The following is a 67,107-nucleotide window of genomic DNA, read 5'->3' on the forward strand; positions in this document are numbered from 1 at the left end:
ATTTCAGTCCACAAACCTAGGCGATGGGGCATTCAGCTGTATAACAGCAGTAATTGGAATCAAATTCCTCTCCGTTAGTTGGTAATAGCCGTTATTTCTAATTTAAGCATTATCCTCACTTCATAATTACTGTATAATGAAGTAGGCCACACTCGAATGTTTTCGTAAGGTTCTAACTAGGAAGAGACACGACTCTATATGAGTTTCTCGAGCCGAAATTTACAGATTTTTCTTATAACGAATTGCAAGTTTTTATATTTTGGTATTATTATTTTTTTTTTTTAGAGTGAAATACTTTTAGGGCAAAGTAGGACTTATTATTATTAAATAATAAAACAACCAGGCGAAACAACAACATATGCAGACTATGTCAAATATAAAACAGTTTTGCGTAAGTCGTCACAAAATCATATTCACACACTGGTTCAATAGGATAGATTTAGTAGTAACAATTTTAAACAAAGCTGAATTGATTTAGTTTTAAAAAAAAACGCCATATAAGGATACATTTTACGTTTATTTAAATTGCGACAATAGTAAGTACTAAAGTAAACGAGGTTAGGGACTTATTTCATATCGAAGCTTAACAGTACTCCATTCGCTTAGTGTGATATTTTTAGGCAAATTTGACAAATTCAATTCTTCATAACAGATAACAAGCGTGCAAATAGCCCTCTTTTTATTCTCGGTGTATTAAATCAACGGGGCAACGACGTAATTTGACCCACTTGAGTCCGTTGTCTAAATCCGCAAAGAGCAGGCTTACAATGGGGGTGCCAACCCCCGACATGAAGCATTGTACGCCATGGTGCTTCCCTTGATTGATGACTATATGGTCTGTTGTATCAGTGAGAGATGGACTCACGATCTGTGTGGCCTTTATAGACGAACATACGTATAGAAACGCATTGCTGCATTTTCTACATTTTCACACAACGCAAAATAGAATATAGCAGGCAACGACCGAACTGTAAAAGAAACGTTTTGGGTACATATAGAGATACGGAAGATAGAAAATTCTTGATATTGAATTGTTTGTTTTACATTAAAAACAGATACTCGAGCTGATTCACTGGAGTTCCACAGCAGCGCTTACACCCTTTCCACTTCACTCACAAGTCACTTGTGAACGCCCATCACACAAATACAATCTAAATCTTTGACTTAATGCAAAACCGGGTCAGAACTTAAGCTGAACTTTCGTGATATAACGACCAGTTTATCAATGTATACGATTTGGTGAAGATTTTACGCAAATATTATGCATATAGTGATTTATAACATTCAGAATTGTCACAACTCTTATAACTTTCCCGCTGTTCTATTTCATTTTCTATGACATCGTTGTACACTCCAAGAGTTTGGTCGTCTCTGGAAATCTCCATCTACAATGACATCGTCTCCAACGTCGTCACAATCAAACGGCAGATGTCGTCGGTGATGTCGCAATATTAGCAACAGCGGCAATGGTAACAAACAAAATAGCAACAAATTCCTAAATCAGATTTTGCACCGAGCATTTGAGCTTCTGCGCGGTTCGCAACTCGCTCTCCACCTTGTGCCTCCTAAACGAAAAGATAGGAGCAAAATGAAGGGTGAGGGCTGAGATATAGGCGAGTGCTGGATGTGAATTATTGGCATTTCTTATGTCTTCGCGCCACAGCCGCTGCTTTCCCACCGCACATCATTGTTTTTTGCAGGACCGCGTTCTCCTTGTCCTACGGCCAGTGCCACTACTCCTGTACTACGGCATCTACTTGTACCGTGCTGTAATTGCCCCCCCCCCCCCCCCTGAAAATAAAAGAAACAAGGCTTCGTCAGACGCCCTCGGCGTTCGCCCCTACGACAGGCCCCGGACACCCTGTTGCACGTGACAGTGGGGTGTCTCCTAGCGAAAGTTCTGCAAGCGAGATGACAGGAAGAAGATTGCGCTGTTCGCAACGGCAGCATTTGGGAAAAATGAAACGAGGCGGGCATGTTATGTTCGCAGCCCCCTACAAAGGCTCCACCACTTCATTCTATACAGGGCAGCCCAAAAAAAGAATTCAGTCGTGCGCCAGGGAGGCAAGCGGCAGATGTGCCTTGTACAGCCCATAGGTGCAAATATCGCTAAATAAAATGACTTTACTTCTAGCAACCAGTTCAGCCCCGACGATTTTTTTACAGCTCATCGAGAGGGGCAGGAAAGCAGAAAAAGAGAGAAGGAAATAGGTTGACAATGAATGTGGAGAGGTCGGAGGCAAAGGGAGAACTGTACACAAGGTGCCGACGATACGAGAATCGTTGGGGAAGTGTTTTACCCCCACCCTCCCGTTAATGTGCAACTGCCGCATCGAGGTACGGCTGACAATGATTTATAAATAAGGCAATGTTGCTGTTTATCTGCTGTCCCTAATCAGGCTTCAAGTGAGATGCAAAACATGATACGCATAGAAGCTTGTCATATGTGATTTATATTGTGTTTGAAGCGGCTTCTGTCTTACTAGACGAAAGTCGCATTTGTGTGTTCCGCTAATTGTTACTACAAGCATTTTCGCGATCAGTGCTAGTAACGCCCAGTGCTTTGCTTTGGCAGATTTAATGATCTTCATTACGCAGCTATTTTACCGAATCTAATTCAAAGTGGCGGTATCTAGACTTGACTGAATTCACGTTCAACCTTTTTATGATGTTTCCCACATGCTATCCCGTGCATGTTTATCTATTTCGGTTTTTATGAGGCAGGCACGTATTACGGTAACTCAGCCACTGGTACAATATTTCCGAAAAAGACACGTTTGAGTTCAATAGAAAGTGCAAAATCTTTAATATGCGAGTGAGCGATATATTTCAGGAAAATATTCCCAGGCAAGAATCACTCTGGTCTTCTGAACGCCTCTTCGTACACGCTAGGTCCTAAGGTAAACACGCCACCTCCATAATTGTTGTCTAAATTTAATTTCGGTTCCACACTGGCTTCTGATTGTACTAGCAGACGCTATAAAACCTTATATTAAGCATTTCTATTATTCAATCGACATGATCATACGTATTACGGACTGCCTACTACTTAAAAAGAGATCATACGAGTAATCTATCTAAAGTCTATAGCTGAAAACAGGTTCCTAGTTCAGGGTCTATCCGGATGCGTCATGCTCCAGATGTAAACTATTTATATAAATTAAATTGTCGTATTAAACGGATACCAAGGATAATCACACTGCTAGGTCTTGACGGTGCTGATATCAACACCAAACATTTTAACACCGAAATAGGCGGACTTGGACAGCCCAACGGCGAACATTGCATCGACCATCTTTCAATCATCCCTGACCTAAGGACTGTAGTTCCATCGAGGGCTTAACCATTGCATTAGCATCATCTCAGCCGATGATTCTTCTAGTTGTCGATACGGTAGTAACCCATAGCAAAATAAGACGAGGTTTGTATGTATATTAATACATCAAATCGTACGCCAAGATCCACAAGTTGCCAATAACTTATCTCTGCGCTTATCTTAGTTGATATAATAAGTTTAAGAATTATCGAAGAACGTTCAATCAATTTTCACCTAGACAGCAGCCTATTTTTCAGCCATAACGCTCCGTCAGCAACAAGTATGCAAAATACTCCTTAAAGCTCCAAGTGAATATTATATCCATAAATGCACGAAAAATGTTTTTGGCCTAGCTGACGTTCTTCGCCAACTCTATACATCAGGCTAATGTCGTTCATTAACACGGCGCACTGGGCGACGTACATCGGACTAAGACTCGCTTACATTTACGCCCGTACCAACCATATACACTATTACAGCCCATATATATATAATACATACAATGTAGTGCGTGCTCCGACGGGTGGCTACATTCAATCTATATTACGTACTGCTACCTTAGTTATTACTATTAGTCATGGCACCATAGTAGCGTGAGACTCTTGAGGGCTGTTTTATTCCCCGGAGGAGAGGAAGACTTAGAAGAACGAGGTGTGTCGTGTCATGACGCCTTATGGACTGAATGGAAGCAGCTACTTTGCGATCTCGTCGTCTTCGTCGTAAGCTCCACGGCACGCAACCATATAACGCTCTTGACAGCGCAGGCCAGTACTGGACTCTATTCGAGGGCTTCCGTTAAGGCTCGACTCGTTCCCGCTTTCTCTACACTGTTCCACATTTCGTGCTCTTTTCCTTTTCATCCCACAAAACGCATATACACGAACGCCTACTCATTCCGTTACCCCGCCCCTCTTACGCCCCCCGCGTCCATAAAATCTTTAGACCACATAGATGTGGTAAAAGGTGGTAGACGGGATGGACGAGGAGCAAGCGGAGCGGTGGGTCCTGAGCGCATGCTTCACGCTCCGTATTGCTGGAACTACTGCTGCCACATAACCGCTACTACGTAGAACATCGGCGTACCGCAAAAGAATACAGTATCTAACAGCAGCTGACTGGCTTCGCATATGTTAGTAGGAGACTAGCTGCAAAAGTGGCGCCTGACATACAATGAAGAAACGTGGGCCAATTTTTGATGACACTTGTAAAACCCGATCCATTTCGGTGTTCTAGTATGTGTTCGTATATTTGCGTGGAAGGGTTAATGATATTTGGAAAGCAGGCGCTGAAAGTTCTCACTGAAAGCAGGGGAAAGTGAATAGGATATCTAAAAATTGTTCGCGTCATAAATATACATAGAATATGTAATACTAACTTGTGTAAACCATAGCAAAACAGTACGTTCTCATAATTAATATGACATTATTTCGCCAGGTACCAATCGAATTCAGCTAAGCATAGAATTCGGGGAGATCGTCACGTTATAAAAAATAGATTATTTATTATGGGTAAAAGTAGTCATTGGATTCGATGTACGCATTTGTCTATGTATATAGCAGGTATAAGTATTTCGTATGATCAGCTAGTGACATCCGACTGATTCCTTTTTTCCTAGCGTTACGTAATCAACAAGGTGCTACCAGAGAGGCGATTTCTGTCAACGTCTCTTAGTAAGTTACTGTTCACGAGGAAGAATCCGCCGAATGGCTAACTGATCATCCCTCTTAGTTTAACCTAACCTAACTTTAACCGAAGGTTCAATTCTTTCTTCGCATTACCCGTTTGGCCTAGGCTCACTACAAGGGTTAGCCAATTAATACGTAGGGAAATAGAGAAAAAAGCACGAGCACGAGCAAGAATACACACATTTAGAGTCACAATCGCACATAGCTGAAGTGACAGGTGACTTGTTTGCCAAGGTTGATCTAGCAAAAGGTTCGCGGTAATGAGGATTAGACCTTCGAGAAGGTTGTACAGCATGGACGGGACTGTGTGAGACACAAACTGCAATATACTAGTCCGTTTCTACAACGGCAGCAGGCGACCTTTGTGTGCGACGGGAACATGTCGTGCAGGTAGATGCCGGTATTGACATACGCCAGTGTATTACAGTGACAATAATACAGGGGGCTCAGGTACGATACAAGTAGATGGGTGGCGCCGGAGCAATATAGCATAGCTGATATCGAATTAGCTGACCGACAAGCCAGCAGCATCCGCCGAAGCCTATTTCGTCTGCACGGTCAGTGATGCATCTATCCATCGTGATTCTCCCTCTCGCTGTTAGTCTGCAGAGTGTTGGCAAGTGTGCTAACGGGGGCGTTGAGCAGAAGACTTCAAGGGCTTGATTCACTTAGCTGGCTCGATGCCGTGGTGTAGTAATGCATCTTTGCTTCATTCATGCAGATCCGCGTGTGCATTGGCGTCCTAATCGGAGGACAGGTACAAGTAAAACAGGATGAACATAAAGCTAGAGTATATATCGCCGATAAGATAATAACATTTATGTCTGAATCGACAGCTTCCAAGATCTATGAAGCGGGGAAACCATGCGAAGTAGCTTTGCCATTCAGTAAAAAGTTGCGTTAACTTTACTTATGATGTCGAAAAAAAAGTGGGCTTATGATATATTTTTGAGAACGAAGATAGTATGTTTATGAATTCTAACATCTATATGGAGCGGAACGTTGTTGAGGACTTGTATCCAAAAAATCCTCAATATGATTTACCATAAAGAACACTGAAACGTTTCACAGTGCTGTTATTTAATATATCGGGTTATACAAAAAAGTACAAAGCCATTTGTTGATAGGCAAGAGAGCTTTAGAATCGTATAATTTGCACATAATAAGCAGACAAACTGCTAATTTCAAACGTCTTGCTAATCTTATAGAGCAAAAGCATTACAAGCAAGGCGTTCGATATAAGTAGCCTTAAACGGCATTGGATTACTACGTACATTTAAATTGCTGCAAAGTGTTTGGACCATATTTATCTTAAGTACTTAATTAAACATTCTAACATCAGCGGCCTAAAGAGCTTGATCTATAAATCCAAATAACGGATCTTCCAAAAATACTACATTTTGCAGTGATCTTGCAAATCTATCCGTTCTGGATTCTGTCAAATACTTCAATACGTATATGCCGATAAGAGCGCTATATCTCCGATGATCACTACGTGAGCTAGAAAATTATAGGACTATTATAAAGGACTTAGTTTCTTTATCGACGAATCAGCGTAACGCGGTATTGCATGCCGGATTTGCGGTTGAATAGTAACGTCCGCACAAACACCTACGAAAGGACTTGTAAGGCCTTTCAGATCGTGAATAGGGTATAAACAAACTATCCATGTCTAAAGAAATAGAGTAATCCGAGCAAACGAAACGATATCGTTGCTGCTTTGATAAATGATCATGATAATCTTTGATCATAATTCATTCATCGTCCAACATTTTTCCCATTGTCATCTTCTGTGTGTGGCATAAGTGGAACAAAATGCGGCATAATTTTTTATTAGCAACGCTCGTTGTTTACTCGTTTTCCGCTATTAAATAGAGGCGCTGTCAAAACTTCTATTCCAAATGCTTATAGATCTATGACCCATATAGTATGTATCTCATGCAGCTTTATGAGACATTGTTTTATCAAACTAGGTAAGCCGTTACCCGCCACAATGCTAAGGTTCCTTTGATTCGTTACAGCTTCTAAAAAACATTATTTTGTTATTTTACCGGACACACTAAAACAATACATACAAAGTCTCTATCGATATTTGTGTGTAGCTAGCACGCATACAGACATGTCTGTCGAGGTCCGACCCCATGCTGTCAAAGACTGCACGTCCAATTTTCCCACAATATAGGTGTGTGAATAGTTAATTGTTGCCGTGATTCGTACCAAACGTTCGCAGACATGTTTCGGATCTAAGAATACTGACTCGTGACTCTGAAATATAGTTGTCACGTATAGTACCCGAAACAAGCAGCAAGGGCGAATTTTCTGAGCCAGCCTACATGTCTGACCTGTCCCCTCATCACGGAAAGCGTTACATTTGACAAAGCGGTAAAAAAATTGAGAGAAAAGTAATTGAGGCCGAAGGGATGTCCAACAAAGCAGGTCTGATCAAGATTCGGAACGTGAAAGCGACTTCAGCGCAACTCTAAATATATCGTTGTTGTGAAAATAATACTGAGACTAAGATACACAAGCTATAATTCATCTCTAAACGATCGGTTACGATTACACATCTGGATTCCGGCTTGGAACCATGACCTTTTCATTTTTCATTACGTAGTTATCGTGCTCATATGACGACAATATATATAATAACCACATGTCGCACGCTGAATGGCTATCTGCTCCGAAGAGTTGTCTTCTTAAACACTCGACCGTCAAAAAGGTGTAAGCGAGCTCGGCTATCAGAAGCATGATTCTGAGTCATGTAACTGACAAAACTATAACTAACTATCTGGTACAAGCACGAATCTGTTAACAAGAGCAACTTAACCAGCTTTCTGGTAGGGAGTCACTGAAATCGTCCAAAAAACCTCATCTTGTTTAGACCAAAAGTGCAGCCCTTTCAGACTGGCCACGTCAAGTAAATTGATTGGAAATATGACTAGAGAAATACGTTTTACTAGCAGGAAGCAATTAGCTAAAATTATCAGGCATACTGTCCGTTTTAAAGTTATTGAGAATTCAACGCAGAAACCACATGCCCAAAGTGGTTTTTAACGGACACCTTGGAAGTGTTGCCCTCGATCGCCTGACGATAACCTTCTATGCTGCCACTCCGCTGTGGATATCGAAGATCGAGAAAGGCATTGTCCGTCACTAAACAAGCCCGATTCTTCTAACCTTCGCGGGATTCTGAGCAAGTTCCAAAGCTGCAATTATACCAGGATTTCTTATTTTAGTTCTGTAAGCGATCGCCACCTTCGTTACCCCAAGCACTAACTAGAATTTAAGAATTAAGAAAGTAATAGGAAGCGATTAAGTCATCTGAACCGGTTGCTAAGTTACGCTCTTCATTAGTTAGAGTTATTTTCTGCAAACGTAAACGTTGCGCGCTTTTAGCTAAGCGTTTCAAAAATAGCTGTTCTTAAATTTTGATTTTTATGTAATCTCAGTAGCGGTTCAATTGTTTGTACGAATATCGATTTGTGTGTTGTCATAGAGGATATACCTGAGACATATATAAATGTTTCAAGGTAATTGGTGTTTTTGCTAACTTAACAGACGAACGTCCGCGTTTGTATCAGCAGTGATGATACAAATGAATAACATGATAATCTGTTACTTGCTAAAGAGATATAAAGTTAATGCGATTGGGGATTAATGTTAAATTGGTGTTCCATGCATGGAGCGCACATGTGCATTTTGTGGGTTTTTCCATGAACAGAGTTTACTGAATATTGCAAAGTGTATAAACGTATATCCCTATACAAAGAAGAAGGACACCCTATTTTACTGACGAAGAAACGTTGCTTTGAAATGTCCACATTATCAAATTGGCACTATTTTGTGAGATGCACACTAGCCAGACATTTGGTACTTTGTGGGTTTTTCTTCTAATAAAACAATCAAAAGCATTAATTGTATTATTTCAAAAATGATGCTGGGTGTAAAAAACTTCTAACAATAGAACGTTAATGTAATACTGTGCGACATAGTATACCATACGTCAGCATTTTACGGCGGTAAAAACTACTTGCGAAATTAAGCAAAAAATCATACTTCATGTATTGTGTGATATAAAACAGCAGCACTATTTACGTATCATATCTTAAACTTTGATCTATTGTAACACATCCTATGTATGTGTCTACCTTGAGGGACCATAAAATAAAAATGACGGTCTAGGCCGTACTTGGCGCAGTTCTGATGAATTGTTTATGTTTCATCGTATCTGGATAGAGCCAGAGGTGTCTAACCGTACGTCTTGGCTGATCTATAATGCCGCTACATATCGATTGGCGGACAAGGCTTTTATGCTTTACTTGGGTCTGAACTAGCGGGCCCTTTGTCGTTCATATTCCCGACCGTAAAAGTATTAAATGAGCACTATAGCCAAAAGACCGAGGAGCGAATGGACGCTTAGGTGAATAATGGTATCAGGGGAGATGAAAGCTGATCAGTCAGCCTATCGAAATATTGAACGAAAGCGGCTAATTCTATAAAAAAAAAAAAAAAAGCTACTTTATTATGAGGTGGTCGGAGGTTACTTTTAAGTAGTATATCTAAGAAGTCTTGGGTTCGTTAATATCAAAAAAAAAAAAAGAAGATTTAGCAGTGCAATTTGAATGAATGCGTTAAAAGGAATAATAACGGTCAACTTTTCTGATAGATGCCGTTTAAAGTAATGAGCTTCACCGTAAGCCTTCATGGATCTTTGGTCCTAATAGGATAAATTTATATTCTAGACTACAGACGCAGCTCAAAAATGATTGCCCATTTATAAACAGGATTTAGTTCATGCTTCAACCGTATAGGTTAAAAATAAAACTTATTAGAAGAGAGAAGTAGTACAGCGGACCACAGACGCATTACATAAATGTCGTGCTGGTAATTAGTAGACATTTTTTACTTATCGCAAAAATAATAGCAATTTCACGACCATTTGTTACAGATTTAATGTTATGCGCTATTTACAAACAAGACTAGCTTAGCGTGTACACGCAAACTGTAACCAACGTAACAAGTCCAAACGTATTTTACGTACATTCATATTATTCAATAGCCTCTTCAGCGTTCTCGAGTCTTTTAACAGTTGTGACTAAATGTCTACGTTTATCACTAACGGAGGCGTTTTATTAATTACTGTTATAAAACCTTCATTTTTGCTTTCATTTCTATCAAACAATGATCGCAATGGAAGGCAGATCTATTGTAGGGGGACCCGTGAGTCGTGCGTACCTAGAGAAGGGTGGACGACGCTGAGACTTATAAATAAAACTATTTCATTGACTCATGCGTAAATTCTTCACGCCGATTGTGTGAAGAATGACGAATTTAGGCTACCCTCAGCAGTTAGGACATGCGTTTTAGGATTATGTATAAGAAGATCTGATAGCCAGGATAGGTGTGGAACTGGATCATTCGCAATTTAGTTTGTCTTACAAGTTTGTAAGGCAAATAAGTTTATCTTACTTGTTTGACATTGTAACTCTGTTTTTAGAACAAGCGGCTGAAGGAGCTTCAACCAGAGGAATATGCTAGAGAGGTGGCGTAACATGAATCATTATGGATGCTCGGTAAGGGAATCAGCGTTACGAATAGGCCGGTGTGCACCTTTACAATGAATAAAATAAAAAGAAAAACATAAATGCTGCTATAATAGGGAGCCGTCAATGAATCTGTGACGCGATCTTCTGATGGAGAGTTTCTTATTCAAATGAGTGTCGCTTGCAAGGTTCATACTACCCGGCCAAGGTTAGCTCTACCTATTAGTCGCGAACGAGCAATTCTCCACAGTAAGCACGAAAACTAGGACAACACGAAAAGATGTCGCGTACGATATGGTCAAAAAAGCTCCAGTGATCTTAGAAGCAAAGCATTTTAGTGCCTATATTTACTTGTGTATGTAGTTAAGTTCACCTATTTAAGGCTACATTTATCTATCTAGGCGTTTAACGTCCTGTGTCAAATTTGCAATAATTCTTCCTTTTTGACTATTGGTCCAAAAAAAGTGGTACTTGTTTTTCTAGACTGATGCAAATTCAATTCTAGGGACTAATATAGATATTATTTCTGGTCGATAATGAAAGATGACGTAATAGCAATTATATTTCTGATCTTATTCCTAGCGAGCTTATTCGTACCCGAGCACCACTTGGTTTAATGGCATCGTTAAGTGGACCGTATAAGACTTTTGTACAGCAGGGTTATTTTGGCTGTCTCATTTATATTTTAGCGCGTTAGCTCTGTTCCAATAAAATGAACGACTATTAAACGGGTACTTAAAACAGGTACGGTCCCTAATAGTACACTTGCTGCTGCTACGGCTGTTCATATTATAAAAAAAATTTATTGATTCTCGAACCAGATTGCTTTTGTCCACAATGAACGACCAACTAATAGAGCTCGATGACATTAAACCATTTCATATTTAGATACAAGGGGAAAAATTCAACTAGATGACCCCGTACGTTACGTTGCGTGTCCGTTCAAAAATGAATGACGCTGCTTCCTGTAAACCCTGAAAGTTCGCTAGGATTTGAAAATATATGGTTGAGATGTGTGTCTGTGTCTGGCCAGCCTGTTAAAAAATTTCACAATTAAACCTAGCCTTATAGACAATAATGGGCAACGATAAATAGGCAACGCAAACTAGCGCATACCTTGTTTCAGTGTAATTCAATTGATGCAGGTAATATTGAGTTGTTACTTTCATAACCATTGTATCTTCGATCGTACGGCTATGGAATACCTCGAAATATCACAATCTATTTTTCTCGTTACATAGACATTACGGGCTTCATAAATGATGAGCTCCGCTCATCTCCTCAGCATTACCTAAATTTGTCATTATAGGCAGCATGAAGTCCAATGGGAGTGATGGGAAAATGTTTTTACAATTGAAACCGATACGAAGATACACCCGACCAGTTTCTAGGTATACGATTCCTTTTCGAGACTCAATGGGTATAGCCAGAGATCCGCTGAGTGGGCCGTTCGACTGCCGACTCCGGTTGGTCCTTTTTTCTGCACGTTGATGGAATCGTTTCTGCAAATAGAAAAACAGACCATTTCTTTCGATCGACGCTCAGTAAGTCACCGGAGGTTTCCAGCTTACTGCTGTTTCTCCTTCCACTAACGTACAACTCTTGTCAGGATCGAAGCAGGGGCGGGAAAACAAACGAGCAGTTGCGATCGACGGCGGTAAAACCTATCCGCCCTATGGTAGCTGTAGCAGATGACTGTCATCGTATCTCTTTCGGTTTCCCTTCGCTTGGCCCCATTCAGAAATCGCAGCGTTGCTTTGTGCTCTTAGACAGAGCGGCTGTGATGGGCAGAAAACGGAAAGCATTTTTATAGAAACGGCCGTGTTCTCTACAACACAAAGCGGCAGTGTGTTGCTGAGCAAAACAAGCAAAGCGGAAAAGCAAACATACGAAGTATCGACATAGGAGTAGCAAAGGTGGCCGTGGAACTCCACGTGCCGACTGAATGTAAAATAATGCGAACTTCATTGATTTTGTTCATCGAGTGCCTGGCTGAACGGCGGCACTAACCAGCGTTCGAGTGTGCCGACCCGCGAAAGGTTTGAGACCCATACGAAAAAGGCCAAGTGTTGTTTAGAAGTATGGGAGAAAATGGAGATTGTTGGGCATGTGTAGGAGACTGGTGGCTCTCAACAATCAGGATAGATAGGGTGACATGGGGATAGCTGGGGAGGCTAGATTATAGAGACAGCAAGAGAGTGCTAAATAAAATGACAGAAGAAAGCCCCTACGGCACACTACGAAAAACAAAAAAAAGCGGGTAAAAAGAAAAGTCAAAAAAAGATACGGAAATTCGATACGAAACAAAAAAAACGTGCTGCATATATTCATCGCAGTCGGTTGTTGTTCAGTGGCCAAGTAACTCGGCAGCGAGTCGATATGGCTGTGAGTGTCAGAGCGCGTGGGGTAGCACGATGTGCGTCTGGTGGTAGAGAAGTCTGTTAAAATATATCTTGTTTTGTAAGAAACTCGTGGAACGTGGATACGAATCATCTCGTTCCGAGCTAAGGAAACGATACAAGCAGAAGAAGTGTTCTTTCTCTCGTGGCGATTGACAATGGAGAAGAATGACGTTTGCGTGTGACGGGCGGAAATGAGTGTTTGACTATTGCCCCCTTTGTAAGCTTTGGTTCAGCTCCGTCAAGCATCGTGGTCGGCGGTCATTGGTCACTCCGATGATGGCAGGAAAGGACTTGCACGATTTTTTTTTTCCGATGAAGAAAAGGAGTTAAATCGACTCCCAACTGTAGGAACCTGCACAAAGAAATGGAATCATGCTCAGGCACAACTTATTTTCACGTTGGTTGTCATAAGTGAGAATGAATGTTCTTTTGTTCGAAAAGATCTAACTTGTTAATAAGCAAGTATACAAATCGAGAATTTGTTCGAAACGACGCGCCATAGTTAACGCTGTTCCTGCCAAAACTAAGTTTGCTATCCCAGTTCCAAATGAAGTTTTCGCTCCAATCGGCCCCACAAAAACGTTACCATCCTGCAATAGACCACTAGCACAGCATGCAATACATGGTGAAGTAACATATCAAAAACTTCAGTATAATAAAAAAGCGATTGAATGTTCAAAAAGCACTGATGTCGAGTTGTAGTGCCGTATTCAATACCAACTAGGAGAGTATTTAGTTACTTAGCTGCCAGTTATAATATACATATGAAGTAGGCGTTTCTCTTAGTGCCTAAGAAGGTAATGCCTATCTTAATAAGGCCTTTGCTGGTAGCCGACAAAACTTAACACTGTACACAGATCCGGTTGATTTCAACTTAACGAAGATAGTTCCTGCGGTAAAGTTTAGTAAAGGTAATGCACTACGGAACGTGATATTTTTTTTAATAACGATATTTATAACAGTCATATCGCATACTTGTGTTGTCATTGTGAACTAGAACAATTGATTTTTTTGGCGCCAGCTTTTTGAATTACGGGCGATTATTAACCTACTATTGCCATGCTATGAACAGTACCAAGCAATATTTCGAGATAAGAATATATCTCGTCAACACATTTGTAGTAGATTATTTATTAATCATTATCACGTTATCAGATGGTCAACAACAGATACAACAAGGCCTATTTTTAGCTGGGTCTACGAGCTCAAAACATTGCTGTCTGTTTTCGTCAACGTTTCACTGATGGCTCTCTATGCGTAGATAATACTGATCGACATATGCCTATAGAATGTCTCTCTGCTGTGTTACTCGTAGTTCCTTTGGCAACTTATCGGTGGACCCCGAACATATCATGGAGCTTTGAGTCTCAGTTGCCTCCTCTAAAACGCAACAAGTGTACTGCTCATGAAGAGCTTACACGGAGAGCGCTTGAACACGATGTTATCTGTTAAGCTCTAGAAAGAAAAAAAAACCGTTTCATATACTATAAAATGTCTCTGTAAAAATATTTCCCATACATTACTACGTCATTACGATATGCGCTAGAACCTAAAGTATAGCAATACATTGCATAAGAACAATGACAATTGGTTAACATTACTTTTTCTCATCATTGCCATAAAATTACGTTTTTACATCATTGCATCACCGTATCTTTTTAGTTTTCATATATATATATATATATCGTAAATAAAAATTCTGACGCGAGGTTTTAATTTTCGCGATAACGCCGGTTAAATGCTCCCTCTGGAATCTCAGGCAGGTAGGTGATTCCATGCTCAGAAATGACCCTGCCGCATCCGGCTTCATTCACTCAGACTGTTTAACAAACGTTCTTTAATTCTCCTCCTGAACTATCCGCATGCCCAGTAGCTTATTATTCCAGACCAGACTTTCACCTTTTAAATTAATGAATACTCACGACCTGGTCCAAAATTTATGCCGCACGATCGTTTCGCAGGTATCATTGTGGTCCTCGAACGCGGAAACGCTTACTGACATCGTACAAAAAATCGAATTTTCGGTTTATTAAAATCCACCTGATCGCATTTGGTAGAAAAAAAAAAAAAGTTTTGCTTGTGAGATGCTTTTGCGGATTATATTTTTGAATTTGATTTTTGTATGGCCTAATGAAGTTGCACGCTGACGGCTTTCCTTAGATTGAATTCGCTCGGTAGTTTTCTAAAAAACGCTATCATTAGTAGCTATTTGTGACTTTTGGAAGTTCTCAGGGCTACTTCGAGGGCATGTTGAAGAGGCCGGAGAGAAAGTGAATGGCCAAGTCCGTTGTATAGCCCAGAGCCCGTCAAATGGCTAACATGCTCTGACCAATTTACTAGCAGATCTTTTGATTTCACGGTATGATCGTCGTCTGTTTTTGAGAGACTCAGTTTCGCAGCAGTAAGGGTAAGTCCATTTAAAACTACTGCTGCATAGAAAGCGAAATTGGGAATTGCGAGTAATAGATACATTTCCTTGGACAACTTGAATATAGTTTGGCGAACCCGAATCAAAACGTGAATAGCTTGCCCTTCGACCAGTCTTTTATTAACGTAGCATTACAGCCGCCCAGAGATTTGGTATATTAAATACTGGTTGTTCCTGTTTTGTCTCTCCTGGCGTTTCCCCTTCCTGACTTGCTGCTGGAGGTCACCAGACCAATTGTGCATATATATGGAAGCATACTATGCGAGAGCGTTTGCGCTTCGCCACTCGAACAAGACAAGGGTAAAGTACGTTTTTCAAACGACAAGCTACCAACCAGCTTGACCATCTGCTAGACATCGATTTATTACCTCCTTCACGTATTCTCTGTGCGGGCCCCGTCGTTGGTCTTCATGGACTTTTTAAAAGCCATGTTTCCTGTTTCTCCTCATTGAACCAATCGGGGCAACGGCGGGGTTCGGCTATCCTTCGGTTATATCTTTTGACACTCGGCGGACATACTAATACTGCCCAATATTTCTGTTGCCGCCACGGCGCAATACGGCCGCCGCAGGCAGAGGACGCAGAGGATAATTTGAAAATGCGTGTACGGTGGAAGGAGCCTCAACAGTAGAAGAAGCAGCAGTGGCAGCTGCTACGAAGGGGATCTGGAGGATAGGATCGGCAAATAATCCGACAGGCGGCAGCCGAAATGGACGGAAGGCGAGAAAGAGTTGATAATGGGTTCTTGCCCCTTGATGTATTACATACGTTGACTGGCCTAGCGTTAGATGGCTAGCTAAGGGTGTCTGCCTTGGAATTAAAATGGTAAAATGGTGGCGGAAGGCGGTAAAACAACCACAGCATGTAGAGCCGGTAACTGTATTCATCGGCACTCTGCAAATAAACGATTTTGCCAGGAAATCGTTATGAGCGATCAACCTTAGGGTGTTAATAATTGTTGTGGGTTACTTTAAGTTCATTATCTAAAAATGACATATCCTCAGGGCTGAGACGGTATCAAAAAATAACATGAATTTTAAATAGTCAAGCATCAAAAATAGATGTTTCTGAAAATACGCTCTGATATAGTGAATCAAACAAGCTTTAGAAGTAAACATTTATGTACATGAAGCTAGATAAGCACGCGGACCGTGTTCACATTTTTCACGATGATACAATTAGAAATTTTCCGATCCTTATTACGAGCATTAAAATTATGAAAGTACTTTTGCCCTTCGGAAGTAATTGAGGTTTTTGCTGTAGGAGTTATATTTTCCTTTTAGAATTCTAGAAGCCTACTTAGTGATCCTTCTCTCACCCTAAGGGCTGGTCGGTTATATAGGAAAATGTCGCCGTTCGTCAACGAAGGTTCGTTAAACTCGAGTTATGGTACTCAAAAACGACAACCGCACCACTAAAGAAAGTTTCCGATATTTGCTACTGCGACAGTTCTTTGGAAAGGGTAGTACTTTGAATTGTATATGTGCTGCTGTCTCAGTTGAGGCCCCAAAACCAACAAGTACAGTCAGACAGAGAAAAGAAAACCCCTGGATGTATCGGAACGGAACGGAACAGAGGCCAACCGCAGCAACGATAGTACAATGACATGATACGCCTGTAGCTAGACACTTTGTATCAATAAAGGACTTGGCGTGGTGTATAGACTTTTGCAAACAACTAGAAATCAACCTACCGCGGCCGGTTTCCTTAGATACGTACAATATGGCAGCTATTGGAGCTCGATTACGCATTCACGTCACTCTATTTAAGGTGTATGCAGCATGTGCGGTCATAATCGCGTCACAGTTTTGGGGGGACGGTAACATACAAGTAGAACTCGACCCCCGTTCGACCCTTCGCCGTTGCTGGGCGCCAGAATCTCTAGTGGAGAGACGATATAACAGGTAACAATGAATAAATATGAGCAGTCAAAATAACAGCTAACAGTCGAAAGATTACATTCGATTCTAGACGTCAAACTGTTTGGTAAATTAATATTCTTTATTTACACGAAATATTTATTTGCAACTTACAGTTCGGTAACTGGAATACGAACAATCAATGAAAGGCCGTAAAATATAGCAAAGGGCAAACCGACTAAAACCAACAAGTTTTGATTTTTAGAATTTTGAGAGTTTGTGATAAATTACAGTGAAGTATGAACGTAAATTAAATATCAACATAAATATAGTAAGAAAAAAACAAATCTGAGAAACGATATAGAGTTAATCTAAGCATCTGCTAAAAGTGAACAAAAAATAGTTACGAAATATAGAAAGTTAACGTCAATACGTTTATATATTGACACTGTCGATAAGTTGATAGCAGAGAACTAATAGATGGCGTGAGTGAGACCTGTGCATCCTTCCGAGCTGACCGAACGCATGTAATAGCCCTAATAGGACTAGTCATTGTTATCGATTGATATACGGCAGTAAAATTAGGACTACCTGAATAGGTTGTGTGAAATAACAATTCCCGTCTTCTTTGACTATGATCTGTTCATAGTTTTAGTATTATTTTTAGGGGAAAAACTATCGTACTTGGTTAAACGGGTCGCTTTGACCACTACGAGGGGACAGGGGAATGATATTAATACGTGAAAAATGTGACTCTCGTTAACCTGCCTCATTAATCAGGCACACGGTCGTACGATAGGAAACAGTGTCCGACGCTACATTGTTAGATTGCAATATGTCTATGTAGTTGCACCTGTTCGATACATTGTCGTAGTCACCATAGCCTGATTCATTCTAGTGCTGAAATACGAATCATCAGGATCATTAGTAAAACTGCCATGTATTTTACGATTTTCATTTACATTATTTTAGGATATGTCAAACGTTTAGATACCATGATATAATGATTCGTAGCGATATAAGGTTTTACCTTAAAAAATTATTTACTTTATAACTGTTACTAACTTACGTCCATTATAGGTTCGCGCTGCGTTCTTATAAATCATTATGTGATTGTCTGTGATCTATCGAAATAAAGCTTTTTTCCCTCTTCATCTTTGTTTAGGTGCTTTAGACGAAACCGTTATAGCGCTAGAGCTGATTACATGGCCGACAATACCTGGACTGTACTCGAAAATTTGGCGTTTACTTATTATAGTTTACGACACGAAATAGATACGGTGATCAGTTGTGGGGGTATATATATATATATATATATATATATATATATATATATATATATATATAGTTAAACGCTCGTAAGCCGTCAGTTTTGTTTTTTGGCACTACTTTGTAGTGAGCATTTTCTACACGTCTAATGAATCGAACTTAGGCTGCTATCGTTATTACAAGGTTGAAATCACACAGAAAGTTTTTAACACCACGCTATAAACAACCTGATCCAAAAATATCAATGAAGCTCTTCTTTAAACTCCTGAATATCTTCCCCCTCCCTTCCTCCTCTTAGAGTCGAGGCCAGCATAAATCCTACAGAAATAAAAGGCCTAATTAACCTCCTTAAAGGGCGCCTTTCCTTCTGCGGGACCGAGCCAGCGTCCTAATGACCGAGATGGCGTTTCTCACATTTTGCGACAAGACGATGGACTGACTCATCGATAGACTTTGCTCGCGTAGTCTGCCGATAAAAACTCGATAGAATATGTATTAGTTGAAAATTTTCAAGGTTGCATTTAAAGAAAAAAGTACTCGAACGGTGCGATTTCGATCGTACGATTAGGTTTAGCTATACAACTGTAAGCATACCTATATTACAACCCAGCTCACGGAACCATTTTTGGACTTCGTAACGTAAGGAAGTTTAAATAAATAGTTTGTACGGCAGAATCATTAACTAAATTTAGCTGGATCCTTAAAACTGCCAAAAGGGAAACAAGTCTGAAAGCCGCTTCTGCTTTGAGTTTGCATGTTTATCTTGAAATTTTAAGCGTCCGTGTCTTGAAAATATTTGCCATCGTTCAAAGCACAAGTATCTGTAACGACGAACCCTTAGCGCAGTCTCTAAGTTAAGTATGGGTAAAACTGTACCTAATGGAAATCGGTGCTTTAACATGGCCGCAGGAACAGTATCGTCCGACATCAAGTTTCATGTTCCTTGAAACTTACCGTTAACTGTTCCTTACAGTTTCATCGATCTACAATTATCCTTGAAATAATTCCTCTTTACACGTTCAAACGCCAGTGGACATGTGCCTGCGGATAAACGCGATGTTTCGTGTGTAATATATGCAAAATATACCTACTTAAGGCCGATTATGCACCAGAATTACGATCACCTGGGACGGTTCATCGAAGTCGGTAGATTTTTAGATAAATATACAGATTTTACGGGGTACCTTTAAGGAAACACTATCAGATGACAAGATCACATACGAAGCACGAAGTCAGACTTATTCGAAAGCGCCTCATTCCGAATAATACAATTTTCTCTAGTCGCGTATCACAACCGTGCCTAAGGACAGCTTGTCGGAGGGAGAGAATATCTGTATACGATTGCTATTCGAAGATGATCTGATCCGTGCACAAAGCGGCACTTGGTAGCAGATATCTCTGCACTGAAGAAGTGTTCGAGAGGTTGATCGCTTCGGAAAAACGCGATTGATCTGTCATTGATTGCGTATTGCACTAAGTGGCGCCATCTGTCAGTATGGAAAGCAAAATAGGGCGGGTACGGACAAGTGGGTTCCGAGGTGAATACCATATTGCCTGCCATCTGCATCCGAATCCGTTTGAGAGCTTTGGTAACGCTAAACATCGAATAACGAGCTCTAAGATTTTGTTTTTGATTTGATTTTGCTTATTAAGCTAAAATGCTTATTTAATATACTTCCTTTGCTTGCATAATACTGAAAATTAATTCTAGGTCAACTACAAGTTGTTTAATTTGTTTAGCAAGACACTTGAAACGAACACTGATTATTAAAATGTTACTGGCTTTTATATGGCTTCACATGTCTGTGTATCTATATAATTTACTAGAAACGGTGCGAAGTTGTGTGAAATTGACACTTTTTTTGAAGCGTTTCCCAGCATTTTCAAACGGCAAACGGGCGACCGATGCTGACCCACTTTCAAACAATACAGAATAACAACAGACATTCAGCAAAATTTGCCCAAACACTGACAAGCAAAGAGCATAAAAACAAGTACATGTGAAGTCAATTTCTTGTCTTTTTCGCGATATGCTATCTGCGTGATGGTATTTAGGGTTTGTGCTTCGTTCTTTTTGGGCTCCGTCGAATTTGGGTGCAGCGGTGCAAATGATGGGTAGCAAGTAGCTTGTCTTCGTAAAAGCCGCGTTTCGCCATCTCACCTATTTTTATTCCGTGCCACAAGACTTATTTCGACTAGGTGAGGTGACACTACCCTGTAATCATCCGACAAAATTATTATACCTAGTTGGGCACGACACCAAAGACAATCGATCCTCAACATATATCTCTATTTTCCTGTCTATCGCATTTTTCTCATAGACATTTTAGGTCAGCGCCATTCCTGTCGTTCATATACGTCCAGCCATTTTTGTATAACTTTTGTCCCGATGATGATAGCGCTAACACGTGACCAGCGGTGCACCCGCAGTTTCCACTGTCGAATTGCTGCTCTGTCATCCCCCTCCTACCCGTTAGAAACCACACAAAGGGGTAGTGAGCATATAACGTACGAACGTACTGTCAGTATGTCGTATCAACGGATAGGGCTACTAGTTGTGCAGTTTTCTACCTTCTATTTCAAAGATTCATACTATCACAAGATGTGCCGTCCTTACTCAAAACACCTAATTTTATACACATGCCCGAACTTCTCTTCGCTCGGGACAATGCGCGTCAGTGCTAGACTATAGCTGTGCCAATCCGCCTTGAGCAATTACCGAAAAGTTACTTAAACTTCACCTTGTACCTTACTAATCGGCCAGAATTTATCTTTCCTCCCTGTGGATATCGTATGCACGTGTCAGGCACCCATACACCTTTTTCTAGCACAAATCGTGGGCCCCGTTGGTTAGATGCGTGCCGTTAGCGCTCGTACAAGCAAATATTGTAAATACATGCAGGTATAGATGCAATTTGCAGAACGCGATCGACAATACGTTGCCAAATCTTGCCCCTTTTAATGATGGCCGAAATTCACGTGTACATCTACACTTCTGCAGGCGCCAAAGAAGGTATGATGTGCGTAAGGCGGTCAGAAGGATGGGTAAGGCCTTTGGGGGCAGGTCTGCAAGGTAAAGGATCAGTTGGAAAAGTACAAGTTAGGTGTTCTAGGAATGACCTTGAATGAAGCTGACTGTAGAGCACTTGCCGTGCAGTGCTATATAGCTCTTCCTTTAATTATTGATGCTTGGCTCTTGCTGAAGACAATGAAGAAATATTGTGTGCATCCACTAAAACGGTGTGAGCGGCGCATATCTTTGCTTCCACAGGCAGAGAAGGGAGGCGACGCCATTAAAGACGAGTAGCATTTATTTCCTTCCTGATTAATGCCGTCACGTGTATAAGCGCTGTTCAGGCCTCACTAATCTGAGGAGACAGCTTCACTGCAGCTTATTTGCACTATCTTTTTTTTTACCGAAGACGTGCTAGCTTGTGAAGGTTGTTGTACAAATTCAACTGGAATCTTCTCAGAGAAACAGGTCGTACAGCCCATTAAACATTTAATTCTATAAACGAGGTGGTAACTAAGAAAACGTGCTAGAAATGGTACCCGCTGTGGAACACTGACGGGGTATTGCCCCATTCCTAAAAAGGATAGTTGTCCACTTTCAAGCAGGCTAATGTGGGATTTTTATGTGAAATAATTATGATAATCAGGTAGGACGCACTTTTCGTGCCACTTTCTGCAAGAAGGACACAGAGTGAAAAAGTGGTATCAGTGTTTTTTTAATTACCATAATGCTTAGACGTAAAGGACCATCTGGAGGTGGAAACGAAGCTAACCTTGAAAACCAATGATAATAAAAGGATAACACCTACGTATGGCAAGGAGTTTGCCTTTACATACTTATCAGCTAAGCAAAACTATGGACATTTGGTTTTTCGAGCTGAATTAATACCTCATATTCAATTAAGTTAAATTACTTGCAGAGGGTCAAGCTACGCTAATATCCACTGCATTCTATGGCAGACTACAGGAACAGTTTTAGTTAGTTGTTATGGCTATTTGCGCCTGTACGGTTTTGTTCGTCAATAAACACTAGGGAACCATAATATCATATTATAAGATAATGTTATACAGTATGTGTACGCTATCTGTACGTGAGCAGGCCTAAAAATTCGAATATATTGATGATTATCTCAGTATGGTTGATCCTTGACGGAGTGAACCAATCTGTCTAATCTTTGAACATTGTTGAATGCTCCATCCTCTGCATTGTTAACCTCTTAGATACACATGAGAATCATTGACATTATGCAAGATACACGCGGTCGGAAATTCTAATTGGCCCCCGTAATTCATCACTAAATCAACGAAATACGATCATTCATATCCGCAAATTTTCAACGTAACGTGGACTTCGATCCTTCATAGGTAGAATGGATCCTGGCTTGGACTTATGAAATCACAGCCTTGTGGCCTGGTGATTTTCAAATTTTCGAGTTCTTGAAAGCAGCAAGCAATCTATATTATATTAGAGTTTTAGGCAAGCACTCGGCGATAAGCACGCCTCTTGTTCTCTACCTGTATCAGACAACAAGCGAAACATCAAGATACGGTTCAAGTGTGAGATTGGCCAGTGAGATAATAATGATAATTTCTATTAATGCGACTATATTGAAAAAGGTCTTATTGTTTCAGTGGTAATAGTTAGAATCCATATGTTTATCAAGCCAAAAATTTTATCGATCCCAATCCGACGGGTGAGCTCTGTGTTGCGTGGGAGCCATATTGATTTTTCACGTTCATCGGCATTGACATTGGCATCATCGGTCTTCAATCGCTAGGCATTTACGCCGTACTATTTACAGACGAAATCAGGCAATAGACACCACCATGTACATTGCTAAATATATACAAAGTAATAATCGTAAACGTTTAGCTACGCACGAGTGAGGCATATAGGTATCGGCATAACAAGCGACTAATGTTGACACGCCTTACCATGCTATTATACGTATATATATATATATAAATCCAAGACTAGGCGTAATGCGCTCTGTTGTTATGTATTGTGATAGATATGGAAATCATAGACAACAAGGTAACATTGTTGTCTGTTTACCGGCCAGTGTGTGCGTTCGGACGAAATCGCTACGGCATCCTGCCGTTCAGCAACTAGAAACGAGCAAGGTGTAACATTGTCCGACAAGAAGAGAAGGCGTATAGGGTGACATAACGGCCCCCTGACCCCCTAAACTTGGCTGGAGGCATTTGTAGTTGTGTCTTGTAGTTAAAATGATTGACTTGACGAAAATAGATCTGATGCTGTATTCCCAGCAACCCTTTATGATCGATGCCAAGATCGATGACCCTTTTGCCTGCTAAATCAAAGTGTGAATATTGCCGATTTAAGGACACATTCAGCGCGTACTTTTACCAATGCTATGGCGACAAGCGAGGATTCTTGTAGTAGTTTAGCCTGTTTGTTTTGAATTGACTTTTAACTAACGAAAGTATTGTCCTCTTTCTCAGCGTCGGTCGACCACTATTCGTCCTTGTTTATAATTCTATTTCTGACTCATTAAAGATAGCTAGAATTACTATAATCTAGCTTGTTAGGAATAGATAAGAAAATCTAATTGTTCCAGTTACCTTCTATTGACCTGGCAGAAATTATTGCAACCTAGATAAAATATTCAGCTCAAAAAAAAATACAAAAATTACTTGTTTCCATTTAAATGAACCGGGATTTTTATCACTGCAACCTATTTAAATTTAACAGCGATAGACTTTTTCCGTAATATGCAGCCCGAATATAGGGAAATACTTTGCAGCTCGTTCGTAACGCTCGAGAAATAATATATGTTTAATTTAAACACAATAACTACAAGGATCTGTATCAGTGTTTTTAAAATATAAACAAGCGTCTATGTATATATGTGTTTATCAAACAAAAACAGACTATTGTTTGAAATTATTTTTGTGACTGACAGTCCTGTCCATCTACGATGGATAAGCAATAGAAAAGAAGTTTCAGTTAGAGCGAACCTTCATGCATGCCTGTACCATTATACGAAGCAAAACCCGGACCTGCAACTTTAGTTGGTACTAAAAGGATGGCTAACTTACGCCATGTATCGAAATTATAATATAATCATTGGAAGAGACCTTGACGTAACTGGAAATACACATGAAAATACCCTTACTTCAAGGAATGTCGTGGCTGTCGATTTCATAACGCCTCGTTTGAAATTTTTCTTAGCTCACGTTTTTATGAGAATGCTTGGCAACTATAGCCTAGAATTCCTGGTCTTCGTCTTACTTTATCACGTACAAGACATAGAAGTACGTTTTCGCCACGTTCATAAACACCAATCATAGATCTCTTCTGCATCTATGGCAGTGCAACCTGTATCAAATAATCCAAATCATAATACTAAGTCCAACTTCGTCACCTGCCCTTCTTCAAATCTTCTATTGTTTTCTTTTGTTTAAAGAGGGACAGAAGGCTAAGCCTTTTACAATACAAGTGTCGTTGTAGACCAGTTAGTGATACCTACGCAGTCCTGACATTAACCGAAATACATTTACCTATGGACCCCGCTCTGTCTGTCTGCCTTCCAACCTTATGAAGTGGCTTATGTTTAAACTGGTATCATCTTTCTGTATCAATCGATCTCCTTTTATGACCCGCAAAACCGAAGAGAACCCCAGAGAGGGCCACTTCTCCTCCCCGTTTGTAGAATGTTGCCATCTTACTGTTTCTTTTGACATCGTGCTGCATTGCATGGAGTTAACGAGCGCATCGACGCGTAACCGACGTGGGCGTGATAGTTACTTAGCTTAAAAGTAACACAGTCGAGTTGGACTCGGACTCATGTCGAGCAACGGCTAGCTAGCGGGCCAGGCAATGGTTACCAGGACGAACGGCCTTTGAGGGCAACCTGCCCGAGCCTAGCTTATATAACAAATGGCATAAGCTATCGCCAAGGTAAACAACAAAAGATAACACTAAATACAGGGGCAGCCGGGAGGGAATGTAACCGCAGCCGAACACCTGACACGCATGCGCAAGGCCAAAAACAGTCCCTGTAATGGCTGTGCGCCAAACCACCGGCGAAGTGTACTCATTCGCTTCACACTGTGGTGCTATTGCAGACGAAATAGCGAGATCAATGATCACCATGCCATATTGTCACGTGAGTCGTAAGGAGTGACGAGACACGGTCCGGCATGGACACATGTTAGTAATGGGCCACTCTATTAGGTTTCGAGGGACGATTGTGGCGCAGGCGGCTTCAGTTAGATTCTGAAAGCTTCTCCAGGGAAGTCCTATTGCCTCATTGAGAGCTTGGGGCGATAAATATCGTGTAGAATGTTCGACCATCCCATAAAGCTTTACGCCGCCGTTCACCCTGTTTCGACCCGTACATAGCTTTCTAAACGACAAATGGACCGGGACTGGCTGGCCCATTTCTGTTCCAGCCGCCGATCCGAGCAAACAACTTATATAGACAAACATATTTGAGCTGTATATTAAATGCATAAAGAGTGGCGCGCTTGGCGACAAAAATAACTATCCTATTGACACATTGTTAATGGGGAAGCTGGAGCACAGTAGGCACTGAACCAGCACCGTGAAACAAAGGAATTCTTAAACAGCCAATCATTCATATGTTAGAGCTACGCTTTACTTCGGTATGAATTGTACTGTTTGCCAAGGCGTATTGACGACAGGCTAATGAAGGTATTTATATATTGTAAGTAAATGTGTAAGCTCAAATCCAATTATTTACGTTATGTCGTTAGACTCGAGTCCTGAGTTATAGCAATATAAGCAAATGTCACCATCGATAGCGAAGTCATTGCCAATTATCGTGCGGCACGACTGCATGTTAGGGGGTAGACTGTCACATTCTGTATTATATCGTTTGATATTAAGTCACTGAGCTGTCCTTTAGAAGAAGTTTGGCATCAACTTGGCCACTTGGCCTGAATAATGATCATTTTGTTGCTCACAGCTGCTACTGCTACAGAAATGCAGAAACAACATTGACAGCTTCGTTGGGTACTCGACGCTGTGTTCGATCGAATTCGTTTTTATTTAACTTTAGCTCTACTCTTATAAAAGTAAAGTGAGTCACGAGGGTCAATTCCGCTAATACTGTCATGTAGGGCTAAGTCCTTATAAGGGGGCGAAGTTTCACAAATCTGCTTTTCAAAGTGCGATACCCTACTATTTATTACACTGAGTCCTGATTAAAAACGAGTAATAATTCTTGCCAAAAAATGACATAGCGTGTAAAACATAATAAACTCTCGGAGTTTTGTCTGATTCAATGGCTGGGTGACTCTTATATCACAATCATTCTCCGTTAAGTCAGTAAAGCTTGTTGAATATTTTCGACAAGTGTTCGCGTTTGTGAACAATGCGCTATACAATTTGCTTTTTGCTAGTACGACGTGGTACAAGACGAAGGAAGCGGTTTAAGACGACTCTACGAAAAAATACGGGATTGGCAGCCTTACAACTGGCTCTGAACCGGGCACCTTTGCTTAACACTTGTCGTCACACCGAATCCACAGGGGATTGGCAGAGTCCCGTTTTTTCTTTATTTCAAAAGGCGTTTTTTAGGAGTTTTTATTGCTAGACTGAGAAAGCTCATCGAAGCAGAACGAGTAATCTCTATCGAACAGTATGAGGTACTTAGTGGCCGATCGATTATATTTAACGTGTGTCATGCAGATCCCGAAAGTATACCTACGGCTAATTTGTGGATTTCCCATGCATATTAGATCTTGCCCCCGAAGCAAGACCATTAACAGGTTGGTTGCCGCAGCAATGCCAGGCAGCATCCTATAATTTTACAGACGAGCTTAATCTTCCTTGGCGACATTATCGCAAAAATTAGAGCATTTCTTATAAACTATAGAGTATGTACAGAGAAACGGCTCTTGTTTTCTGTTTTGCTATAAGACTACAGGCTGGCGACAATTGGCACTTACTTCGCTCTGTTCTGACGATGTCGTTCTATATGGTTGTCTGGGCCCTCAGCTTACCATATGAAAGGAATCAGCCTAGAGATAAATCTCAAGGAAATAGAAGCTATGTACTTTAGGAATGAAGAACGCCCCATAAGAAACAGCAGACCTACCTACTCAAATTAAAACACGTAAGTAACTTCAAATGCCTTGCATAGTTCTACCATCAAACGACCGTGCTTTCCTGTTATGGTTAACTTAAAACGTTAGGGTATAACTTCTAGTAATTCCGTTCTGACCGAAAAACCGAAAGCAATTTGGTCCATATGGGAAGTGGGTTGATCTCGAAGATGGATGGATACGATGCACGTAGGTTTACTAAATCTTGGAACGGTAGAGCCGAAACAGCGAACTGGCTCAGATTAGGTCGCTTCGAAAGAACGATTTGGAGAATCTATTTCCATGTTTCGCTGGCGCAGAAGACACCTACTTATAGCATATTTGTTCCGCGCAGTATTGATAATAAACAGTTACAGATAAAATGCAAGGGTTTTTGTCGCTTCATATGCGGTCGTTTACACAGCATGTACTAGATCCTTGTTGCGCTCATATGTAAAACGTAACGGGAAAAATAAAATCGACAAGGACAGATATAATACAGTACATAGACAGTCTTTCGAGAAGTTATCAGCTACTGTGCATACCAATTTAATCCGAGAAATCAATCATTCTATTAAGATTGATCAAAAAAAGACGAGCACACGTATGCTTCCGTGTGTTTCTCCTTCTTAATTACACATTGAAGCTAGCCCTCTGGGAACTTCGCAGAAGGTACGCACTTCAAAATTCACATCGCTATACATCATTTTATCTCTTTGCGAAAATCGATGATAGGATATCTGGGCCAGCTATTGCCCTCCACTAGGTACTAAAGCAGTCGAAAACTCATAGATTTAGATTAAAGAAAATATAGGGCGGATATCGTCGCCCAGTTCTGCCTTCTTTGGTCCAGGCCGTGATTAAAGCGCGGCTTGGATCAAAGATCCTGGTTATATATGCTGTGAATTGCAGAGATACACATTAGTGGTTTCTTTCAACAGGACGAAATATCTAGGGGCATCGACTGGTTCCTAACCGGACAATATCTCGTACTACTACTACCTTGATATTTATTGCGTTTTAATCTTTGATGTTTGTAGGATCATCAGCTTACACCTGAATCGATTCGGCGTTCCCACCGAATTCGTTTTCTCTTCTGTTCAATACTGTTCTCTTATTTTATCTTTTTCTGGTAAATGACACCACTTGAGCCGTATTTTGTCTATGAGCAAAATGTGCTCCAGACGAGGTTTTTGCTGGTAAAAATTACACAGATTGTTTCTAGAAAAACAGCATTGGTGTTTCCATCGGTCCTGGGCATAGTTTGTTAAAAACAATTCTTTCCATCCTTCACCATCCCTGCTATTTGTTTCATTTTCAGAGACGGTCTTTTTCTTGTTCCTTTGTCTTTGCTCAAAAGCATTCGTGATTACAGTCTTTTAGTCCCAAATTTTCGTTTTCGAAAAAATTCACCAAAAGCGAATTGTTGTTTCACTGAAGGCCTTACACCTTAATGTTTTTATTAAGCTTTGATGAATTCCACCAACGCCTTTACCCTAGAGTAACAAATCTAGTAACTGAGGTTCGATTTTGAGCCATACACGCTCAGTTCTTGCCTAAGCTCAGTCTCTTCTGATAACACTAAATCAGCTTAGGGCCAAAAAAGCCATTTAAATATTAGCCATATTTTGTCTGCTGACGGCGCGTAATTTGGAGGTTGCTGCAGAGTTTCTCAATTGTGTAGATAGTGTTGCACAGGCCGATCTTACTGCTACTCCAACATGTTTACGATGTCCAAAAATGACTGTTTACAAGCACCATAAGAAAAACGTAAATTTATACTTTATTTAAATTAGTGAATTATTTAATACTTCATGTATGGTCATGATTGAATAATGATAATATTAGGTCGTCTTCTTTGTTTAATATTTTTTTTTATTCGTTCAACATTATAGGTTTGGGGTCCGTTATTCTCGCCAAATTCAACCTCGGGTAAATTTAGATCTTCATGTACTATTTAATATTGATTCAATTGATTACCGAACTTCCTGCGCCCTAAGTTCAATAGAATATGATCAGACGGTGTGTCATTTTCTTGGCTAAGTGCAATATCTACCTTAGGATCGGAGTGTCATAAGCAGCCTCGAGACACCAAACGAATCCGTAGCGCTGGGTTACCTCCAATCCAAGATGAAGACAGGGAGTCATTCGATAGAGAGAGGGCGACAAGTTTAGAGAGGGAAAAAGGGTTATACGAAGCGGTCGAAATGAGTATCACTCCAGAGACCTAGAGGCGTGCTCATATTGTGTGACCCCACGTTGCCGTTGACCTTCGACGGCTAAAGCCAGCAACCAGAAACCTTGTCGCTTTCATAGACAGCGCCACATACAACCATCGAATGCCGTGTCTACTTGCTCAATGCCATTTAGGTCCACATCTATTTTACATACAAATTGTATTAATAATTAAAGTAATAACCATTTGCAGTAGAAATAATAATTCTATTCTAACAAACATTTAGTCCAAAGTCCTCGAAACGCAGTAGCCTCGCTCAGAGCGAGACCTTTCTGTATGGACTCGATCTACACCAACAACGAAGTAGGCGGGTGTCACATTCTAAAACCACGTATATAGAAATGATAATTTCATAGACAATTATTAGAACATCTAGACATTTCGTAACAACTGTAACGCGATTGTAGATTGTTAGAAAATACTGCGAAATACGTTGGAAATTGTCTGAGTTTGTTGCTTTAAGTCAACAGGTAGCCACAAATGAAGCCGGCTAAATAGATAAATATTCATTTGTATATATCTTGTCGAAATATTCATCTACCTAGGTACAAATATAGGTTGTAATAGAATGTTTTTGTAATAACAGTCAAATTAGCTGCACGAATATGCCAGTCGATTTGGATCTGTTTCATTTGTTATGAAATAAATGTAAAAGGATTAGTAGTAGGCCCGTGATAGCATAGTGGGTAACGTATTTTCCTGATAGTTTTAGGGGCGTACTGTGATGTACGTTCGAGCTCGGCCACAGGCACACGTCGTGTCGTGCTGGAAGACTGCCGTCTGATGTAATGTCTAACGAATAGAGATAGAGATGTATTAAAGCAAAACATAATATTTCTTGGATCGCCAGAGTGTTGCTTAATGTGTCTATATTTTATACTGTATCTTAGCTTTTTAGGGGTTTAAGAACCACTTCACTCGCAATATTCAAATTACCTTTTTGATTGCCTATTTTTTTATTGGGAGCTAGCGATATCAGTACGCTATATGCTATTTACATTGTTTTTTTTCGTTGGAAAATAAAGATAGCTCCGAAAGAATATATACATTTCTTTTAGATGGAAAACTTAGCGACAATGAGCTAGGTTTTCTAAGGATCATACTGAATACTTGGGACGCTATGCATGGATCTACAGATTATGGTTTTGGCCTAGATCCTCGTATAATTATTTTAGCAAGTAATAGTTTATTTTAAGGTTATAAATACTTTTCGGAGTGTCGTTTCAAGCGTTCGGTGGTATGATATCAAGTTTGCTAGGCAGATAAATACTGATCGGTTTAAAAATTTTTCTTTTTTGTGATAAAAATCCTATTTTACTACATTTTTTTTTTGTGGTGTGTTTAACCTAAGATGGTTTGCTATTTCAAGCTGACCAATTAAAAATGTATCTGTTTCGATTTCCACTCTAGCCTCCTCTTGTTTGTCCGATCGATATATTATATTCCAAATTAGTATAACAATGAATTACGGCGTCCATTCCTTCTTAAGTGATGTTGTATGTACGATAATGACGGCGAAAGAAACAGAATGGAATATACGACTAGGGCAGACAAAATACACGACAAACTTAGACAACACTTGATATCATACTTACCAACAGTATCGGACCTAAAATTCGATACGCATTAGGACAAAAAGTGGGGCTACTGCCCAGATTCTAATTTTTTTTTTTTTTTTCTTTTTTATTGTACCTCTGCTTAAGTGTGTAGTCGTTCAATATACCTTTTGTATACCTAGAAAGAACTAAAATATCTGCGACTATCCCTAGGTACATCCAGCTAAAGGTTCTCTTTTTGCTGTAGCGAGTTACATAATAATTGGTTATTCCTATAGAAAAATGATTTCCATTATCAAGCACGTTGGAGTACGAAGAAACTTCATTTATTAAGTGCCGAGACAAACGCAGTGCCTTCCTTTTGCTTGACGAAGTGCCTGTCGCTTGCTGTAAGTTGCTGGTATTTTCATTGTACGTTGATAAAAATCCATGTAAACAAACGCTGCTGAAGCCCTAAACGATATATGAAATGAAGTACCGATATGCGTAGAAAAATCAAGTGTACATCCCGAACACTGCTTGATGCGCCTCGCAAGCGGAACTGCTTTTGGCCGTATTGTACCTCGCCAGTTCAACAGCATTGGAAGTGAAATCGAATTCTGGTTACGCTGTTTTCGTTTAAGTATTCTCGAGTCTCATTATTGATATTATTAGTTTGTAGTATAACAATGATATAGATATTAAAGAGAATGAAAACCCGATCCTGTAGTAAGTGTCCTTAGATGCTTTAAAAATTACCCCTGTTCACTACGCTGTTTTACTAGGTCCTTTTTTAAGGCGAGGTGGCGTGGAAGAAGACATTTATTCTTAAGCGTAACATGCAGCAAGTTTTCATCTGAAGGCTAGACAGCTTGAGAGTGATAGCGAAGAGACGCTGAAAGCACTTTCTGCTCTGGCTGGTTGTCCTGTTTTGCGTGCATCAGTTCGAAGGAAGCCTTTAATAGGTTCGGATTTAGGCAAGGTTGACAGCCCTCTAATAATTTTTATAGGTCTGCCAAACAAACAAAGTATTCATTATATAATGCTCATGCTATCCATATTTACTTGGCAAAAGGTGTCAAAAGAATTGAACGAATAGAGGCGAGCTAACGCTGACTAAGGCAGAGAACAATGAGAATACACGGCCAATAAGGTAACGAGAAAAGATCATACATGTGTTTGAGACAAACAGTCCTTAAAGCCATATGAACCAGAAAAAGAACATGCACGTTCGGACGTTCTTACGTGTACAAGCACGACGACAACAACGAACTGGCATATTTCAGTAATATCGCTAAAGATCTTTATTGAGCCCGCGAACAGACAGCGATAAGCATTCATTTATGGTTCAGTTATTTATAGCTGCTTGTCTAGTCGCTGTTGTATCTATCAATAAGCATTGCTTAAACCTCTTTGGTATCTGATTAGATAGAATATTCCATTCATTTTCTTCTATAGGCTAACTGTTCTTTCACTTTTAACATGATGATTTATTACCACGATGTCTTCTTTTCCACACAGCTGCAACAAAATCTTCTTTAATAAGCGTCCCTAAATCTTACACAATAAATAGCGCATACGGTGCGGTGGTACCATTCAAGCCGCCGTAGATAATTGATTACGCCTATCGGTGCTTGAGACGACATACGTAAACATTCAGTTTAAATGCAGTTTTCCCACTATGTTTGGAAGATAAACATTTGCTTTCGATGGCAATAAGTTATAGAGGAAGAGAGAAAAATAACAACTCCCAAAAGCTTTAGCGGATTATTCCAGGTTTTGACTCTTTTCGTACCTGTCTGAGCAATGCGACATGTTCATTAATTCAACGACGTCAAAACACCTAAGCCTACTCTCGTTCAACACAAGACGTTTACTTGGCCGAGCAAATAAAATAGTGATCACAGATTGTTACCCGTGCGTTAACGCTGAAGAAATGTTCATAAGCACCGGGCATGGTGCACCTTCGAAAAGGTTTATCTTCATCGTCGGCTGAAAACTTGCAGGTCCGCAATCGGTTAGGTTGACCACATAGCTGCATGATTAATTAATGGTAAATCCTCAGTGATCGATATTGACCCAGACATATCGGCTATTTCCAGACTCGGTTACCCATATAATCAAAACATGGCAGGCAGATGGAAAGCTTGCTGATGGCTTATTGCTATAAAGTGCATTAAACTAGTTGTTAGTAACAGTTGTAAAGGATGTATTCTTACAGCTGTACTTGAAAATGGCCAAACGTGAATTTTTTGTCAATTGAAGTTGATGTCGACCCAAGGCTTCATCGATTCGACGTATTTTGTCTGCAACGAATGCTAAAAGGGCGAAGCCTACCGCTGCCTTCACACTGCTTGAAACTAACTACCTCTGGCCGTCAATATGCGATGATGTGTCGGGCGTAAAGCGTTAATTCAACAATGCTGGTCATATAACGGCCTAAAGTCATCCACGTACACATGTGACAGTAAGCCGCTTACGACTCTGAAAGGAATGCTTCAAGCAGGTTTGCAGCCTAAATAGCACGGCCATTGTATCCAATGGCTGCTTTGAGCGGACAGCGTCGTCTGCAGGACCGCGTGTACAGCTAGCTAACCATAACCAACAAACGCTCGCAATGATGACTTAGGACAGGTGTTTACCACTGGCCATCTCACTCGCTCGTCGTAATAAGTAAGGAGCTTAAGCCGAAGACAGTTAGCCCGTTCTTGACGTTGCGATGATCATGTCGATTGGTGGCACAGGGTTTGGTCGTTTGTAGTTTGTCGGGGAACTTTCTGGAGACAAGCGTGTTACGACCTCGAATTCCGCCTAGTTCGTATACTCGTAACTAAAAAGTACACTAGTCCCAGATACTAGAGCATATATATTTGGTAAAACTAATCGGCCAGCCAAGCGTTTGTACATAAACCGCGTGTGCCATCTACGTAACTTAAGTCACGCTCATGGCGAACAATAGCCATTTCTGCGATTTCTGTTTAGCTTGCTATGTCGCGAACAACCCAAACGGCCTAGCAAAATAGGCTTTGTAAGGGCAGATGTTAGTACGTCCGCATGAAATAATGTGTGGGGCAGGTGACGCAGGGGGATGATTGCGCATATGGTTGGCCTCATCGTGGGTCGTGGGGAAATGATGACTTACTGCGATTTTATGACGGATATCACAGCTCTGGCAGCCTACTGACAATCGTATCGGATGCCAAACGAAAAATTCTTAAAGGATAATTAGACTAAATATATCTTGTCTATCTTGGAATAATAATCATTATTATTTTACTTATACAAATGTTTTAACTGTCCAAAGCTACGCATTATGATGAAATAATACAAGGAACGAAAGGCAAATGTAGTCTTTTTTTAGAGCTGTACGCAAGCTACCAAATTATCATACAATTTATATGTACAGTTCGATTTTATAGCAAGTTCGACCTTGCTCACGTAATATATAATGCCAACACAACTTCCTCTGTGTAACTTCGAACATACGCCGCAAATGAACGCTCGCTCGTATTCTCTATATAACCATTACAGTAAACGTCTTATAGATACTGAAGCTCAATTAACTCAACATGATAATGTTGAGTATTATTACATGTACCAATTAAGGTTCTCTAAATACCTTCACATTTTTCACACTATCGAAATGTATATGGTTACATGACGACGTTTTCACTATTCATTACTATACGATGGACCTTAAAATGTCCTCGGACATCATTCTCGCACTATGGAAATGACTCGTTATGACCCGTTACCATTGGCAAAAGCTATTCGATTCCATACGTCAGCTTCACTATACCTGGGTAAATGTGCTGCTATATCACATTGTTAACAATTAATGTACGTCATACGTATTTTATTATAGTTGGCTTCCGTTGTTGCAACGTGAACGTTTCTTACATTTCTTCTTGATTCTACTATCTTATCGAGAGCTTCATTTTCCGACAATCGAGGTTTGTCAGCTGCAGAATGATGACCTTACTCAAATCAATGCTGTATCAGGGAATAGCATCGAGTCGAGAGAAAGATTCGACTCGCGAGCATAACCATCATAATGAAACCCCCGCAATGATCGTATTCGATGATACGGTGGCCTGCCTCATCCCTGTTGACGCGTGATATTTCTGAGGCGACGACGTCGATGACAACACAAGCTTGAAAACGAAAAGTTCTCTTTTTCTTTGCCGGCGGTTTGGCGTTTAAAACCTTCACATTCGTAGAAATGGTACTGTTCTCCGGGTGTCGTTTAGCGTCGAAGTCACCGTTTCACAAGCAACAGTGCTGCGGCTACCACGAGAGCTATCAGCCAGATGTGACGTCGCGATGCCTTACAGTCTTGCCGGCTAGACGGACCAGCAACTGCAGTACTTATGGAAAACTGCGACCCTCCAACGCCATCGACGTTACCGCTTCCCGAGGCAATTCCCATCACGCTGTCCTGCATTGCTGCTGGCGAGTCATCTACAATGTAAATGTGAGGCGTACAGAGACTTGTGGATGAGTACTCAGATGCACATAGACAGCGGTAGACTCATATAGCTGTAAGCAAGATACAGCATCTCCCTTTCGTTTCTTTTTGCTCGCTCACACAACCCAGCGAAGAACAGCCTCTCCACGGTGTATATACAACCTCGCACCCCAAATACTGATAAACGGGTATCTATGTCAGCCATGACGACCACCGGATGGTCCGTCTGCCAGCCCCAAAAGCGCCACATGAGGCCAAAGCACCCCACAGCTGCTTCCGTTTTTCCGTTTTAGGACAATCCCAGCTCTAGCGGTGCGACCATCCGTCGCATTCTTTCAGCCAGCCTACTGACTGAGCAACTTCGACTATTCTAGTGATCGTTGTTACCGCAGCTGCTTAAGGCAAGTTGATTCGTCGGAGATTAGCTTCCATCTTTGATCTATGGCTTCTATGGCACAATCTTGTCTAACGAAAACCCACTCAAGTGATATCTGTTTTTTAAATTGAATATATATATATATATATATATGTATATGACGAGAAAGATATGTGCAAAATGGTTTGCCATGTGCGACTTATAATTGGCCTTAATTTCTTATCAAAAGATAAGATAATATAAAAAAGAAAGGATCAATACTTCAAGGATCGCCTTAGTGGTAGGAATACGGGATTTTTGGTATGTATCTTACAAAAGTGAAGAAGCTCAAGCGTCTTTTTTATATGACAATCAATTTATACAAAGAAATATTGACACGTAAAAGTTTTAACGCATCCCATCTCTCTAATTCATTGGATTCATCGTGATCAAGTCATGGAGTGGAAGCCATCGTTGGGATCCATTGCAAAGGAAATTGCCAATATTCATTAACATTTTAATATTTTCCATTTCCTTTCTACTGACCACCCTTCATGGCGGCATTCGTAAACAAAGCAGGGGCATATTTTCTTTAGGAACCTTAAATACTTCGAAGTGAGAACGTGCGATAGAACCTCGCACTAAAGGTGGCGAACATTTGTGGATCTGTGTTTGTCTTATTATATATACGTGATATCCATTTCATAATCTTGTTTAAGCTCTAGATAAATCATTAAAATGCTATGGGGTAGTTTCACATGCCTTACTAACAAAGTTATCGAGTATTAGACGTTAGGTATTTATTGATGGATACTCACTATTAACTATCACAAACACCTGTATGACATCTGGTCCTGAGTGCGATGGCTGACAAGTGTAATTACCAGAATCAGCGGGACCCACGGAGAAGATTTCGAGGCGACTTTCGAGCCGGCGTCTTTCAGAGTCAGCTTGGTTGACCTCTTTAGTGCCGCTGATCTGGTCAGTTTTAGCTGAGGGTGGTAGCATAACGGTAACCTTTTGTCGTTGATCCTGATCGTAATTGAGCAATTTGCCGTTGCGGGACCAGAATATAAACTCAGTTTGCCCTGATGACCTTGACGACGTGAAGGGTGACGATGATGTTGTTGATGACGACAATGAACTGGTTGGCGCGGGCGTGGCGAGTAACACTGACGATAATGCACCGTCCACGAGACAAGTTAACCGTAGCACAGACCCTCCGTTCACATACAATAAAGGACCACCGATGATTGTAGCCCGGCTTTCTGTACATGACATTATCAAAAACCAGTTGAGTGCTTTGAACAAGATGGCGCATCCCGATTAGTTTGCACGAAGACCGTTTGACAAACCAAGAAGAATTTTCTATTGTAGTTGAATAATTTTTCACCCGGTTGCAGATAAAGGTAAGCGCCGTCTAGTGAATAGCACTTCTAGACGTAATATAAGCATGAAGATGCGTCAAAAACACGCATCAAATAATAAAATATAACAAAAGCTTTACGTGCCGCTACTGTGTTTAATGGACTTTTCGCTTGAATACTATTATAACTACGCCGATACTCAGTGTTAACACCTACCAACTACCCGAAGCGTGACAAATCGACTGATCTTTGGCGTCGTGCTGACCTGGCATTCGTAGACGCCGGCATCCTCAGGACGGACGTCTCGAATTTGTAAGTTCCACGACTCGAAATTATCGATATGAGCAGACTGAACCCGTGACTCCATTGTATACGTGTGCCGGCCAACGGTGAGAACGTTGAGTGTGCCAGAAGAAAGTCTTCGGATCCAGGATACCTACTTGTGACATAGGTAAAAAACAAGACAAAGTGTGTAATACGTAGTAAATAAATACTCAAATCAAGATAATGTTAGAATACGGTTAGCACCAGTAATAGGAGCTATCCACCATTGCTTCCTGCCGACAACAATCCTTCTTTTCTTGCGAGAGTTCGACGGGTCGACTAAGAAGTCTTAGACCGACTGTATAGGGAGAGGCTTTATTCCGTGCGTACCGTTTGTACAATGCAGATAACAGAAGGGAATGTTTGAAGCGCATCTGTGGACATACGCGGCTTCCGCGCACCGCACTTCGCACGTCTCTAAACCACTTCACCTCTAATGAATTTCAGAGCTTGTGTATCTGACTCTGTAATAATAACACCAAGTTAAAGTCAACACTGGTGCACTACAAATGATACATACTGCGAAGATATTACTCTTGCAAATGATAGTGTAGCTGAGACAACGACAACTGCCTTTCCCTTACTCCGTGAAATCTCTGCTCTTCGAAAGGTTCCAGCTGTGGAAAGCGTGGGAGTTTCGTTGACCGTTGCGCTCTCCTATTAATGACACGAATGCTCTACAAAGTTTTGGCCTACATCAGTCTTTAACCAGCGTGCACGTGAACTCTTACCATCAGCGATGAATCAGCTGGGGGGTGAGTAAAGGTGCCAGGTGTCGAGCATCTGCTCTTCCAAAATGGGACAATGTCAGGCTCTGCTTAGCTATTTACTTTTAATAAGTGCTAGTTTTGTTGTGATTTCTAACAAAGCTGACGTTATTTTTATGTTATTTGGCTCCTCGTGAGAATTTATTAACTAATGTACTTACCGTCCTGTCACCGAGGTGACGAACACTACAAGGCAAAAAAACGTCTTTTCCAGTGTTGGCAACAACCTCTGAAGCTGTGCTGTTGTCAAAATGTGGTAGCATTTTGATAAAGTACGATGGAAGTCGCCGGTACGTCTTGACAATTCCTGGTGTAAGCACGTTATGATCGTAATTTGTTGAATTGGTCCATCCTGGAAGTGAGTATCTGTTAATAGTGCGGTAATAAGTCCACAATAGTTAACTTGAGCAAATTTATAGAGCACTTTAAGCACGTGTCTCCATGTTTGTTTGCAATATGAACGTTTGCACCCGAAGCGTGATTAATAGCAATGAGGTGCACAATATAAATAGCCGAAAAACAACCTTTTACGGTCAACGGCCCGAAAAGACCAAATTGGAACGGAAATCGCTAGAAGAGAGCATCATTACCACCGCCGATCATGCGATGTGTTACGGGCTATCCACGGCTGTCGCCTGGTAACGAACAAGCTAAATGGCTTTTCAATGAAGCTTTCCTTGTCAATCGGTGGAAGCATTTGTCTGGCTTCGGCCTTTCTCTCTTGCGTGTTGTAATGGTTGGTAAGTTGACTATGCGCAGCCCGATTAGAAGACGGTACGAGCAACTGCGATTGATGGCAACCTACTGCAGAAAAGAAAGAAGACGGGATGGGCCAACAGGGCAGCGAAACTAATAGGGAAATGGGCTAGGAGTAACTGTTATATAGTTTAAAATATAATAATAACAAGTTATTATTATGACGCAGAGAAGCAGAACCAGCGCGCGCATTTAACGCTCCTTATCACTGATAAACGGAAGAGCTGATAAGGCGCATTACCTTTCTGTTTGTTGCTATTATTTGTCGTCTACTACTACATTGCACCACCTCAAACATCACTACACGAAGCAAGGCCCAGTAAAAATATTCGCACAGACTCTTCGAACAAGCAGAAGCTTACTTCATACCCGCTGTTCTTTATCGTTCCCTTTTTCCCCTTCCAGGCCGCCCTCTGTGCCAATGTGGCACGAAGCCTATTGACTGCTCTATTTGTTCAATGGCAGGGTAGACTTCGGGCCTGCTGGCTAAAGTCTATTATGGATGACGCTGGCCGGCCGGTCGCCCAACCGATGACGACTGCGACGTTAGAATGAACAGCGGAGACGGCGCGCTCATGACGGCGCCGTTTCTCTCAGGACTTGCAATACGCATAGGTTATAGCACCTAGAAATCGGAACACATACAGGATGAAAAGAACGCAGAAGATAACTGTGAGCTGAGATGGCAAGAACGAAATGGCTAGCACGAAGCCCCGCCTCGTGCCAACAAGCGATTAGTAATGCGTTGTCGAGAGTAGGAAGATGACATAGAACCGGGAAAACAGACAGCATTACGTTGGGTTTCTGCGGAACCTCATGTGGAAGAAGTCTGATGATCATAATGCGAACTTCCTCATAGAGAAACTTTTCTCCTTTTTAGTACTGCGGAGCTTGCAAACAAGAAACAGGGGGCGAGATAGAAAGGAGGAATGAGAGAATGCTATAAAAGGGATCAGGGACGGGGATAACCAGCAGGCAATCAGTGCCTTGTAGAAGCAAAACACCGATTGTCGGCGGACCGAATCGCCAGCTAAGCTAGCAAGACAGTACGGAACTGCCGAGTTATGAAAGCCAATGACGACAACGGCAGCTACGCTGCCAGGAGATGGGACGGGATACATCATGGTTATGACACTCGGCAACTGCGGCTACCATGGATGACAGTGCAACCGTGCGAGCGACAGCGTTCAGAGGACGCGACAAAGTGAGCCAGTGATGCGGACGACCTCTGGCCAACAGCATGACAGAACGGGTATAGAATGGCATGGGGCGGAGCACGGCAGGACCAGTGTTAGTTAGGTCAACCGCCAAAAAGAACGGAAAGCGGCTTTTCGGCTTGCTTATGGCGCTGTACTGTACCGCCTTGACATTACAGCTGCAGCAGCAGCCGCCTTAGATATATGATTGTCTGTACGGCTTACATTAGGGCAACGACATGGCACGCCACTCATAATACAAGTTTCGGTGTATTTTTGAACATGTGCGCGTATTCCTAAAGAAGATCTCATTCACAGTTTTTTCGTCTCTCAGTTGTGTGCTTTTTTCCGTCACCGTCCATTTTCTTTTTCTTTTATCATCCAATTTACAATAGTATATCGATCATTTTATGCCAGCACTTCTTGACCATTATTACCGCTCCATGAACCTATTGACACGATATGTAAGCGTCTCTAAGTAAGAAGCGTCCGTGCTTAAAGCCTTACTATTGAAAAATTGCATCAGTTTCTTTTGTGTGCCTGAGGAAGCTGAGGAAAATGACCAAAAAGAAAGCGCATATTCCAAGGTTAAGACGAGAAAACGGTATGTTCATCAAATGAACGCAATTAAAAATATTATCAAGTTCCCCAAGCGGAGATACGTAGGTGGAATCAAAAAATTACAGCAAAAAATTAGAGCAAAAAATTACTCGAATCGTGATGATGAGTTTAGCCTTCTCCATTAATTGTGCCTTCTAGAAAGCGGTTAAGAAACAGTCGGCCTTTTTGGCTCTGTTGAATTGCTTGCATGGTAACATTTACAGGACACGTACTTTAGATAAGTAAGTCAACTTTATTTCGTAGTGAAAAAAACTTCGGTTTATGTTTATAATTTGCATTCGTGGAAGAGGTTCTCATTGTCGCTATACACCGTTCAAATGGCTCTTGCCAACTTTCCCTGTCGTAACAATTTAAAAATGTGCTGAGTGAACATGATGCAGCACCTGTCTCGTCCCTCGGCCTTGCTTTTTTCTTTTAAAAGGCCCCGGATGAGAGTGCCGTCAGGCATGAGGTCAAAGAAAAGCGACGCTACTCGTAGCTACTGTTGTTCCTGCAACGATATGTTACCCATGTCGTGTCTAGCGGGAAGCGTTTTCAAGACCAAACGAGAACAAAGGAGTCTACATGATTCTTCACATGGCAAGATCTTTCCGCAAGCTGCTAGAAGTTCAAAAGAGGCCTGTGGCAATGACGATTCGAATTAGACGATTCAAACAAAAAAAAAAAAACAGACATAGAAAATCAAAGCAAATCTGGTGACATCAGCAAAAAGGCACTATCCTCGGCCGTGCTTCCTGTGTAGAAAATTGTCTGTAAAAGCTTTTGCAACAAAAACAACGGAACTTAAATGCCTGAATGGCACGCAGCTTTGCGGCCATGTCTATTGTATATGTAATTCATCGTAAAGTCTGAGGACTTTAGATAGACTGCTTTTTGCTTATTAAATTATGCCACATATTAATATGGCTTACTTGTCACCTCTGTTTACAAAATAACAGCGCATCTTTTTTTTTTTAATATTAATTTTTTCAATATGATAACTGATTATGGATAGCAGCATGAAGGATGGACAAGTATTTAGCAGATTCCTATCTAAAAGCGTACGCAATGCACTTTCTGCTCGAATGCTTGTAGTTCTAAATAAGCTATTTGATTATTACGTAACACTGGCATTAGTTACCCAATTTTTCGGACCAAGCATATGGGCTCGTTTGTGCCTTATGGGCTGTAACTGGTTGTTCATTTTAGAGGAGAGCCCACGTAGTCGATCCGATTCGCTTACCAAGTGCACCATTGAAAGTTTAATACTATATTAGAGTATAGTGAGTTGGGTTATTTTTGGGGTTTATTTGCAATAAGTCTGTAAAAAAATGGTATGCTCGAATGAACAATGAAAACGATCAAAAATCGATGAGACAGCTGTAGGGACGCAGATAGACGTCGCTAGATTTCCAGCAGTGAAGTACAGCAGGTCTATCTGCGTGCGGCATAAATGAGCCACAAATCAGCCATTTGGGTTGAAGAAATGGTCCAAACACATAATTTCGTCCGTGGGTCAGTATTTCCATTTATACTTACCACACATATAGAATATAAATTTAGCTAAACTGAACTATAATGTACGTAGGCCAAACTTCATATACATATCACCTACGATTAATCTACTGGTAATGGAAAATGTCATAACATAAAATATTTTCCTATTTAGTTTGTGTTAACTTCTTGTTTAAGCGATGCCATTTACATTTGATAAACATATTATAGCCACACATTTTGTGAGCGGTACTATAATAATGTTTTTACCTATAGTATGTTCATATATGTTATAGAGTAATAATAGCACCTATTAATGGCCAAATATATATATATACATGGCATTGTAATCGTTTACGGTTGATGGTTCTGTGATGCTTCAAACATGTTCCACGGAATATACCCGCGTTAATTTGCACTATAGATCAGATACCTCGATACTAAACGTTGCAACTAATGCCAGTACGTATTGATATCATAGGGAATCATCCTCATTTTATTTAGGTCTTTTTTTTTTTTATTTATTTATTTATAAGTCACCCTTAAGAAGCCGTCTCTACACTTCATTAATCTCTCAGTGTATCCACCACATTTGCTGTGGTGACGATGTATACACAAACTCTCGGTAGTTCAAATCGTAGTAGTTTTTAATTCATACTTCCTTCGATGATCAAGTTTGACATCTGAATTGTACCAAGTTAACTGAGTACGCCGTGTCCTGGTAAACCTGGCCCCTCTCACTTATGCTTTTATGAAAAATTACTTTTGCTCTTCTGCGGCGAATTTGCAAAGTTCTTTTTAACTACATTTGAATTACTGTAGATCGTCTCTCTTGACACTTTTATTGTTGAATACTATTATATATATATATATATCCCAAATACCCAATCCATGCCAGGACACTAGTTGGGAGGACGCATTGTGCGATGCGTGCCGCATAATCGAGATTCCCTACGTTCTACACACGCTATTTCCGTACGGACGCCTTGTTTCTCAGAGGTTTTTGAACTACGTAGAAACTTCGAAGCGTATTTTGGTAAGGACAGAGCATACTCTATGCGCATTCGTTCGGCTGCGAAAAACCTACCCTTCTCACACTGCGCCGGCTGAAGTTGGTGCCCCGTCTCTATTTCATGTCGCTGCCCAGACTACCAGCTATTTTCTTACCTCATAATTCGAAATGTGGCCCCTGATAGTCGTTTTACTCGGCTCCCAAAAAATGAATCACGTGATGGTAACAGTTTGTATACAGGACAGAATCAACTGTTAATATTATAGTAAACGCAGTAGTGCTTTTCAGCAGGCCATATAGCTCTAGGTAAAGGCAGGACGTTAAAATGATGAAGGCATAGAAAAAGATTATGTAAGCGCTGATGAAAACCGGGAGGGCGGGGGGGGAGCGTCGAAGCTGTTTTGCCTTTCCTTGATATTTGTTAGCAAAGAAAAAAAAAAAAAAAAAACGCACAATTTATCGTCGCTGTAACAACAACAACGAAATTTTCAGAAAATATTGAACGTGTTCTATCCTATTTTTTTTTTCTTTATGGAGTCACAGTGTTCGCTACATCGTGCAAAGCTTTGAACTCTGACAGCAAGAAACTACGCTTTGTATTTTCCCTTTGTAGATTTAAAATATATACTTCGACGGCACATCGCCAGGTGCAGAACACTTCCTCGGTAATATTGACGGGTCATACCTGAAGTTTGCATTGCCATAGTAGTGAGTATGTCAATTCTAGATGGACGAAATCTGTATCTATACCATTCATAAAGTATCGTTTCTTGTAGTTTTCTTCTTTTTTTTTTTTCTTTTATTTATAATATCAAGGGAGCGCTAGCGTGCATCAGCGTTCTTGTCTTTGGCCCTCTGTCCGCAACGTCATGAAACAGTCCCGAGAGACGACAAGTTACCTTCGAAGTCCCCAATAGCTGCCTAACGTTAAGCTGCTTATCTATTTGTCTTCTGTACAGGACATGCTACTGCGGCACCAGCACGGGGATACAACAATATAAAAGCTTTCCTAAAACTCAATATTGGGGATATAATAACTAACTGGTTTAGTTAGCAACGACGACTTGTGTGTTTCGTTAAATTATTGTGAGGAATTATTAATTAGGTTCAAGACCTAAGGTTATTTGCCTCTTAAATGATGGATTTTCCTTCAAGCCATCTTTCGACGCCAACACTAGAGGGCAGAGTGCAGAAAGATTCGGGAAAACGATGAACATTATCGGCTTTTGTCGCATAATAGCTACTGCGATTTAGTATGGTTCTTATGAAGCTTCTGTATTAATTAGCTTTTCTGTGTCTGCTCTTGTATCATTCGTCCGGGATCTGCACTAATCAGAGCGTTCTAAAATAAACTACAGTTATTGACGCGGTTTTATCATTTTATTACAACGTAGCCAACAAAACCAAAATACTCCGACGGCGGCAAACGATATCTTTTAGACAAGGTAATGCTTGCCTTTTAAACCCATAACTTCGGCGGTAAAGAGAAAGCTCTGGATACGCTCTTATCGTTTATTGCGTGAAGGATAGGACGGTTTCACGACTCTTGCCGTGGCTTCGCTTTTACCCTTTTACAGTCTGTTTGATTGATGCTGTCCATTACCGTTCGGCGTTGCTCTTTGACACCGCGTAGGCTTTAGCTGTACTAGTGGCATGATCGATGACCGCCATCAACACCACCACCTTAGCCCACACATAGTTAACTCATTGGTCCGCGTCCGGAAGCGGCGGCCGCATCGCCGCTGAAGCCCGCCTACGCGTCGACCACCCACGTTTGATCCGTCCACAATGGCCTCTTTCCTCTAGTTGCGTCCTGCTTTCGTACCATCGCTATAGATTCGTCCGTTCCCATCCGCGTTTTCCCTAAGCAGAACTACTTTCCCTTAACGGAACTAATAGGCCATTGCCAATCTGTCCACCACCGTCACCCCGACCGCAAGTCATGTACACCGGTCGCAAGGCAGTCCTAAAGTACCCTAAAAAGCCGTCGCATTTTTTTCGAACATTTCCAGCATTCACCCTTTCCATTCTATTCTGTTTCTTCTTTATACCAGAATAGAGACTAATCAATGCAGCTGGCGCCATTCATGTTGGAAGAATGTTCCCGTTCCCTGATGTTTGTGTTCAGGCCGGATGGTTTTTGCCCGGGTGCACTACGCTGTGCGTCTCATCTATGGTGATGTATAAAGCCCGGGTATAAAAAAGCAGCATGGCCTGCCAGTTACGCCGCTGTTTGTCACGGAGTCTAGTTTGGATCGGACTTGGTAATCGCAGACCTCGACTACCAGTAACAGATAGGACCCGTGCCGACTTAGAAATCGGACGACCGCCAGCATCTGCTAGCGAACCGTATCATAACACATTGCTACAACTATTATCGATGTGACCGAACGTTATCCACTGGCACTTATATCTAGTACGGACTATCCGCAGGCCTCGCGATGATAGTTGCGCTCTGGGAAACCAAATTGGCTAGCTCATTCGATTTGCAGCAATGAACGCAGAGGACATTTAGAGAAAGGCCGTATGCTCGATCAGATAGATGGTAGGAACATTACTGCAGTATGAAATCATGTGCCTAGTGGTTCCTTGTTCTGGTCGTATTGCGGATGGAAGCGAATGAAGGTGTTTTAGTTGCTGCGAAGCGGTGGACAGCAAATGGGGTTCAACTGTTTTATAAAGACTCTTATTGAAGAGTGAGGGTAGCTGCAGGGACAATGACTAAAACGTCTCACAGAATGAGAACAAACTGCTTGAATGAATCAATCTTAGTCCATCACAAATTCTATCAAATTCACACGATACCTATCTGCTTTGATCACGTAGAGCAAAACATCCCGTTGGTTAGTAGGATTTAGCTTGAAGGAGGCAAATACATCAATCTAAGGCAACAAGTTTCGTTGTTTATAGCGCGAAAAAAATCAATAGGTCACCAATATCAAAAGAGGCAAACTTCTCTCTGCGAAAGATGGTATTTGTTGTTCATGCTAAGAAATGAAATAATCGGCTTTAGGCATATTCCTTGAAAAACATCTATTTTTTGGTCGTAATAACCGTACGTCATCTTGTTGTGTGTTTATGTAGAAACAGCTAGTAGCACATATTTCTAGTACAGACAATACTGTCTTGTGCTGGATTATTTTTTCCATACATTTTACATTTTCTATAGAAATTATACAAAATGTGTCAAATAGCCTTTCGTGAAAGCAAGTTTATCAGATATTTGTTGAAGCTTTTCTGCTAGGGAAATTTCTGTTTTGAGAGAGGATGCCTTCGAGCAATGTTAGAGCAGTTTTAAGCAGGTAGTCCGTGTCTGCGTAGGGTCGTATAAGCCACAGATATGCGCTATGTTTACTTGGAGATAGATGATCCGACGAGTAAACTGTTGGTCCTTCTCAACTACTATATAAATATAGGCCTGTTGCGGTACGCTCACCTGGCCAGCTACGTAAATACGTAGCTACATGCTAATATTGATAGATTAGTCAAGTGCCTTTATGGACATGCCTATAATTCAACAGATGCCTAGCCCACGAAATAACCAAATAAAGCGGCTTTGCACGTCTTCACAATGAAACCGATAGTTCATTCCGCTCGAGCTGAAGCTGATTCAGTACGTGCACGTTGTAACCTTAGCTTATGCACGCAATGAAAATACCCGATTTAAAAGGAAAGAAAAAAAACACTTTTAGTATGGAGTGTCACGGCATCACGCTTGTCATTTAGTCCTATTTTGTTCTATTATGCAATCCATCCATTATATACATGTTATCTAAATAGATTTGACATTGTATCATATGCTGTATCTATTTCAACCTTGTAATACGTTTTGCACCTTGTAAATACCATGCAACGGGGCAAAATTGCCTACAGTACTTGGCAGTAATTGGCAGTAACGTGTATTTAGAATAAGCACGTTTCATCCCAAGCACCGAAAGTACGAAGAAAGTCAAAGAGAGAAATAGATAAGCTTAATATGGCAAGAAACATTTGAGGCCCAATCGAATCCCATATTGAATCCATTCGCGCAACGACATGATACAAGCGCGACTATGAGATTCGTCCAGCCGTTATTGTCTACGCAGAACTCATTGTTACACGCATTTACTATGGAGTAGAGATTGCTGCACGCAATGAGTCTTGCTTAGGATGTAGCCGCCCTCTTCTGTGACTGTCGGTTTTTTGTATCGTTTAAAGAGGCGCTCGTAGCGATAAGATTGACATCAGTTTTGAGAGTCAGACATTTTTCGTTAGGTATAAAAAATAGCTATATTAGTCTATCTTCAGCAGCCCAACAGCTTCAAGAAAATTTCAATAGCTTAAGTAGTCTGCAGTCACTTACAGTTTGAGAAACGCACGAGAGGTCCTTTTCGCAACAGTAGATTTAGCAGATCTAAAGCGTGAGTCTATACGAAGGACACCTTGCAGGTACTTCGACAAGATCTTCAATAACGGCATGACGTAGAATACAAACAGAACATGATAATCTGTAGTCTAAAGAAGGCGCCCATGGGAAAATACTACTAGATCTCCGTGTTGACATTCTACTTTACGCCAGGCTCGCTAACGTGACTGGACAGAAGACGTCGAAATTCAAGACGTCTCATCTTTAGCATCCGTCTCATTTGAAGCCGCTAATATTCTATCAGTGAAGCTATTACGTGAATTTATCGGGAAAATTATATGCGCAATAATTATTTTTAAATATGTTTGCCCTGTGCTTTGGACGCTGTTATAGATAGTAATGACGTCTTTGCTGGAAATAGTTACTCTGCTGAAATAACGATAGCCGGCTTTATCTAAAAGCAACAACTACATATTCCTATGCGCTTTCCCGACACGCATAGTCCTATGGCATTTCATTGCAATGAAAGTATGGCCGGATGCAGAGGTGGGAATAATCAAAACTTCAACATGATTTGCTGCTGCTTTTGGGTACTACGATAATTTAAGCGGGTGTTGCAACGACTGGTCTCACAAACGAGGCACTCTCGACTGTTAGGCGGTATCAGGGTCCAAGTCGTTGGCTTTTTATCAGCCTCGACTTCGGAAGCCGTAGAGAAAGATTTTAGGGCTGGTGTAACGGTCATTCCAGAAACTAACTTCTGCTGTGCATATCTCAGGGCTTACTAATATACCCGTAACCCTATAATTCTACCTCGAATTTTTCCCTTCGATGCACCCCCCCCCCCCCTACAAAGAGGCTGTCCGTAATCATTAATCGATGATCAGGTTATTTGGCATATTCCTAGATTTCTTGTCTTCTATCGAACCTCTCTCCCACTAGAGACTTCACTATTTCCCCACTTCTGCAGCCGTTGCTGTTACGCGAGCAATAGCACACTGGTTAGAGTTCTTGTAAACACATCCAACAGAATTGATTAAAGCTGCCTATCAAAGATACGCCACAGCGGAAGTATAGACGCAGGCACGTCAAGAGGCCTATCGTTTTTGTGAATGAGAGTGGATACTATGTACTGTATGACCACAGAATAAGTTGCAAATGCAGCGTCAGTGTTGCAACTTCAAATCATATGTTTATAGAGGTACACACGTACGTAATGCAAAAACGGTGAGGCTTTGTACCCAATTCAGTTAAGGCGTAAGGCAGAGGCATTAGTATGTATCGTGGCAGACAATTCATTGAAACGCTATGTTTACATTTGCCATTGACACTGTCCATCCAACTTTCTCACTTGGGTATGGTATAATAGCATATGTATAATTTGGTAGGCCCAAACAGGCTCAAAGCAATTTTGAAAATCTCTCAAGGTATTGGCACAAGTAGACAAACCAGAAAATTTATATTGGTGGAAAAAAAAAAAACGACGTAACAATGAAAATGAATATCGTCACGAATAAATGTCACTTGACAATTTTCGTTCGTGAAAAATTAATTTTGATAGATTTTCTGCTAGCATATTGACAGTCTTTATGTGCCATTTTCAAACTTAAACGTCATTAGTCGACCTGTTTACCGTCGCATGCGTCTATAAGTTGGTGTAAGTCGCTGAGAACTTATAATTGATGTTTGTATATTTTAAAGATATTACACTCTGTAGTCAAGGTGTTGTAGTTTCATATTATTTTAAAACGGTAATCACCTATTATTCTCCAAAGGTTACATATGCCTGTGTCTAAAAAATATATTGAAAATAATTTGGTTTTGAAGGCTGAGTCGAAAATGTCCATTAAAGTATGTAAAATGTAAAGAAGGATTTTCTGCATCTTTCATCGTCAACGATCTTTGCGTTTTTACAAGGTTGTATGTTCATAACTTAAGATAATTTTGACTATATTCGACACCCCCACTTTATTTCATTAGATTTTGTTATAAAGGGTTTCGACTGAACCTTCTTTACCTAATTAATCTGTTATTTTTTCCCCGCAAAACTGCAAAAAGCCTAATGTTTACTCGACTGTCAGATTCTAAGTGATGATGTCACCTCATAATACCTCATATTAAGTGTTCGGACTTCATTATGCTTCGTTTTTGCCAACGATAATGTTAATAACCGGGACTCAAGTTTAGTCAGATCGTACCCCGCGCTTGACACACAACATACCGAAAACTCGAAATAGGCGATTGTGGTATGCTGTTTTGGCTGAAATGGCATTACTGTGACAAGGACCGATACGTACGAGTTGATACATGTAGGCTTGTTGAGTATAGAAGATTAAGGACGAAGGCACGAAACGGCGAAATGGACGGTGTCTGCCCAACAAGCCTATGCAAAGCACGTCCATATATATATATAGACGTGCCTACTTACAGAGAGATACAGTATCTTTCGCCTACATTATATTTAGTTCATATAAGTTAAAAGTCTTTGCTGTTTTTAGATAAAGTAAAAGGTAGCACTGCTTTGTTAGTTTCTGTTTATGTGCCAGTTAAATGTTTGGGCCTCATATTATTTGCTGGTAATTAAATATATATCGCTATAGCTCTGTAGGCCATAGCGTTTCAGGCCATTGAGGCAGACGAGATGTATTACTGGAAGCTGCGCGTTATCAGTCTTGGCTTGTATGTTAGACCTACCAATCTCATGTCATCATCGCTCGATCATGTCTCCATATTTAAAGATGAAAGTATGAAACCGACTTTACATTCGGTGATCGAACGTTGTGCCCGCTTGTTTTTCGGGTCGAGTCCCCCCCCCCCCCACTATCTTGGCTAGTCCACAGCGTTCAAATAAAGATCAGGTCAAATTTTAAGTGGCGTATACTTCGGTGGAATAATAACGCTTTTAATAATAACATGTACAAATATAAGCGGTGCAGATGATTCTACTTGGGAATTACGGTTTGGCGATATGTAGATTTTGTTGGTGCCAATCGGCGTTGATCTATAAGCAATATCGGCAATAGTTCTGTATATGCATGAAGTTACTGGGCTTCATTTGCTGGCAACAAGCGATTCTGCTAAAGCATCGCCATGTAACAGGGAAACGAGAGTGGACTTCAATAGGATATTTGAAAAAAGCTATGTTTTAATCCTAGTGGGAATATGAAGGATATTGATATGAGGTTTTCAAGTCTCAGCGCGCTTTGGTTGTAAAAGTCTTTGTTTTTCTAATTTGTTATCTAACACGCTACTTGATTCTGTACTCATGTCAATTTTAATAGGCGATCTTCTATATTGTCACTATGTTAATAACACTAACAATGTTAATTTTAAACAGCGAGAAAGCTCCTCTCGTTCTACTATTCTTCGCTTATTTTCCCCTTCGTTTTAAGCTGATCAGATGCTTTCTGTCGGCCACGAAAGCACTTGCCGACGAAAACTGCATATTACCCAGATTGCATGTCTTCGTTGTTGCGTGGACAGCAGTGATACTCTGGCTAGGAAGTTTTCTGGGTGATATAATAATCGTATAGGACGTTCCTGAAGTTTGGCCTCGGCAGCTTTTTCTTTTATTTCATGTATCGTTTTTATCGATAGTAGGCGCATCGGTTATTCCTTTATTTGGGATATTGGCTCAGGCAAGCCGGGCTGGCTGTAGCTGTGACAGCCCCAATCGAATACGCTACGCTCTTTGTAGCAAACAATTCAGAGATATTACATACGTACCATTATGCATCCGCAGTGGTACACCGCTTTCTATGGGCCGTCTGCCAATACCCAGGAGTACAACGTAGTTTGACGCGCCGAAAGACTCAGCATACCTTGCTGCCGCCTTTTATTTTTCCTACCTTAACAAGTGAGTGAAGTGTCATTATCAAAACGAACACTTTTCCACTTACAGAAAACTAGATTCCAGAGAGAACTGATTGGAGTGCCTTAGGACCTAAGGACAAATACTTCTAGCGAGTACACTTGTCACTGTTAGGCCATACACACACACACATGCATAAGCGCCTTGAAGAGCTCATGGGCGACATTTTAAAGACAATGCTTCGTAATCTAACCGTGGAACTGTTTCTTGTATAATATAATAACCTTCTATATATCGTCCTCGCTGCGCAGTCTGATAAGGGTACGTTAGGTTCGGATGATACATACAAAAGTGATGTGATATACTGCAAAGCTGATAAGTGTCGTAAATACCGTGAACAGCCTGCCTAGAGCGGTGAGAATTCAGTTGAGAGCAAGTGAAGGTACTTCGTTTGAGTTCTGTATTCTGAGTGGTTTCTAATATTACTGAAGTAATGAGTGTGCATGTTATACCATTAGGTAAACTATTTAAATATATTTCTTCGGTATCACCTATTTGGCAGGCGATCTAATGTTTTCGTGGTGTATAATCGGCAAAAATCGTGTTAACTGTCGTAACTCCTGCTTTAAATTATAACACTGACTGTATTCTGTTTAATGATTTTCCTTTAATCGAAGCTCCGATTTTAAGGCTACCTTCAGCCCTGGCCTGGTTCTAAAGCAGCTGATCTGCGGTGCCTTTCGTAATCGGGCTGTAGTTCAATATTTGTTTTTGTCTGTGGAAGCGATCCGGAATCACAGATTAGGGAAAAACTGTTTTCGGCTTAGAAATAGCAACAGTTACAGCTTTGGCTGATATTGGGTGTAACTTAATAATTAAGGTTTGTGATTAAAATTATACGATCTAAACAACCAAGTAGACAGACCTTGTACTTTTATTACGCTAAAACATCGATTAAGAGTTTCATTTTCATTAAGATCCACTTTTGTAATAACGGTTAATCTTATGTATTGGTCTAAAGTGGACATAAAATAAAAGCATAAATATAATTTATTTCCTTATTACCACACATAATGAAAGGCTATTCCACAGCTAACATGAGACTACTCTTGACAGCCTTTCAAATTCAAAGTCAGGAACATGTGCCGAAGCACCTTGAGGAAAAATTGTTGCAGGCGGCGTAGTTCTGTTAAAGTATGAGTGTATGAAAAAAGCCATGCACAAACATTCAACTATAGTCTGATACAGGTCGCCTATTACTGGATTATTGGGTGCCTCAAGTGGTAATCGTTGCTGTTGATCCCATAAATTTCACAAACTTTATCACTGATTGGCCATGTAGTATACCCCCCCCCCCCACCTTCGTGCCTGAACCGCGTTTGTTCACATTTCCTTACTAAAACAAAACATTTATGCCGAGCGTATATTTACTGATGTTGGTTTATAACACACCTCTATAAACCTCAGTAGCGCTTCCTGGCTTATGACGACGACAGCGGTGATGACCCAGCTAAATGGAGCTGATGTATACTTTTCCTACTATCAGCTTGAAGACTGCGCCCTAAAAAACCATATCAGCAGTTTTCAACGTTTAAGTTGTAATTGAAAGAGCTGTTGTTCCCTCTTGTTGCTGAGAATCTGCGAGCGCTCCTACCTTCCAACTAAGACAGAAGGATCAAAAGGGCAATATAGTACTTTTTTATGATCCCTTTAAATTGTCTCTTCATAGAAATCCGTTTGACGCTAGTAACAGAGGCCTACTTCTACAGATATGTCTACGGACACTCATAGATACATACATACATACACACTATTTTTTGTATATTCATTATATAGATGATGAACTTCATTGATTTGCGGCTGGTTGCAAGAGGAAATAACGAAAAACAAGCGCAGAACGCGAAGGTTCAAGCGAACCAGAGTCGGTCTGAGAAGGGGTTTGCAAGTCGGCGCTGCTTGCCCTACATAGTCGATGGGGAATTGAATACGGCAATTAGCAGATCTCTAGTAACTATCGTTCCTGTCTGCCATATCTGGCTGTTTCTCGATGAATTGTTTAAGCCGTGGCTCGTTAGCGAAGCCAAACGTGTACTCTGCGTTGCCCTAGCAACAGCTTTGCTCTTCGCTCGTACCAAGTACATTAGCACCATTCACAGCTTCCCCTCTTTGCTTTGACAGTGACTGCAACAGTCGCAGCCGGGTTTCTCACTAACGAAACAAAATGACGCGGCGGAAATAACGGCATATACCTCTAACGGCAACGGCAGCTGTGGGCACGACACGAGCTGTGCTAACAACATCGACAACAACAACAGCAGCAGCGATGGTTGTTGGGATGGCCAACAACAGCGACCGGAACAGCTGTAACAACGAGTTAGAGGGTAATATACATACATGCACGTGTAATGGGTGAAGGTTCGCTTATGCAGTATGTAGAAGAAGCTAATGCTTGTTTTTGTTCAGGTTGACCACTTCTACAATGAGGCGCGCGGACTCAGCCTCGGTAGCTAGTGGGAGTGTATGAGTGCAAGCTGCTTGCCTCTACGTGTGTGTATGCACAGTTCGAACGTCTACCAGCTAGGAGGTCATTAGAGCTTACACTTTTGTCTTGGCAATTATGTATTCGCAGCATTACCAGTTCATGCTTCTCTTTCTCGGTATAAAGAACCGATGATCTGGAAGAAAGCAAGCGGCGAAAGAGAAGCTGGAAGCGAAGCTAGAACGTACGAACGGCCTTGTAGAAAAAATCCTCTTCGTTTTATGGTTGATAGACCGCTAGAATTCCGAAGTCTGCTTCACACAACCAGGAAAGCTTCAGTAGCGCTGTTCTTTCGTGTAATCTCATGTGCTAGTTATAACAGCGAACGTATGTTATTATTATTATTACCAGAACGACTATCCATTCGACTTAAGCTACTTTGGTCCGCACATCACACAGATACTATTTACACGCTCGCAGTAACACGTTTGCATCTTCTCCTATTATCTCCTGTTTTTCCAGGTAGCTGGCCCTACCCTCTTTCCAAATCAGGTTGCGTCATACTCGGATTAAACAATGACAGGCGTAGTTAGGATCACCGAGCTCTTGACGTCCTACATACGGTACTACCGAACAGAGAATTCGGGTACGCCGACACCCCTTCCCATCTCCAAAATACCTTGACAGTGTTGTCCGTTCCGCTGGAAGGTTGATTTCAGTGCGGTTGACATTAAATTATTTAGGTTTCCTCACCACCCTTTTCCGTCATGCCCAGCCTGCTTAACGAAGACACTGCCGGGAATGAATGCTTGACAGACTGATGCTGCTATTGCCATTACTCTGTGATAGTAAAGTGCGGAACAGCAATACAATGCGAAAACGCATAAATAATTAGGAGGCAAAGCAAGCACGAGTCTGGGAAGGATTTACACTGCAAGTATACGTGTATAAGTAGTGCTGAAGGATGAGCTGTCGTAGCCATTTGCACGGACGCACAAACCAGTGAAGAACCTAGATTAAATGCTATCTACGAAAAAAATAATCTGATGATGCCGAAACGTCTGTGGAGGAAGGCCCACTTTGAGGGAATAGAAAGGGACTGTATGGTCGCCTTGAACATATGGCAGAGGTTTATTTGTGTGGCAAGCACTTACTTCTATATATATAGTAATATAAATACAGTCATTCGGAAAGGAGTGGAGGGAGACTGATTAAATGGAGAAAAAAACATTGTGTGTCGTATATGTATCTGGCTTCTTAGTATAGTACAGTTTAGAATTTACGTTTGCGAAAAGGATATAGGAAAAATAAGGGTCTTCACTGCGGCGCTTATGGGCTAGACGTTGAAAGTACGCTGCGGGGTTAAATGGTGAAGAAACTGTTCCACTTGTGACTGAAACGCCCCACTGATAGTGAGAACCTGGCATTGGAAGCTGCGAATAGGTAGCCTTAGGTAACGGTACTGATGGCAGCCTAGAGACTGGCGCCTGTCACGCTGGATGGAAGTGCGCGGGAGATTTATAGGGTGAATTAGGGGCAGGGCAACCAGGACGTAGATCTAGAGAAACGTCCGAGAGGAACAACCCTGCATTGCTTTGGTCGAGGGGGCGGCTTTTACCGAATATGTCATCATAGTCGGTGCAGCCCTCCAACACACTGTGGTGCTCCTTTTCCCACTTTCACAAGCCTGCATCTACCCGCTCCTCCGTATTCAGCGCGCTAACGGCAGCTTGACACCCCAGCAAGACTCGATAGACCAGCTAGTGGCTGAATGGTGAGGAGTATCAGGATTCGCGGAAGTTCTTGTTACCATCTATTCTCTACCCCCATCGAATACTATATCATAGCTGCCAAGAGCAGTTTCTTTAAAGCAGATCATTCAAAAGAGTTTCCGAGAGACTGGAGGACCATACAATTGCGGGCTCCTTTCTGGGGTTGCAATTTTCTTTTGAAAGTTGGAGAAAGAAAAAGAAGAGAGATCCAGCAAGAAGAAAGTCTGAACATTTGCGGTAACCTAAACCCTTGCCAGAGGAATTGCTCTGCTGTTACAAATATGTATCAACCATGTTGCATTCGTTTTATCGTTGCTAAGTAGTAACATATCCTATGGTAACCTTTATTGGATAATAAATTTATAACGCACGTACACGGCTGTTTTACAGATGCAGAAGGATACGTCGAATGTGTATGTTCGTGTAATCTATAAGAAACATTAAGGCCGCAAACAATGCAATATCGATCTTATTACGTATGTATACAATATTCGAGCGCTTAATGAAGCATCTGATACTTAATACTATTCGAATACCTGTAGAGATAGTACAGGCTAACTGTACGCGTTCATATATGGCTGGCAACGTGAATAGACGATGCCGCATATTAACCATTCGGTTTTAAGGTGCCATCTAAACCATCAAAGGATCCACAAATCAAACTAGATAGGTCCATTATGTGGTCATCGAAAAGCTATTTCCTCACATGAGGTTTTTCTTATTTGGAATTGTAAAGCAGCCTTGTATCTTATGGGCACAAAAGTTTGCTTCCAGTAGGAAATTCTCCGCATAACTGGTACGCTAGACCCTGGCGAAGAAGCGCTCGGAACAAAAACATTGTACAAGCGTTCCGATTGTACGCTTTATTAGAAATAAAATTTCATCGAGCCCGAACATGGCGGAAAGATGAGATGTAGCGACTGCCAAAAGAGTCATCTAGAGATGGAATCGTGCCTTTGTTACTTGACTGCCCAGACTCGAGCTCGAGATTATCTAGTTCTGTTTACGTAGCGCACTGGAAACTGACACATGGATATCGCTTTAACATTTCCGTGTCGATCGATGCGATCCTAACACTGCACACAGGCGTGCTTCCCGCGGATAACCGACTGCTAAAACAAACTTCATTTTAATTGTGATAGAAATATTGCACTGAATACAAGAGTACGATTCGGCAAGGTTCACGATGTGCAGGCATGAATTACGTGGAAAATGGAAAGACGTAAACATTCTTGCTTTCTGTAATCAGGAAGCTTCGTAAATTTAAGCATTAGGGCTACTAGGTAGGATTTTTTAGCATCGAATGGATCTGAGGCCATAAGCCTCAGATTCTTATGCTGAGGTTTCTGAGATACTAGCTATGTAGTAACTACGATCCCCACTTGATTCTCTGCTGTTGGTCTCTATCTACCGTCAAGGCTGCTGTAACGAACGGCAAAAATAGGATCGCTAGAGTTTAATTATGCAAACATAAACATAAGAAGTTGATAGGCTCCAGAAGTATTTTCAGATCTACACGGACTACGCTATCCCGCCCGTAAACTGCTGGTACATCGTTTTACTAACGTATTAGATGACGGCTATAGATACATTTAGTGCAACTTTCGTTTACTTACACAACCGATAAAAAACATCGCAGGCTTTTTTCTAATTGAGTTAAAAGGGAAAGCCTTGCTTTATTTGGGCAACTTACCGATTAATGCAGATACAAATACGATCTGATACAGTATCATAAATAAAGCCATAGGCCTTAAAACGATAAATCGAGTAGTACACCGAGAACGCATCCTTGCGACGTTCATATCTAAGCGCACTCGTCGCCCAATAACGATCTATAGAGGTCAAAAGTTCACAGTTACGGGTCCTCCTTGGGCGCGTTGCACTTTAGGCCGCGGCCGCTACCATATCGAAACATGCTGTTGATTAAGGCTCTGCCATGTTTTATAGCCATTACCGTACGTCGTGGCATTCCCGGAGGCAGTGAAACAATATTCAGTGCCTTTCGTATTCAAGTACATGCAGCGTCGTTCAATAGCGAAATAAGCTTTTTGGTGATTTAGTCCAAATTCACACAATGGAATCGCTCAGTTTCAAAGAAGCGCTTCGTCAAATGAAGATAAATCATAATCAAATAGCGCTCCTAGATCCATTATGACGGGTGACTCCAATAGCGCTCTCGCAACGGGAGCCAAGTTACAACAGTTCCATGTCCGACGGGCTGCTTCACGCTGTTTTGGCTCACCGATATCGGAAAGTCACTTTCCGGCTCTATTCCAGCTGTAGGGCAGGGGGATCTAGTGCAAATGATGAAGTATGTAAGAGCGTGAAAGCTGCATGGAAACCTCGGTAAAGGCGCATTCGCCCGGGCGAGTTTACCCTTTCCTTGGAAAGGGCCTTACGGAGGAAGGGACATCCAACAGCTCATCAAACGTCCTAAAGGGCCTTATCCGTATCCGCATCAATGCCAGGAGTGCATTGAGATTTCCAAGAGACATGAAGCGTGCTCGAAGGAATAGAACCGGTTCGCATCCTCCGAAGACGTGTCCGGCTTGTTCAGCTATCGTTGATGCTCCGATGTAGCTTCAATGACGCGCAACATCTTCCTTATTTTTACACCCTTTAGGTATACTGTGCGCCAAAGATCTTAGTGTATATAGTGCTTTAGATGTAACACGTGATTTACTATGGGCTCCTTAAGTATCTGACTGCAGAGAAATAGATGGTTTCTATTTGACAGGAGTAAAAAGGAAACTTCTTTCGTAATTGTGTATTCCTTTCAACATCAAAAACAACAAATGCTGTGTTGATTGATGCTATTTACAGAGGCGGATACAGGTAGCGGTAGTCATTAGGGGCACGATAGCCGAAATGGATGAGGCATTTCTTTTGTAAATCTAAGTAAAAGGATAGCGAGTAGCGGTGTTGGTGTTTTTGAGCATCTAGCGTACGTCTGCTAGTTGTGCTGAGATGAGCATTCGTTTAATGAAAGATATTCATAGATGTCATTGATGTGGCAATAAATTTTGCCTACCGGTTGTTATAGCTATTGACGCTTAACGATTGTCGTGTACATTGTACGTATGTGAAAATTTATACCATGAACATTTCAGATGGCTTGCCTTATCAGTTCAGCCTCATACCTCAGGCTCAGTAGAAGAACAATATATCAACCAAATTTCCCGTTCATTGAAGTGACGTATGCCATCATAGTACTGAGCATTAGGGATATTATCAATTTCGTTAATTGTTTGTCGGTGAAGTGCCAGCGGAAAAACGTAGGAAAATGCGCGCACTTCAGGATAAATCGGTCAAATTATAGACAGATAAACTATAAAATATATATATATATATACAGTAGGTTACGCCTAAATATATAAAAACACAGTTTCACTTACAAGAACGACGAAGTATCGAACAACAATATTAATAACTATTATTTCTATATAAAAATGACTATCATCAAAATTTCGACAAGGTATCTGCACGTAACAACGTACACCATAATCACACTATGCACGTATTTTTCCTAGATTTTACTTATAAATGTAAGCGTATATGTTTAGTATTGAAGCAACTATATGTTGATTTATGAACGTTGCAGTGCCTTATGACATACGAAAAAACTGTTAGCATAAAAAAAAAATAAAAAAAAAAGTGTTATCCAGCGCTCGGCTAGGGGACCATGCGAAAAATAGACAATGAAGATTAATCGAAAACCTACATTAATTATGTAAAGAGAAAATAAAAATGGGTACCACTACCCGTTAGAGTTTGACGCAGATTCTACAGCAACGTACTGACGGGGTACAACAGAAAAATGCTATGACGAAACGATTTAATAGGAACCAATAAGTGGCAATCTATGTGAGGCTTTAGAAAACTGAATTATGTTGGGGCGCGAAAAGCTGATGCTGTTCATTGGAAAGAAAGTAACGATCTGCGATACGGTTGGTAATGAACTTCTTTACATTTTTGATAGATTAAGAAATTAACAATACATTGTTAACAGGAGGTCCAGTTGACTGTAAGTGTTCAAACGATGCGATTAACTCAGATCAGAAGTCGTATGCTACTTCAGAAAGCACCGCGCACTTCATTTTTCAAACCTGATCCCATTTCTAGTTATTGAGCTTCTTTCATGAAGATAAAGTATCGACACGCACAGCATCGTATTCCATTTCTTCACTGAATATAATAATCTTTTTTATCAAAGTTCCTTGTAATATATATATATATCATAGAAGGTTTTAGCATGTCGAAATTATTCTACTTACCATATATATGGTCTCCTTGCGTAAAAAAACATCCAGTATGAGGAGCTATGCTTTCATGACGAAAGACGTTCGTAGGATAGAAATCCACAAAAGATACGCATAGAACCGCTGCCGTACGTAGATTATACTATGTCCGTTGGATTAAATCAAATAAATGTGTCATTATTTGACATAGTGATATTTTTTTTTATTTTGAAGCAAGAAATAAATTTCTCTCGTTCATTCGTAATTATATATAGATAAAGATCATGTCCAATTGTACATTTCATCTGCTAGTGCTAGTGCTTGTTACTATGAAATCTGTGTCATCTAGACAGGGTACATGTAACCATAGGTAATAGAACATCTCAACATTGGATCAAGCTAATCGTGACGTGATCCGTTTTCTTGATAGGGTTAGTTATACGCCAATATGTTCGTGTAAGGATTACGCAACTCCTTTACTGCTTGAAACAATTCCCATAAGAAACTAATACAAATACCATGCTATCAGGACATGCTGCACGGATGGTCTTTACATATCCCAGACGGAACGTCAGAGGCCGGTTATTATTGATCGAAATAATCGTGTCAGGCCAGACAAGGATGCAACGCTATGCCGCTTACGAGGGCTTTTATTAGATAATGGTTTTATTTGTTCTGCCAAGAAGAAGCAAAGCTTTTGCGACTTACTGAGGCACATTACGACAGCGACAACTCAATGTTTCCCATATCGAATCTGAACTATTTGGGCTGTCTCTCCGCTAGATTGAACATTCAAAATTAAACGTACCCTCACCCCTATCACAGTCTATGAACACGTAAGTGTGATACAAATATGAGGAAAATCACGCAGCTGAAGTAATGCAGACCTGAAATTTTGACCATTAACAAGAACACAGGTCTTGTTTTTGCGGCACCCCGTTTCTCCTTCATACACGCTTCGTATTAGCCCATTTTAACGGGATCTCAGCTCACATTTTGAACACATCAATCGAAAATACTTCTAATTGGAATGGTTTTACAATTCCCTGGAGATAATTCTTGGCAAAGTGTAGATATGCGAGAGATTTTAAAAAATGCTCATATAAATAGATACGCATAGTACGGATATTGCGGGTCAATGTAAAGTTTTCGTCGGCTTTAGTAGGCTACAATGGCTAATTATCGTGTTATTATCTAACTAGATATTGCTGAGTAGCTGATGACAATGACTAAAATATGAAAGCGGTTCCTGTTAATAGTATTATATATTTGGTCAATCCCATAATAATAATAATAATAATATATTTTCTAACTTGATGAACATCGTACAGTGTATATTAGGTATGCATTCATATTTGAAAAGTTCCGGCCACAAGAGCCCATAAGGGAGCAATCAGGTCCCATCATATAAGCTCCATTTTAGACAAGGTCTCATGAAGAGTTAAGGGGGGAAGCAAGATAGTTAGCGCTTGCGGCATTAGTAATTACCGAGTCGTCGGAATCTATGTGATGCTAATGGACAGTAGCTGTTACCGACTACCTGCGTTTCTACTAGCAACAATTTTGACATGAAATCGGCAATCGTTCTTAGGAAAAACGCCTTGGTACGTTTTACTCAATGCCCACACACGTACCCGACCGGTTGACCTGACGATGAGCGAATAGCGTATGGTCAGATAAACGGGATAAAATCATCTGTTTTTTTCTCGGTTTTTGTTTTCGGGGTGGTGCTCCTGTTGCTGATGCTGTTAAAAACTACGAAATTGATTAGTTCGGTGTTTGTGACACACGTTTGTACACATCGATATATAGAAATCTTGAAATGTTACTATTTAAGATAAACAAACTAAGTATTTTCACAGTTTTCATTGTTTAAAAATACAAGACGTTGCTTGCGTTTGTGGCAGATTAAAATATCTGTTATATTGAACGCTATCTAGCTGTTAGTATCATTTCCCTTTGGCCAACAGATGTTGTTCTTTTCATACCAAGCAAAAATATCGTCAATGCAATATTATACTTATATTATACTTATATATACTTATATACTAGGTGAAAAAATGAGTGACAATGTCGATGTATTTTGAATCGCATGTCCACACATATGCAGGCCTATATCAATTGGCCGTTTATGCCGAACAGGCCACTTCCTTTCGATTCGTTATTCATGCCAGCCTTAGGGAGGTCTAGCCGTTCTGGCTAAGTTATCCGAGGGGGTTTCGTCGTATTGACGATGATATTTTCCAAGAGCTGAACTCGCGGTCAACAATAACAAAAAAAAAAACACCGTTAGGTTATGGTCGTGTTTTTTAGTATTTTCATTTTGCTATTACATCACATAGCACATTGAAAATGAACTATTGTCAGTTTTAAATACAAAGACGATTTTTCGCTCACCTTTTGTCACGATAACGCATCAAGTAGTGGTTGAAATACAGGACGTTGTCTGCGCAGGGTTAGGACAGTATTTTGCCCTGGAACTCTCGAACCAGCGCATTCACGCTCCTTTCGTTGATGCCCTATGTCAATTTTGTGTATAAATAGTTTCTAAAGTTTCCGATCGTTTCTAAACCGATCTTTCTAAAACGATCGATGACGTCTGTGATGTGTTAAGGGAACCCTCTCTTCTCATCAAGAGAAACCGGTCAATTTCAGTGTCCACCTTGTTTGTATCAACATCCGTCCTTGGTTTCGTTGAGAGCTCAAATGCTCGGAGTGAGATGCACTGCACCTTAGTCGAGTACAGACACCTACAAACTACCAGGCGGAACTTCACAACAGCTAGATACTCCTAAAATTCTGCCATGCGATATAAAGGCAGCTTCCTATATTTTAAAACTTCACCTGCCCAATGAGAGCAGACATCGTCCTTCGGGACATACCGGTTATAGCTACAGCCTTTTGTGGCGATGTACTAGAGCGTCAAACCCCAAATGCATGTTGGTACAGTAAATAATGTATGCTATCCTTGATTGTAGTGGAATACTGAGGCACATATTCAAATATAGCTCATTAATTTCTCTCGAAAAAAGTCGTCTATTCAATCGTACATAAAATTGCTATGCACCGTCGAAATAATTTCCGCCAGCTAAGCTTTCAACGACGATTGCGAGTACCTTCCCTTCCAATATTGATGGCCTGCAGTATCCGTTAGGTGACGTCGTGACGGGCTTCAATAATGCTAGGAACAAAACAGAATTCAAATAAACGTACAATGAGCCCCGTCGTTACACGCTGTTTGCGAGTGCCTTCTAAAAACAACACCCCTTTTATGCTATAAATGCACCATATCAACGCTATACAATGTGAACGCACTGTTTGCGCAAGCAAGCATGCGTCCGTATCTGAGTGTGTGTGTGTGTGTGTGTGTTTATATACTAGCTGATCGCGAAGGGGTATCTGTATTGATTGCTGATCACAAAGTGAGGGGCAGACAATACCATTCATACGGTAGTGATTAAATCTTGCCCCGGCAGAAACGCTACGGACCGTTATGTGAGTTTCACTGAAGACGACACGGTCACTTTGTGGCGTTCTAGTAGAAACGAGATTATTAAATGAATGCCGTAGAGGCCAGACAGCCAAAGCAAAACCTCACGCTATCCAGACTAGCGGTATCTAGTCATCTCCCGATAGCCTGCCTATAATTAAGCTGTGGATATAGCCGAATTAAAGGTGAATATCGTAAATAGATGGTAAAATTATAGTGACGTCTATTCTATCTACACACAGTTAACGGGATACTAGCCGTCGTTGCAATTGTTTGCCGTGGTCGAAAACCAAAAGTGCTAACATCACCAACAGCCAGTGGCTCGCATCGCTCTAACGAACAGCGTAATATGGTGTAACAAATGATTATATTAAGTAAGCGAATACCGCAATTGGCAATAGCGGAAAAGTGCCCGAGAACTTTACCTTCTAAGGACTGATTGCGAGTCCACGATCCCGTGTCTCAACTTTTCGTGCCCCATTCAAAGAGATGCCGTTGTAAAATTTGTTTCAAGGTAAATGTGCAGAGAGAAATAGACGTCAGTCAAATTTACGGTGCACCTTGAATTTACCGAAAATAATTTAAGATAAATATCTATAGATATTTCTGCGTGATAGTTGTCTCAATATTGACTCTCCTTTAAAAATCCTAAAAAACTAATACATGATCACTGATTATATTGTAACCTTCCCAAGATTACGGCAAATCTACGCTAAACTACAGTGATCTCTTTGTTTTGCTATATTTTGAATTTCTAGCTAATTCTAGACTACGTGCCCGCGTAGAGGAGACGTTATCGCTTATGTGGTGCGAAGCGATGCAAAAATGTTTCTATACATTGGTTCCATTAAAAGTACATGATATATATAATATACAATAAAAATTACTGTTACTCTTATAAGTGCTAAACATTCACAGATAGATAGGATAGATAGGATGGATAGATAGATAGCTAGGATGGATTACATAGATAGATAGGATGGATTTATTTAGCGGTCTCGTAACAATTACTCTGCAACACAAAAGAACACAACGAAGTATTCCTTCAAGGCATACTATTATCACTAAATATATAAATAAATATAAAGAGGACGTTAAAAATTCTACTAGAAAAATAACGTAAAGTAAAGCAAATTTAGACCGACTGAAAGAAATGAACAAGGCTTGGCGGCTCTACACTCCAACACATCTAAGATACCCTTCCAAATCGAAAATAAAGGTAGCCCTCTGCCCCTCAAGGTATTTCCTAAGCAAATGCTTGGAAGAGCTTTTCGCTAAAGAAATCTAGCTTCATTTGAGTGAAGAGCTGAGTGTGAATGTTCCGAAATAATGTTTGATATATGGGAAAAATCTTACTATATAGGAACAATACAGAATAATTTCTATACTGTACTCTTGGTACAATCGTGTTTGATATATTCTATATCGACCTTGCATTGGATTGTTTTAATCACCGTTTTGTGCAGTAATAGGCAGGTCCAGAAGGCACGCGTTCTGATAGACTCAATGTGCTCGACGTGGCATCATGAAAAACCTATCAGGCTGAAGTGTGTTAGCCTTATGGAATTGACGATTTTTTTTACGATAGTTTATTACTGCAGTCAAATACAGATGCATGAGATGCCACTGGGAAGCCTTTTATCACAAATATGGCGATTTCGAACTAATGGAATCATGTTAGCGTGCATTGTTTGTATGTTAAGTATAATTATTACCGATTAAACTTTTCACGTTTTTCTTAAAAGCGATGAAATTTACCGAAAATGAATTGGAACACGATCTATCGATACAGCTACTCATATAAACACCCTCTTTCAAGCGCTTGTGTTTTCGACATCTCGGGACGAACAGTTTTGGCTGACTGAAACCAAAGGGGAGTTTAAAGATCACCCCCTTTGGTAGATTTCTTCTTTTCGAAAAGACAGTATTTTTATTTTTTTCTTCGAATATTCGCTGACTAATTTGTTGTCAATTTTCGACCTCGCCTATGCCGACTGCCGTTCTAACACGCCTCAGTTTAACATGGTAGCTTTTTTCACCGGTGAAAGACTTTCAGTTACGACACAGTTGAACCTTTCATACAATAATGGTCCTGTTAATTATAGTGCACATAATTATTTCGAGGTTAAGTTTCATTTCCGGAACTGTCGTGAAGTATAACTTCAAGCGGAATATAACATATAGCACAAATGTTTTCTCAACGTTTCTATGATCGCCTAAATATAATTAACTATAGGTGATTATAATTGGCGTGTAAGCATAATAAGATTTATGGTATTGCGATGGAGATTTATAATAAGCTAGATTCTCTCTCTAGATAGAATCATAGCTGTAGACCTAACGTGGCCTGCCGCCCAAGCCTTGAAAGCTATAGGTATAATGATAGTTTATATAATTATATTCTGCATTAGTAAAAACGGCAAATAGAAAATGAAGTCCCTTCGAACCTTTGCAGACGATCTAAAAGAATGATTTTGAACTCGTGTGGATGAGTGATCGCGGGAACGATTCATAGGCAAATACAAGGCTTAATTTCTTACAAAGTGTTTCATGTCACCATTAACAAGGGGCATAATGGCAATTTATCAACAATTAAATGCGAGCTATCAGAAAAATACGGGGCACTTACCTTTTTACAAGACGATTTACACGAGCTAAAGCATATTGGATTATTACAGAGTAACTTATTCCCTGCTTTTATAAGAATAACCCCAAAAATCCACACACCCAATGTTTGGGCGGTGCATAAAGAAGATATATATTTTGTCATCATTCTAACAGGCTCTACGGGCGTTGTGGCCTGGCCACTTCACCAAATGTCTAATCCAATATTGAAATATTTAAAAATCTTGTATAGTTTTGCAGAGCCGACTAAAATTGAAGATCGACACAAAATCTATAATTTTTTATTTTACGTTGCACCTAATGGATACTCGCCGGATGACGTTGGATTTGGACTGGAAACCTTCAGTCAGTTCAATGGTCTATTCAGCATATGGCCTCTAAATCCTTTAGTAATAGACAACTTTAGCTGTAACTACCAGAGAAAGCAGCTGCTCGATAATTTTCGTATTATGTTAAAAAAAAGCCTCAGTATCACACTGTCCCTAATATCTTAATAATTGGGACTGTTAATTATTAGAAATTTATACTGAAGGACATCTCTAGGAGCGCACATAGTCTTGTCATTTTCAACGCATCATTTGGAAAAATTGCCAGTGGCATTTTGCATTACTCTGCGTTGTTAAGAATTTAAGTGATGCCTATTCTGTT

At 40.7% G+C, this 67,107-nt stretch overlaps 1 protein-coding gene and 1 long non-coding RNA gene across 5 annotated transcripts in view; one reads left to right on the forward strand and one right to left on the reverse strand.

Annotated features, from left to right (window-relative positions):
- LOC111263477 (uncharacterized) overlaps positions 1 to 10,625 on the forward strand; it is a 59,397-nt gene extending 48,772 nt beyond the window's left edge. Inside the window, exon 3 of the long non-coding RNA XR_002682256.2 lies at positions 10,499 to 10,625. This is a non-coding gene — a long non-coding RNA (uncharacterized LOC111263477). The remainder of the gene's footprint in view (positions 1 to 10,498) is intronic.
- Positions 10,626 to 32,638: 22,013 nt separating this feature from the next.
- Positions 32,639 to 58,393, reverse strand: LOC111263478 (uncharacterized). 4 transcript variants are annotated; one of them, XM_086969658.1, is made up of 6 exons: positions 39,760 to 40,007; positions 39,232 to 39,445; positions 38,803 to 38,993; positions 37,767 to 37,986; positions 37,002 to 37,451; positions 32,639 to 35,821 (listed from the first exon to the last, which is right to left on the reverse strand). In XM_086969658.1, exons 2-6 carry the CDS (start codon positions 39,242 to 39,244, stop codon positions 35,619 to 35,621), a joined length of 1,077 nt encoding a protein of 358 aa, XP_086825784.1. In that variant the 5' UTR covers positions 39,245 to 39,445; positions 39,760 to 40,007; the 3' UTR covers positions 32,639 to 35,618. The 4 variants fall into 4 exon arrangements, with proteins under 4 accessions (XP_086825784.1, XP_086825785.1, XP_022694318.1 ...); XM_086969659.1 differs by having other exon boundaries at positions 39,166 to 39,445; XM_022838583.2 differs by lacking the exons at positions 39,232 to 39,445; positions 39,760 to 40,007 and adding an exon at positions 57,800 to 58,393 and having other exon boundaries at positions 37,002 to 37,355.
- Positions 58,394 to 67,107: the final 8,714 nt, after the last annotated feature.

Source organism: Varroa jacobsoni, unplaced genomic scaffold (assembly GCF_002532875.2).
Source record: "Varroa jacobsoni isolate VJ856 unplaced genomic scaffold, vjacob_1.0 scaffold_769, whole genome shotgun sequence".
Taxonomy (NCBI): domain Eukaryota; kingdom Metazoa; phylum Arthropoda; class Arachnida; order Mesostigmata; family Varroidae; genus Varroa; species Varroa jacobsoni.

Coding starts and splice junctions, on each gene's coding strand:
- LOC111263478 (XM_022838580.2), bottom strand. CDS start 57,908: ATGAACGTCGCAAGGATGCGTTCTCGGTGTACTACTCGATTTATCGTT. Junction 38,994..57,799: donor ATTTGTATCTGCATTAATCG/GTAAGTTGCCCA, acceptor ACTCACTTCCAG/GATGGACCAATTCAACAAAT. Junction 37,987..38,802: donor GTCACCTCGGTGACAGGACG/GTAAGTACATTA, acceptor TGTCACAAGTAG/GTATCCTGGATCCGAAGACT.